The following is a 72,089-nucleotide window of genomic DNA, read 5'->3' as shown; positions in this document are numbered from 1 at the left end:
ATCACGTCAGATTTTCTTGCGCTGCTGTTAATGCACACAATGGACACAAAACACAAAAGTCTCTTCTACGGGGCTTCATTTCATTCACGATTAGAGTTTTTGTTGTTGTTGTTGTTGACGGCCCATAGATGGATATGCATAGATAGTGGCGCGAGCAGGTTAATGTCAGGTTATCATGCACGTAGTTTAATTTAGTAGTGGTTCGAGACCTACGTGGAGTTTATTTAGTTTTATTTATTTGGTGGCATATTCATGGTCCAGCGCATGTAGCCTAGCCTACTACAGACAACCTGACACTTCCAACGCATCGTGTTGTAAAGCTTTATTAAACAACAAAGTGCAGCATCACAAACATGTCTATTTGAACTTCAGTTAAACAGACGAATCTGCGGCCAGGTATCGGAGGCTAAATCATCAGCTGAACACACCTGCAAGAGAAGGGGGCGGTTGCGTTAACTCCAGAGGCAAAGTAAACAGTCAGCCAGTTAACATGAAAGCCAGTTACCGTATAACACCGGGGCTATCCCCAGAGGATCCGGGGCTATAGCCCCAAATGCCCAGGTCTAACGACGCCACTGCTGTGAATGCTAAGATTATTTTGACAGGCCATAGGTTAAATGAAAATCGCTATTAGTCAGATGCAAAGCAGAATATTGAAAGAAGTGAGCACCAAGGCCACAGTGGCTTGTGAACCTCAGATTTTCAAACCTTGATTAGGACAGTATTATCATTAAACGCTTTTACAAAATAGCCGTGGGAAGTAGGGGTGCTGGGGGTGCGGCAGCCTGCAGGAAAGCACGCGTATTTATATGTCATACCACTCACGATCAGAAAAAAAAGAAGCTCTCCGTCCCCCTGTCTATTATTCTATTATGCACTAAAAAATGTTAGGCCTACATTAGACCTGGGAGATCTAAACAAAAACTAAACAAATTAACAAAACAAACCTGAGGGAGATATCCTATGACGCTAGCTTTATGGTACGACAATATGCCATATTAAGTAGGCTAGCTGATATTACTGTGAGTTTCCCAAGGAGCTGAACACGGGCCGCCTCAATCTTCAGCTTAAAATGATGCATAGTGTTATCGGGGAGTCTCGGTGCACCACGGTGAAAGGTGGCATGGATATTAAGTAAGCTCCATCCACAAACAAGAGCTCTCTTCAGCGAGGTAGATGAACTTATTCATTCATCTGTGTCTTTGCGTGCCTGTTTCAGTGGCCTCCTCAGAGCGTTCTTTCTCTTCTTTTTGAAAGTGTAGGTTAAAGGCTACACTGTGCGTTTATGATGTCAGCATTTGTTGTAGGCTATATTTGTGATATGTGGATCAATTTAATGTAGGCTAGCCTATGAATATTGCGTTGTGTAGGCCTATGTTATGCATATGTTTTGAGTCAATGTGTTCTGTCTAATATGCTGTGCGATAGGGTCTTAGCCTGTTTTGACACCCATGTCAGAAGCGTCAATAATTATTACGTTTTATTAATGTTGGTGTTCAACAGTTTTATATTTCTCGTGTTCACCGTCGATTTCGGTGCAAGGCTACAGCAACTTTGTTACCTTATAGTGTAGCGTCAGATAGCAGATGGTTACTTTGTTTGCGTTAGTATCAATCTGTGGTTTGCGACATTTTGTCGCATTTTTTCTCTAGTGTAGCCATAATGTTCTTGACAGTGATGTATGCCTGTGCTGTGTCATGCAATGCCAGTATGCTGTTGTCCATTAACAGAGAAAGGCGTTTAAATAAAATACAATAACTTTTTTTAACACCCCCCCCCCCCCCCCACTACAGCACCCCCAACCAAAACTCACTTCCCACGGCCCTGAGTAGGCCCACAGTTAACACTTAATGACCTAGCAAAATTTGGCTGGGCAGGCTAGGTACAATAAGCAGGAAAATTAGTCTAGGATGACGTGATTCAACAAACGCAACTTGTGTGTGTGATTAGATAAATAGGCACTGGTGGATGCGATAGGTAAATAGATATCTTTGCGTGTGAGCACGGGAGCGTACCTACAGTATGTTCCCCGGGTCCTATGTTCCCCGCTATTTGTATGTTCCCCGCCTTGTATCTGACCGGAAATTGCATGGGATATGCTTGCGAGTGCACATTTCGTAATATTGACACAACCCAGAAGGGCGATTTTCCTAACTTCCACGTTGAGTATAGCGGAGTAAAAGAATAGATGAAGAAATTTTTTTTATAACATAGGCCTACAATGGTTTTACCTGTGTAGTGCTTCTTTACTGAATATAAGAGTTCAAAGTTAACATTCTAGGTAACTTCGCATTGTCCGCTTCAGCACTAAATTGAGGACAGCAACACACACGAGCTGCACCTCTCACAGAAGAAACGCGCTACAACTACATGCCTTTTTAAGTTGATATTTAATTGGTTTGTTTTGTTCATTTTTCCGTTCGCTGGCACGCTGCAGGGGGGGCTGCGCGTTGCTCCGAAGCCCCTTTGGTCTGACTCGTCAATAATCCAAAAATGTCCCTTTGGGTCTACAGCCCAGTATAGTATGATATCTCTTTGTTCCATTAAAATTAATCCCATTCTTCCGACAGCTCAACCAAAGGCTATTATAGATCACCTCCCTAACCTCTTATACAGTAAGAATCAACAATGACATGCCAAGTGCAAAGACAATGACAAGCTTGGGACTGAAGCCATGCAGACTCGGCTAGATTTAACAGTGTTTCTCAAACTTTTTTTCTTGGGACCCACTTTTTAAAAATGACAGACTATCGCGACCCAACTTGTGACTGTGGTAGTTAACAAACTAGATCAGTGGCTCTCAAACTTTTTCTTTCATTCCCCACTTTGAGGGGGCATTCTCAAGCCCCACCTGTCCCTCATCACTCTAAGAAAGTGGTAGGTCAAGCTTAAAATTGTCAAATTTATTGAAATAATGACAAGTTCTAAATATCCTCTTCAACAGAGTTAAAATCAGCTGGTGCTGCAGATATAACAATACATGAATACATAACACACATATTTCTGTTTTCCAGCAACATATTAGAAAGCATAGGCCATTATACAGCATTGTACAATATATTCAATGAAATGCCAACATGCTGCATTAAATGGATCCATAATACAGTCATACTGAGCACTGCTGGTTGGGATATATTTTTGAAATAAACTTTGCAGGGATGTGATGTAGGCCTACTGTTTAATACATGGGATCAAAAGAGTGCCTCCCAATCAGAAGTTTCAGCGATTTCGCTCAGAAATCTCAAAGGCATAATACTGTCGCGATCGAGGCGCCTGTCCCATACTCAAGTTTTTTTGGTGAATACAGTAATCTTATTTGCTAGGTGAGGTAGGTGCTTGTCTTTGCCTTGTAACTGGACATTTAACTCAAATGTATCGCTAAGATATATCAAATATATCGCTAAGATAGGTCAGCTTCGTCAAGAAATGTTCATTAGTGAACGTGCTTGCAGATTCAAACATGCGCTCTTCCTCCAGCACTTTAGCAACCCGCGCCTTGCCGTGCGGCTGCAGTCTACTTGGAAGCAGCGGGGAACATAGGACCCTTTTTTCAAAAAAGGGTCCTATGTTCCCCGCTACCGGGGAACATAGGACCCGGGGAACATAGGGATGACTCCGTGAGCACAAACAGTAGCCTGTAGGCCTAAACTCACATGCTAAAAACAATAAGTCATGTATAGTGGCAAGTGTGTTTGCCACTTTCCAGTCTGTCTGACACTTCAAACTAGCACGGCAAATGCGTCAAGAAAGGTCCCGCCTTAGACCGTCATAATGACCAATCGTAGACTAGGATTTCGGGGTGGCACCTGGGGTGGCCAATCGAATTTCAAGGATGGCCTGTGCCACCCAAAGCCACCCCTCTGGCTCCGCCCCTGGCAGCTGTGCAGTACACTCAGCCATTAAGTGCTTCTAATTGACTTCACTTGTCTCCGTCGAAATCTATGGGGTCTGTTGATCCATTTATTTTACTGTCTATGTCTGCAACTATGTGTCACGTGACGGTGCTCTGAAGCCATGCAGGTTGAGGCAAGGACACTTTTTTTTACTTAATAAATGAAACAAAACTTCAGGAAAGAAATACCGGGGACATGACCTCGGTGTCCTCTATGGTAGCTATGGCCATGGACAAAACCCAAAAGGACAGATTTATAGGCCTTATTAAATCTGTAACCTGTTGTCAAATTATATCAATTAGGCCATTTAGACTTGAGAGTTAGGAGAAGAGAGGCCCTCCCAAGTGAGTGAGAGTCAAGATGTGACATTCACTCTATCAGAAGGTACAGTACAAGCTCTGCTGCCTATGACCCTGCCTATGACCCCAAAGGAGCGTGATATCACATATACCAATTCTCCAATGGAATCACCAATGTTTCGTATCAAATCCTCTGACAGCGGAGACTACCGGGTGGAAGGCTGGCTGGGTGGGAACATCACAGTCCAGAGGAACTACTCCCTCATCGTCTGTTCTGCAGGAGAGTTTTTTATCCCTCTTTACACCCTGATTGGCGGCAGCATTCATATTTGTGGATCAGAGTCAGTGGAAGGAGAGGCAGCGACAATACAGGTGTACAGGGAAACGAGTCAATGTAAAACAGGGTATATCAGACATGAGGCCCCAAAAAGCCTTGTTTTGGACACCAACTCACACAATCTCACCAAATCCTTCCTGAAGACCTGAGGGGTAGACTGCAGGTTGACCTTAACAGTTCATCAGTCATCCTCCATGAGATAACTGAAGAAGATTTCTGTCATTTTTACGAGTGTCTGATTTGGTCTAGAGGTCGGTGCCTAAATCTCAGATCCACAACACTGTTTTATAGAGTAATACCCACCCACCACAGACTTGGAGAGCAACTGACTCTTCCCTGTAATGCCAATGCCACGTCTCCTCATCAGGTCTACTGGGAAACTCCCTCTGGTAACATCACTGTTCTGCCTGAGGACCCCTCTCATGTTCCTCACAATGAGACTCAGGAGATGTACATGCTGAACGGCAGCTAGACAGGAGACTACTCCCTCATCATCCCCTCTGTTAAACACCAATATGGTGAGTATTTCTGCAGCTGTACTCACCACAAAGTGTTAGTTAAATATATTACTTTTGGTTGTTCTGGTAAGAACGTCATTGCCATATTTTCAAACCATGAAACCGTCAAACTAGACTGCCCACCAAATGCTTCTGATGTCCAGTGGTATCGTCAGAAAGTAGCAGGTGTAAAAGAGTTGATTCTGGACTCTGAAGACAAAGCTGTGCTTTTACCTGAGGATCTGAGAGGCAGAGTGAACACATCAGCTTCTCCATTCTCTCTGGTCATATCCAACCCCACAGCTGAAAACAGAGGTGTGTACACGTGCAGAACAGGGAAATATAGTACGGATTCCTGTGCAGAGACTTCCATCCACCTGCATTACAAGGATCCTTACGGCGTTGACTCTCCTTTCTACAGAGCGTACGCTTCTCTGATGGTCTGTGGGCTGCTGGCGATACTCTCATCTGCTGTGATCTTCTTGGTGTATCTGAGGAACAGAGGAGGAGACCAGGCCTCCCAGGAGACCCTGAGGAGAGACACTGAGGGCCAGATGTACTAACGCTTTTGCGCCCATTTCAGGCGTATTTGTTTCGCAATGTGCGTGTAAAATCATTGCGAGGTATGTACAAACAGGCCGCAATGATGTAAAAGCGCAAACTGCCTGTCGCGGGAGCTGAAAGTGGCAGATTGCGATTGTCATGTCATGCATATGCATTCATGGGAGGATCCAGGGGAAAGTGGGAGTTTAGCGTAAAAAGATGGGAGGGGAAGAGTAAAGAGCGCCTAGTTATGTATTCCGCGGTATGTACAAAGACTGCTCCTGAACGCGCACGTCTATTCTGCGCCTAAATACTTCCGCCTTGTAAAAGCAGGTGTTAATCCAAATTGCAGTTCAATGCGTCAATAAGAGAACCTTTCAAAGACAACAGAATCACTATTTAGAGCAACAGTTTTTGTGGTGAAAGTATTTGTACTACCAAAAGCAACCTTAACTTATGTTGGCCTTTCGAATGTTTTACTTTCACTTTCACGTCATTCCCTTAAACTTTCCTACTTGCTAGATTTGACCAATCTTCTATAGCAGGGGTATTCAATTAAACTTTAGCGAGGTCCAGTTACGGAAAATTTCCTTAAGCAAAGGTCCGGAGCATCATAATATATCATTTTAATTTTAATCATAATATATATATATATATAATATATATACTTTAGGGCTGTCAAAATAACTGATTAATTTCGATTGATTCATTTGAGAAAAAATAACTGATTAAAAAAATTTGTGCAGATTAATCGATTCCGTATGACCTTTGACCCCGAGCCATTCTAGTCAGTAAAAATTAGACTGTAAAATGAAGAAGAGAGAAGAAAACGTGCTGCCTGGATCATTGATTGGAACATTTACTTTTAAAAAACGGCCTGATGGTGTTGATAAAAAATAAAGTGTTGAAAATAAAGTCCTCTGCAATGAAATGCCTTGTATGTGAAAAAAAAAACTTCTTCCCGAAGCACTTTTGAATTTATTTCCTCAGCATATTAGGTCATATCATAGATTATTATGGCAATTATTTGAACAGTGAAAATAATAATAAAAGAGTTTTTGAACTTTAATGTCACTAATGCTGATTATTCAATGATTCATTTGAATTGAAATATTTAAAATACTTTCACAGCAAAAATGATATATGCGATTCATTTAGATTAATTAATCACAGAGTATGTAATTAATTAGATTTTTTTTTTAATCGATTGACAGCACTTATATATTTGGATGGATAGATGATGGATAGATGGATGGATGGAGCCTAGTTGTAGGCCTAGGCCTAATGTTTAATGTGAAATAAAATTAGTAGCCTAAAGGTAACATTTGAAATGAGGAGAAATAAGGAAGATAAGAGTAGGCCCTAATTGGGGAGAAAAACTGAGTAGCCTTGGCTATTTTAAGATCTTAACGTGAACTTAAAATAAGATTTGAGCTGAGACAAGGATGGATCAATCAGCAAGTTTAATTCTTGACCCGAAATCCTGGAAACCTTTAAGGAACATCACGTTGTTGGGCAGTGAATGGATGCAGAGTGTGGTGGATCAATCATGCCCTCTTAATTAAATCGTAAATATTCTGTGGTCTCAGTTCACTGTTAAATGGGTAGGTCTAGCTTCAAATTGACGCTAGGTGCTTCAAATTGGCGCTTTTAGCAATCGCCTATCTCAGAATATGTATAAAAGTCGGTCCAGGGCAATTCCGCGCAAAACTGTCACACCCATAACGCCAAAACAATGCCATCGTAGGGCTATCGTTAGTTGACGTTATGGACGTGACAGTTCTGTGTGGTAATTGCCCTGATCGTTATATAAAGCTCTGTTCTCGCTGTCTAGCTTTCTCCCTAACTAGCTTTCTCTCGCTAACTTACATATCAATCCGATTGTTTCTCGTCCCGTCTCCTCTCCTCGCTCGTTTTCCCTGTCAGGCTATCAGTGAGTCTCTTCACCATAGTAACTTTAGGTCTACTCACTGACTCGACTATCAGAATGCACAGATTTCACTGGCTGAGTAGCAGCAAGTGAGATGATGGTTCCTGAAGCTGTTATCCTAACCTACGAAACATTTAGCGCAGCTTTGAAATCTTCTGTGAAAATCTAAATTATTATGGTCTGGGTCCGGATAGGATCACGTCAGGGTCCGGACTCGGACCGCGGTCCGCCATTTGGTGACCCCTGTTCTATAGCCTACGTGCACAAGTAGTTTGAGTAGAACTACTGATCTTCATTATCTCCCTGCTTGTTTACATGTTATCATGTATGGTATTATTTAATGATCGCTAAACGTTTGATTCTTTTTAATGTTGTCATCAGTTAACTTCATTCAACTGCGCTTGTCTGCAGGCGCTGCCATTCAGTTGTGGACGTTCGTAAATTGCGTTTATGGGCGGACAAAGGCAGAGAATGGCGCAGTTTACACTAAGGATTGAACGATTGATAAATACGACGGAAACTTGGGTCTGACATCGTTCGCAATCTGCGGTGTGTCAATGGCGCTGATAACGCTACGTTCACAAATGTACGTACATCTGGCTTTGAGACTCCAGGACAGCCGAGCAGAGAGGGGCAGTAGAGAGGAGATGGAGCCCTCCCTGATAACATGGAGATGGAGGAACTCAGCGTCTAAACCCACACGCATCAGCCTCAGACAGCTCCATCAGTTCATGTGCTAATGGACTTCAGACTTGAGAAACAATTGTGAGTTGCAGTAGTTCCTAGTTTTTTGTTTAATAATCTACCAGTTTTTTTTTTACATTTTTATGCCCAAACTTATTTCATACCAATATGTGCTTCATTATAATGCAGAGACACCTGACTATTTGGACAGTGCCACCTGTTGGCTGATGGTCTAAATATGTAATTTGTCAGACATGATCTATGTGCTTAATCTTGCCGCCTTAAGATGTGCTTCATGTTTCTTATTATAACAACAAAAGAAGAGTCCTACTGTTGTTAATCTAGATGTATCTCATTTGTTTTTGACACTGCAACAATTCAGAGTTTGGTCAATGTTTTATATACCTATATTAATTACAAATACTTCATTTCATTTCACATTTCAACTATCTTATTAGTTTTTATTAATATGTTGTTAATATTCTTCCTTGTATACTAATCATGCCATTCATCCTTTATTGTAATATTATTTGCTTTTGATGAGGATATGAGTAAAAAATATATGGATTAAAGCGATTTGTTTCAATTATTGTAAATTCCAGGCAAAATAAAGTTACTCACAAATAATGTCAGTTAGTTGTTTTCTGTCCTTTCAACAAGCCTTTCAACAAGCACACCACACCTGGCCACACCACACCATACCTGGCCACACCACACCTGGCCACACCACACCATACCTGGCCACACCACACCTGGCCACACATCACCACACCATACCTGGCCACACAACACCACACCACACCTGGCCACACAACACCACACCATGCCTAGCCACACAACACCACACCATGCCTAGCCACACCACACCTGGCCACACAACACCACACCACACCTAGCCACACCACACCTGGCCACACAACACCACACCATACCTGGCCACACAACACCACACCACACCTGGCCACACAACACCACACCATGCCTAGCCACACCACACCTGGCCACACAACACCACACCATGCCTAGCCACACCACACAACACCACACCTGGCCACACCACACAACACCTGGCCACACCACACCAAGTGTAGCCACATCACACCACACCTGGCCTTCCACACCTGGCCACACCACACCAAGCCTGGCCACACCACACCACATCACACAACACCTGGCCATACCACACTTGGCCACACCACACCACTCCTGGCCACACCACACCAAGCGTAGCCACACCACGCCACACCACACCTGGCCACACCATACCACTCCCTGCCACACCACACCTGGCCACACCACACCACACCTGGCTACACCACACCACACCTGGCCACACCACACCACACCTGGCTACACCACAAAACAGCTGGCCACACCACACCACACCTGGCTACACCACACAACACCTGGCCACACCACACCAAGCGTAGCCACATCACACCACACCACTCCTGGCCACGCCACACCACTCCTGGCCACACCACACCAAGCCTGGCCACACCATGCCACACAACACCTGGCCACACCACACAACACCTGGCCACACCACACCACCTTTGTTGCCTAAGTGTGTCACCAGTCTACCCCTAGCCCTTAAAATAGCCTATAGGGATTCAAAGCCAAGGTGGCCCGTAGTATCCCCTTTCACTGACGAGACCCTCACACATCGCTATATGTCCACTATAGTCTCATGAGGTTTGTCTGTGTCTGGACGTCTAGTCATCTGCCGACTGGTTCACTCCTGTATATTTCAATTTCAGGGAAATTTCCCTTCTAAAAGTATTTGGTATCGTTGCTATTTACCTAGCCTAGAAATCTAGATGCACCCTAGCGGCAGCAAATTAAATTTGCAGCCAGGGTAGTCTAGCAACTCTCCGTTGGCTTGCAAGTTGGCAGTCGCATGAATTCCCTGCTACTTGAAAACAAAGAAGATGGATGCTGCTGCTGGCGAACAGCGGTCTTTGAATCGCAACTCGAGTTAAGCTTTTCTTTTAATTGGCAAAAGTTTGATCAACTAGTCAATAGCTCCTCTGGTGGGAAAATGCATGGGACTCATGAGTTGTATCGCAATCCTATTGTGTGCAGAGGAAATTTGAAAGACAACCGTTTATCCCGCCTCTCGGCTTGAGCAGTCCCAATGGTAAGTTCCCAGACCCTACATCTTGATGTGAGTCTGGCTCATCAGGCTACTATTTACCTGTTTTCAATCAACTATAAGCAGAGGTGTAAAAGTCTGGCTTCAGAAAGTAAAAGTCCTACCATGTATTGGTTACCTGTGCACTCAACACAGGTGATTTCACTACTTAGCTCATCTACCTGGCTGAGGAGTTGTGCCATTAGAATCGGTTGCTTTAGTGAATGGTTTGAGCAAATGTATTATACACATATTATTGCCTGTAACTAATAATCCTGTGACCTATTTCTTTCTATTTACCAAAGGTGTGTAAATACATGGCAAGTACATTTGCAGTGGAGCCCAGATTATTGCAGAAGATTACCGTAATTTTTTTTTTATTGGAATGGAAAATATTCCTTTACTTCAATACATCTTTGGGCCTTCTCTGGCTCTGTAGCGCTCATATATTGTTCCGTTGTGCGGCACGTTTAGTCAGGATGCAGCTTTTTAAAAAATTGGCTTCTGTCTCTGCTTTGTGTCAGACCACGGACATGTGTCATGCATAAACTTGGGACAAAACTCATTGATTGCATGCTTGTAGTTTTATTGAAGACTTCATGTACAGTGAAGAATAGAGAAAAGATGAACATATGAGGATCAGATCATGCTGCTGCATGTGGCAGTCCCCTTCTCTAGCTCCCTGTGCTCCTCTTGCTCCTCTTGCCCCAAACCTGTGTGACAAATACATTCAAAAGTCATGATACATTAATCTCACCTTTCCCTGCTGTTTGTGTTGGTGGCATGTCATACTGAGTAAATATAGGGGCCATCATTCATTCATTCATTTGATCATTCATTCATTTGTTCATTCATTCATTTGATCGAAGAATCACCAGGATGAAGAAATCCAGAAAATGCAATTAGGGAGTAGTCTGGTTTAGCAACTAATGGCATGTTTTATGGATAGACCACAATAATCATACGACTCCAGCTGAATATGTTCAATAAAAGAATGGAGAGACAGGTAATCATGCAATATACTGTTTCCAACTGTTTCTATGAGCTTAAACTAATTAAAGAAGAGAAGAAGATGAATCAAACATTGTTTTTGTTACATTTCTGAAATCACACCATGTTTTAGAGAATATATTAGTTGCCATTGAATGTACTTGGTGTGCACCTTTACTTATTTTAACATGTATTTTTGGATGGATGAATTTAGACAGTGGCCAGTCATCACTATCGAGAAGTGACTGCCTGCTATCACCGTGGGCATGATGTTTGACGGGCTTCCATACGACTATGTGAACTCTGTTCAGCTAAGTTGCACTCTTACCTGTGCACTGTTCTTTATTCCATAGCGGATGTCCGTAGCAACGTGTTCACAGTTGTGCTCGAGGAGGTCATAACTACAGTTTTTGTGAAGCCTATTTATTGAATCTTTCATTGATTGCTGCGACTGAGGCGGCCAACTTCCATCAAGGTAGTTAGCCTTTGCCCATTTGGAGGCCTTAAAAAATATGGGCTTTGCTGCTTCTTCCAGGGTGGCGAAAACACATTAAGCACTAGCAGGGAAACACATACATACATAGTTAGACATGTGAAGGTTATCACTACCAATTCCTAGTATATTTATCATTACTCTGCAATCAGTACTGTGCAAAAACCTTAGCAATGCTATAATGACCATATACATTTCTCAATCTATTAGAATGCAACCAGAGCATACAGGAAATATGTACATAGTGTTCAAAATAATATCCTTTGGTCTGGATTGAGTCTGATTTAAGTCTTAAGCCACCCCTTAATTTGTTGTTTTAGCAGGGTTATAAAGGCCATCTCAACAACAAATTTAATGGTGACAGAAGATTTGAACTAGACCACACATTTATGTGGGTGTTTTCATATGTTGTACATATGTCCTGTATTTTCTGGTTGTATTGTAATGTACATATAATGAATATATGTGGCGATCATAACATTGTTAAAGGAACACGCCACCCAAAATCAGTAGTGATATATGTTCTTACCGTAACTTTCACGAGTTGAGTCGTACCTCTCCCGCGTCGGTAGGTGCACTCAAACGCTCTGTCGCGGCGCGAATGTGTTAGCATGTTGCTATGCTAGCGGGCTCTGCCGTGGCCGTAGAGAGAGGCACATAGCAGTATTCAAACACCTCCACGTTTTACCTACTTAAATACAGTTGCACGAGTAGTTGATGAAAAATGTTAGGGCACACAACATGAAACGTGACGATTTTCCAAGCGAATAAACATGAGAACTACAATGTGTGGCGCAATAGCACTTGGGAGTACTTCGACCTAGCGTGGTAATATTATTAACACCTAATTGTAGATCCTATCCACCACAGAGTTTAGAATCCATGCTGGATCGACCCTCAGCCTCTCCCTCCCCTCTGAGCGAGAGAGGCACACACACTAGAGATGCGCTGATGGGCTATTATTTCAACCATAACTGCATAGCAAAACGTATCATCCATCAGCCATCCATTAGCACCAAAGTTTGTTGACCAATTTTCAAAACGGCACCTGCCCACCATCCGCTGGTTGTTTTAATGTAGGCTATATGATGCAGCGCTGCTGACGTGAGGCTAGAAAGCCCTTGCCTGTTCTAGAAAGACTGATTTAATGCAGCAAATATATTAAAAGGCAAAAGTCGTACATTGGCTAGGCCTATCCCCAGAATATCAGCAGCAAACTCAGTCTCTGTCGCGCAAAACAGTCTCCAAATAAAACGCACATCGGCCTGTTGCCTATTCTGCCAGCTTGTGACAATATATCGTCCAAAATGCTTGATTGCATTGCATTCTCCACATTTTTAGCTACATTTTCATGTACCACATCAGCATTTTTGTTCAGTGAATCTTTTGTAAATTGCTTTACAATTACCGTCGGGCCTATAGGCCTATTGCCTGGCTTGCCTCAGCTTCGGTCACGTCCTTTTACAATTTTATCATTGTAATAAAAAACGCAATTTGCCACATAATTTCAGCATGCTCCTGGCCTACTAATTAATGCCTATTGTACTTTATTTTTTGCAAAAAGAAAGAAATCCTTGATAAAATAACAAGTCATTCACATTATAGGCTACTTTACACACTGTAATGTCAGGTTGACTGACAAGCCTGTTCTGAAGACTCCTATTCATTTTGACTGCACGAGCGCGTCTTTTTCAGACAGACATCGCAATTCATTTTATAGCAGGCCATCGGACAAATATGACACCTCGATATTAAAGAAACTCCGACTCCATTCATTCTGAAAGTCCACCGCACAACAATGCAACGTGCATGTTCACATTTTTAGTAACAACCGCCAAACTTGCTTGCTTGCCTTACACATCTAGCCTAAGTTTTCCGACTATTTTTCTTACCTTCTTTTTCCGCTGTGGATGTTAGTGAGTTTGTAGAAGTTTTAGCTCTTACGTTCTGAACATCTCGCACTGCCATCGCCCGATGTCATTTCTTAGTCATATCACTCTCTGTCTCTCTTTTAAATGCCTGGTAGGCTACAATTATGTGTTTTATATATAGGCTAATATCTAAACAAAATAACCCAGGCAGTCTCATCTAGGATATAACACAGGTTGAAGTTGGTTCTATTTAGGGAGGTGAACATCTGTAGATGACTCAGAAATGACATCGGAAGACAAGGAGTGAATATGGCAAGAGGCAAGCCGAAGTCTGCTGACAAGGGCCCGACGGTAATTGTAAAGCAATTTACAAAAGATTCACTGAACAAAAATGCTGATGTGGTACATGAAAATGTAGCTAAAAATGTGGAGAATGCAATGCAATCAATCACGTCAGCAGCGCTGCATCATATAGGCCTAGCCTACATTAAAACAACCAGCGGATGGTGGGCAGGTGCCGTTTTGAAAATTGGTCAACAAACGTTGGTGCTGATGGATGGCTCATGGATGATACGTTTTGCTATGCAGTTATGGTTGAAACTAGATGTACCGCAGAGCGGTACAAAATATGACCGCCGCCCAGTCCAGCACATTTTTTCCACAAAAAGAAATCACGCTGAAAGGCCTATATGATTCTAACTGTCTCACTAAATTGCATTATCCACACTCACTTCTCACTGGTATCTGCTAGACAACAAGTACCAAAACATGATTAGTTCATAGATTTCACATGTAAAATTCATTTTATACAACCCCACCTCCATCTTGCCTGTTCATAATTATGAGAAATTCTTGATTGTTTGTGTTATGTTTATGTTATGTGTGTGGGTGTGTGTGTGTGTGTGAGTGTGTGTGTGTGTGTGTGTGTGTGTGTGTGTGTGTGTGCGTGCCTGCGTATGTGCCTGTGCATGGAAGCGTACATATGTCTACTGTGTGAGTATGTGTCATGACTACTGTGAATGTGTGTGTGTGTGTGTATCTGTTTGTGCACATGTGTGCACATGAACTGGGTTAACATGACCCCTGGAGGCAAATATACGGAAAAAATGGTCATCCTAGGCCCTACAGTTCTCAAGATATTCACAGAGAACTGTGTCTGGCCTACCCTCCTTTCGGGGGGTCCAGTCCAGCGGGGGGGCTACAGATCAAAACGAAAAATGACAGTTCCATGCTATCCATGTGGGGGTACATGCCCACCAAGTTTTGTGTACCCCGGTCTTTCAGTGTCCCGGGAATCCTTGTTGGTGTACGTCACTAAATGTACACATAAATTGTTTTATTGTAAGGCCCCCCATGAACGAAAGTACACAAAACTTGGCATGCATTCGGAGGGTGTCATAATGATCCTACACTTTCAATTTTGTGCAGTTTTGACCATGTCAGCCAGAGATATTGTGATAAAAACACCTAATTTTTTGCTTTTTAATTTTTAACTAGGTGGCGCTATACATGAAATAAGTGGTAATGGGATGGGTTGACATGGCCCCTTGAGATCAACATACAAAAAAAAGGTGGACCTCCTAGGCCCTACGGTTCTCGAGATATTCACAGAAAACTGTCTCCGGCCACCTACAGGCCAGTTGGTGTATAGTAACATAAATTAATTTATTGTGTGGCCCCCCATGAACGGAATTCCACGAAACTTGGCGTGCATTCAGAGGGTGTCATAATGATCCTACACTTCCAATTTCGTGCAGTTTTGACTATGTTAGGTCACAGATACCTGCGATTACAACACCTCATTTTTACTTTTTTGTGTTTAACTAGGTGGCGCTATACATGAAATGAGTGGTTATGGAATGGGTTGACATGGCCCCTTGAGATCAACATACAAAAAAAAAATGGTCCTCCTAAACCTTACGGTTCTCGAGATATTCACAGAAAACTGTGTCTGCCCTACCCTCCTTTCGGGGGGTGCAGTCCAGCGGGGGGGCTACAGATCAAAACGAAAAACGATGGTTCCATGCTATCCATATGGGGTTACATGCCCACCAAGTTTCGTCTACCCCGGTCTTTCAGTGTCCCGGGAATCATTGACAGAAATTTGGACATGCGAAAAAGAAAAAAAAAAAAAAAAAAAAAAAAAAAAATCTGACTAAACCTATATGACCGCCGCTTCGCTGCGCGGCGGTCATAATAATAGCCCATCAGCGCATCTCTAGTGTGTGTGCCTCTCTCGCTCAGAGGGGAGGGAGAGGCTGAGGGTCGATCCAGCATGGATTCTAAACTCTGTGGTGGATAGGATCTACAATTAGGTGTTAATATTATTACCACGCTAGGTCGAAGTACTCCCAAGTGCTATTGCGCCACACATTGTAGTTCTCATGTTTATTCGCTTGGAAAATCGTCACGTTTCATGTTGTGTGCCCTAACATTTTTCATCAACTACTCGTGCAACTGTATTTAAGTAGGTAAAACGTGGAGGTGTTTGAATACTGCTATGTGCCTCTCTCTACGGCCACGGCAGAGCCCGCTAGCATAGCAACATGCTAACACATTCGCGCCGTGTGACAGAGCGTTTGAGTGCACCTACCGACGCGGGAGAGGTACGACTCAACTCGTGAAAGTTACGGTAAGAACATATATCACTACTGATTTTGGGTGGCGTGTTCCTTTAAAGCATCAAATGTAATAGTGGCCTGAGGCTTTTGCAGACTACTGACTATTACACTACTACTGGGTTGTGTGTATTTACGGGTGATTTGAAACACATCCTGTTCAGTTGTCTTATTTTCAAGTCCTGTAATCTTTCCTTTTCCCACATAAACAGCCCAGTGTTGATAACCCGGCCGAAAAAATACAAGCATATCTCCAAACTGAAGCTGTAAAAAAATAGAAAACATAAGACTTCCATAAATTGTGACATTTTGGCATAGGCTATAGGAAGCAACAGTGTGCACACATGAGATGAAAAGGTGCCTCATATCTTTGCATCTGACTTAAAGCAAATTGTTTCTCTCAGCTTTGAATAAGTGTCTGGATGATTCTGGAATAAGTTGGATGGATTCGACATTCTACACATATGCAGTCTATAACCAACTTTTAGAATTTGACATTTTTTAAGGGTTAAAATAATCTTAGAAGTAATATAAGCAGAGGAGGAAATCCTCATATGTGCATTGTCATAAATAGATACAAATCTTTAGTTATTTAATTATAAAATGTATATGAATATAAACGGTATAATGTGGTACTTTGGGGACAGCCGTGGCCTACTGGTTAGTGCTTTGGACTTGTAACCGGATGGTTGCCGGTTCAAACCCCGACTAGTAGGCACGGCTAAAGTGCCCTTGAGTAAGGCACCTAACCCTTCACTGCTTCCCGAGCGCCGCTGTTGTTGCAGGTAGCTCACTGCGCCGGGATTAGTGTGTGCTTCACCTCACTGCGTGCCGAGAGTGTTTCACGGATTGGGATAAATGCAGGGACCAAATTTCCCTCACGGGATCAAAAGAGTATACAGTATATACTTATATATATATATATATATACTATACTTATACTTTGTTTAATTGTAAGGTAGTGAATAACTGTTTTTATAGTCCTTAACTAATACAGATGTTATAAAGTCAAACAAAAATGTATGATGGTAATTTACCGTTGAATTGGAAGACTTTAACATGGCTGTTTTGTTTTTAATCAATGGAATGAAAGGACTGCACTCTGTGACTTCATAGTAGGGTTTACACGTTTTTTTGATCTCCCCAATGCATTCAGCCACATTAAAATCTGAAATGTTCCAGATGTAGACGGTCCACACTTCCTTCATGTATTCGTCATGTGTAACATTTGCACAGCCTTGTACAGTAGATGTTCGGGAGAAAAAGGGGTTTATCAATGTTAGTTACAAAATAACCAAATAATAACCAAATAATACAAATGAACAAAGTTCTCTTGTAGTCAAACCCCTTCGATGTCAACGTTGGCGTGTGTAGCTCTGCTGAACCCTGTCCAACAATAAAGTTTCATTGAGATATTGCCTTTTGCACTAATATTATATCATTATATTTACCAGAGAGGGGAGTCCCATCCGGTCCTCCCAAACGCCACTCAACACATGTAGTTGTCCCATTCACTTGGTATTCTATTGACATGAGATACTTGGACTGGATAGTATTTGTATTGAACTGTAAAAAGAAAGATACAAAGCAAAATTGTATTTATCTGTCTTTCTCATGTTTCCACCACTTGGATTATTCAGATGCATGCCAAGTTTTGCACCATGGCATCCGTTATTGTCATATTATGCATACTTTGCATACAGTTTGTGTGCAATACAGGTACATGTGTGCATTTGGGTTTCACCAAAGTACAGTATAGTCTGGTGTTACAGACAGTGCACACAAGTTTAGAGAGAGAGAGAGAGACTTTTTTTACCTTCAAAAGTATGACACAAGTGTCACTATCATGATCAGACTGCCAATCAGCACAATGGCGCCAATCATCCCCTTCTTCATCTTAGCAGACTGAACATGACACTGAAGAGGAGGGAGAGAACATAACACTCATCAGCAGGGATCTGTTGTTTGTAACTTTTTGTTTACCAGAACAAGTGATTGTGTAGAATGGTGAATTGTATTGGCAGAGATACCCTGTTTGGAAATAATTCTGATTGAAAAGTTGATGATGCACAAGGGAACCTACCAAGGCAGATTCCCATTGGTAATGAGCATGGAGTAAAACTTGAACTGAATTTGAATATTTTGTTACCAATATTTTGAATTGTTTGTAGGGACCCTCTCCACACAACCACCACAGTCTTAGGCTATTTGAACCTTGTCAGCGGTTTAAAATGGATTTATTTTGACGTGGCTCCATGGCTACTACCAGGGGCGTAGCACCAAATTCTGGGCCCTATGCACGAGTGGTGGCCATGCCCCCCCCCCCCCCCCCCCCCCCCCAACCAACCAACCAACCAACCACTGGCTGTAAGCATGAAGCATGAGGTTCACAACTAACTACTATCTAATCACACATTGAATTAATCTAACAACTCTTATATGTACTGTATAACAGAAAATCATCTTATTACCCAAGACTTCACTGAATTTCTGTTTTATTTGAATAATGTTTAAAAGCTAGAACATGAAATGAATGAAAACACTTTTTGCTGAGAGAACAGCTATCTATACAAATTGAACACTTTTGGCTGAGAGAACAGCTATCTATAGCTAACTGAGTGTGATGCGTTTCACAAGTTAGCTTTGCTACTAATTTGACAGCCTTTCCTCATGAACCTATATAACATTGAGTCTACTAAGTTAAGCTATTAGCTCATAATACTTTTCGAATTAGTAGGCTATTGAAATGTTGTGGTAGGCTATAAATCAGGCATCATGTTATTTCTAATTTTGTGTTAATGCTGTTTTAGCACTGATATTGAAGTGTTTTGTAACCTTCAGGAGTTCATTTCATTTGTAGACTATTGCTTTCACATTGGGCTCACCTTTCTTGGGAAAGAAAAGCTGTTAACACTTGTTTTCCCTCATTTCTTTTTTTCCTCCCTTTCTTGCCTCTCTTTTCTTTTCTGGGAACCGGATTTAGCTTTCTTACACTTAGACATCTTCACACCGTGACCGTCTGCATTGCCGCTCCGGCAGAATGAACGTTACTTCAAAAATGCGCCTAGCAGGGGAAGGCGGACTGAACCATTTCGTGCAAGGGAGAGGGTGCCTGCCCTCAAACAATGTTTGCTTGGACACAATTTAATACATCAATCAACTGATGCATTTACCCTAAATATTTGCATCTATATTAGTCAATAACATTTATTAAGATCTTTAAATTAAGGAAATTATTTATTATTAAGGAAAATAAAATTCAACTCCTTAGGGGCCCTCCCCCCACCTGGGGCCCGGGTAATTTATTCCCACTTGTCCCCCCACTACGACGCCCTTGGCTACTACTACAGGTTATAAGCCATTACATTGCTAATGCTGAAAACTCCATTCCAATAAACGTTTGATTTTGCTCCCAAACATAAGTTTGAAATGACTAGCATCCATAAATAGATCCTAGGATTTGAGTGCACCAGATCATTGCTTTAATTCATGTTGTCATTATTGTGTCTCGGGGACGTCTTGAAAAAAGGGAGGAGGGGACGTTCGGCAGGGGACCTGTAGGGGATGTCCCCGGGACTTTATTTTGTTTACTGGGAGTTCACGATATATTGCAACAGTATTTGCGTTTTATCACTTTTAAAATTGACTTTAAATTTCTATAGTTTTTTGGTGGTAATTATTAAGGTCTGAGACCGAAACGTTGTGTTCTGTAGTGTTCTAAAGAATAATTGCATGCGGAATGGACTGTGTGCGAGATCTCTTTTAAACTACTGGTAATTATATAACACAAAAAACTTTTATTTAACTGCAACAATCATAAAAATATATCCCCCAAGATCCTGAAATTTGTCCACCATTAAGTTAAGACTGCATCTGCTGGGTTAAAATTCGAAATCAGAGTAGTTGTGGTTTAACCCAAGTTTAACTTGGAATCAGCTAATCCTGTGTGAGTCGTTACACAGCAATCACGTTCAACTTAGTGCTCAGCTGCGTGTTAAACTCCAAAACCCCGGTTTTAAGGAGCATGGTTTTAAATCACAGCAAGGGCCATGCTAACTGAGATTTTTTTATTATTATTATTGTTATTGTTATTATTATTAACACACACAGACATAAATAATTGCAATTAGCCTATTTAAGATGAAAGTGTTACGCCGTTTTTATGTTTATTGCAGATATATGAACATATTAGGCTTTTTTTTTTAAGTATATATTTTTGTGCTTTTTATGGCTTTAATGATAGGACAGTGGAGACTGACAGCAAGTGAATAGGAGAGAGTGCATTCGAGTGGATTCGAACCCGGGTTACCGGTGTATGGTGTAGGTGCCCCAGCCAGTTGCGCCACAGCTGGGGCCACATACTGTATTATCGCTTAGGCCAGCGGCCCCCAACCACTTATTTAAACTAGATGTACTGCAGAGCGGTACAAAATATGACCGCCGCCCAGTCCAGCACATTTTTTCCACAAAAATAAATCACGCTGAAAGGCCTATATGATTCTTACTGTCTCACTAAATTGCATTAGCCACACTCAATTCTCACTGGTATCTGCTAGACAACAAGTACCAAAACATGATTAGTTCATAGATTTCACATGTAAAATTCATTTTATACAACCCCACCCCCATCTTGCCTGTTCATAATTCTGAGAAATTCTTGAATTGTGTGCATGTGTGCGTGTACACGTTTATGTTTATGTGTGTGGGTGTGTGTGTGTGTGTGTGTGTGTGCATGCTTGTGTGTTTGCCTGCGTATGTGTGTTTGTGCATGTGCATGCATGCGTACATATGTCTACTGTGTGAGTATGTGTCATACGTATGATTACTGTGAATGTATGTGTGTGCGTGTGTATCTGTTTATGCACATGTGTGCACATGGAATGGGTTAACATGACCCCTGGAGGCAAACATACGGAAAAAATTGGTCATCCTAGGCCCTACGGTTCTCAAGATATTCACAGAAAACTGTGTCTGCCCTACCCTCCTTTCGGGGGTCCAGTACAGCGGGGGAGCTACAGATCAAAACGAAAAACGATGGTTCCATGCTATCAATGTGGGGTTACATGCCCTCCAAGTTTCGTGTACCCCGGTCTTTCAGTGTCCCGGGAATCCTTGTTGGTGCACGGTCACTAAATGTACACATAAATTATTTTATTGTAAGGCCCCCCATGAACGAAAGTTCACAAAACTTGGCATGCATTCGGAGGGTGTCATAATGATCCTACACTTTCAATTTCGTGCAGTTTTGACCATGTCAGCCAGAGATATTGTGATGAAAACTTTTTTGCTTTTTAATTTTTAACTAGGTGGCGCTATACATGAAATAAGTGGTAATGGGATGGGTTGACATGCCCCCTTAACGGACAATCTGGACATTTTATCTTGACATTTTATCATAACTCGGTTGCCGCTTTGGGTCGAATCAGTGACGCATGCACGTCAGGTCAAAACCAGGCCATTTTCGTGGGTCTATCACGAGGTGGCAGTCTCGCCAGGTCTCACTGATCACTTCCCGGAATGTTTACACGAGTAGGTAACAGGCAACACTTCATATTTCATGAAAGACGTTTATCTCCATTTCTAGAAAAAAACAGCGATTTTGATGAAAACTAGCCACTGTTTAGCTTGGGATTTCTCAGCAACGGAGGCGTGTAGAAATACACGGTTTGCACGCACTGAGAGCTCAAAGTCTCACCTTTTAATCGAGCTATTGTACGTGTTCATAGCTATAACACAGAATATGCTGTGGCTGTACACAAATCATCAGCAATGGTCTAGATTGCTGGCACTCTAGGACAAAGCTCCCGAAAACAGCTTGGCATTCAATGAGTTAAGACCAACATACAAAAAAAAGGTGGACCTCCTAGGCCCTACGATTCTCGAGATATTCACAGAAAACTATCTCCAGCCACCTACAGGCCAGTTGGTGTATTATAACATAAATTAATTTATTGTGTGGCCCCCCATGAACGGAATTCCACGAAACTTGGTGTGCATTCAGAGGGTGTCATAATGATCCTACACTTCCAATTTCGTGCAGTTTTGACTATGTTAGGTCACAGATACCTGCGATTACAACACCTCATTTTTACTTTTTTGTGTTTAACTAGGTGGCGCTATACATGAAATGAGTGGTTATGGAACGGGTTGACATGGCCCCTTGAGATCAACATACAAAAAAAATGGTCCTCCTAAACCTTACGGTTCTCGAGATATTCACAGAAAACTGTGTCTGCCCTACCCTCCTTTCGGGGGGTGCAGTCCAGCGGGGGGGCTACAGATCAAAACGAAAAACGATGGTTCCATGCTATCCATATGGGGTTACATGCCCACCAAGTTTCGTCTACCCCGGTCTTTCAGTGTCCCGGGAATCCTTGGCCGAAATTTGGACATGCGAAAAAAAAAAAAATAATCTGACTAAACCTATATGACCTTAGTGTTAATTAATAATTGTTGCAAACTGGACTACGAACAAAATATTAGTGCATTCCTGGATCTACATCCTTATGCATGCTTCCTGCCAGGACTTTTACGGGCATTTCCCAAATCACGGAAGAAACGTCAATGCAGTAGTATAGTAGCAGATAATCAGGCAAGTCTTATTTAAATAAACTCCTGGTGCACTTACAAACTATCCCGAGATAGCCGTAAAAGCGCTGAAAACATTGCTACCATTTCCCACCACGTAGGCCTATCTATGCGAGGCCGGGTTTTCGGCAATGACTGCAACTAAGACCAAATTGCGCAATCGACTGGACATTTCAAACACACTGAGGGTGTCACTATCTTCCATCGCCCCCAGATGGAACCTTCCTGTTGCAGGGAAACAAGCACAGGGCTCCCACTGATTATATTCGTAATGCACGTTTAGTTCCCATGTTTTGTTCCCATATTTTGTTAAACATGTTCACACTTGATAGATGTAGCTTCAAGTTGTTCAATATTCATAGTTCATATTGTTCAATTTTCACTTCTTCAAGTTCACGTTTTTCACATGTTTAAGAGTTTGTTACACTGTTCATACATAACTGGAGCTAGTTCTTTTCAAGTAATGCATGCACAACACATATGGAACACTGAACCACCAAACCCCCCCCAAGCCCCCCCCCCCCCCCCCCCCCCCACCGCCGGTCCGTGAAAAAAAAATAGGAATCAAACCGGTCCATGGTACATAAAAGTTTGGGGACCCCTGGCTTAGGCTGTTTGCTACTTGTGAGAGTCCTAGCCTACTGTTTGTGCTGCCTGTGCAATAATGGTTCGGGGTGTCACTTAAGAAGACATTTGAAGATAAGAAAGAGGTCAAATAAGAAAGTGAAGAAATATGTAGGCTTAAAGGAACAGTATGTAGGATTTTGGCCAAAACTGGTACTACAATCACTTTCAAAATACTGTAGAGCGGTGTACACCGCAGATGTGGTAACTAGAGCAGAGCTGGCAACCCAGATGCCGAAACACTACTGACTTTGTGATTACTAGATAGGTGGAGGGTGGCGGATCAGGCTAAAACACAAATATGTAAACAGCAACATCAGTTGAGGGCTGCAACTTCACTTTTTTAAATGACGATATTCTGGCTGGACTACTGTTGTCAGTGATATAAGTATTTGAAATTAGCATGATTTCCTAATGTCTAGTGACAAATCAGGGCCATTTTATGATTAATTGAATTACATTTCTTACATACGGTTCCTTTAAATAACATATAGGATTAGATTTTTAATTACATTATTACCATAAAATGTATGCCATTTTGCACACTTAAATCTGATTAATAACAAGTAAATACAGTAAAGAATGGGAACGTAAGATACACAAGATACAAACATACAGCATAATGTGGTCAACTTGAATGCAGTTATCTAACCTAAGTAATAAAAAAACACAATGTGACCATAGTCACTGGGAAAAGGCTCAGAAAAGAAAAGTGAAAGGAAGATACAGGATGTCTAGGTACACATTGGATGGGTCTGTGGTTTTTAGTTCATCTGTGTGTACGTGTCTTCAACTCAGACCTGCAGGTTAAGTGTGTGTCTGTGTGTGTGCGTGTATGTGTGTGTGTGTGCGTGTATGTGTGTGTGTGTGTGTGTCATGTGTGTGTGTGTGTGTGTGCATGTGTGTGTCTGTCTGTCTGTGTGTGCGTGTGTGTGTGTGCATGTGTGTGTGTGTCTGTCTGTCTGTCTGTCTGTCTGTCTCTGTCTACCATCTGAAAAGAAAGTATGCACTGTCTATGTCAGAATATCCATTAAGTTCAGGAAACACTCTTCAATCATAAAAAAATAATGATATTATCGATCATCAATTGCAGTAGGGTATACTGAAACTTCAGAAAGGCATAATCACAGACAAGGATTTGTTACTCACTTGGTCAAGTCTCTTGGCTCTTGGTAGATCTGACACCCGGAAACCTGCTGCGGAGCTACACTCACTATTGAGGAAATTACAGTATGTGCACTGAACTCAAGTAGAGGCAAGGGGCATTGTTAGACATTTTACACAGTGTGAGTATCACATCTTGACTCTCTCTCATTTGGGAGGGTCTTTTGCCTATTGTTTCCCTCTCTTCTCCTAACTCTTTCTCATCAACTGTCTGATTTCTCTCTCCTGTCTCCTGTGTTGGATTTTTAAAACAACTAAATAACCAATAATTGATATCATTTGACAAAAGGTGATGTTTGGGCCATGTTAAGATAATATCACACCATTAATTATCCATCCTATATAGTTAGTTAGTTTATTAGTTGTCCCCTTGGGGAAATTCTTTTTCACATTTTCAATACAGTTTTTCATCCTGCATGGTCACGGCACAGAAAGGCACATACATGAACACATACATGGGAATAACATACTGACATACACATTACATACATCACAGGCAATTGACACAGACCTTTACATAAAATATTGGGGTTTTCATGGGAAAAACATACATTTTTGCACTGCATATATTTATCTGTGGGTCTTTGTGTTGTTGAGTGTTTGGATTCCTATGGGGATTAGGCTTCTGCTGAAGCGGGCTTTATTGCACCTTATGCTACTAAACCTCCTGCCAGAGGGTAGGGGTGAGAAGTAACGGTTGAGTGGGTGGGTAATGTCCAGGGATATTGAATGAGCGATACGTGCGATGGCCTTAGTGTTTAGTTCTTGTAGGTTTGGGGTATGTAGACCTATTATTTTGGTGGCAGTATTGGTTAGTTGGGTGAGTTTGTTACGGTTTTTTACAGTAAGGATGTTGAAGAAGCAGGTGGAACAGTATAAAAGGATGGGTTGGACAATGCTGGTATACAGTAGAAGGAGTAGATGAGGTGCAACATGAAGTCCTTTTAGTTTGCGCACTGCCGCCAGTCTTTGGTTTCCTTTTTTCTGTATGTCTGTTGTATGATGTTCAAAGGTGAGGTTATTGTCAATTGTGAGTCCAAGGTATTTGAAATGGTCAACTGTCTCCACTGTTTCTTTGGAAATGATGATGGGGTGGTGGGTTTGTGTGGATCCAAAGGCCATTTCTTTTGTTTTGCTGATGTTAAGTTTGAGATAGCTATTTCCACACCACTGAGTGAAGTGAGAGACCGTGTTGAGATATTCTTGGGTTGAATGAGTGTCTGTGAGGAGGCCAAGGATCGCGGTGTCATCGGCGTACTTGAGGAGTATGGTGTTGGATGAGGGGCTGGTACAGTCGTTTGTGTAGAGGGTGTATAGGAAGGGGCTTAGTACACAACCCTGCGGGGCTCCTGTGTTGGAGGTCAGTGCAGGTGTGGTTGTTGTGCTTACCCGGACGGACTGTTGTCTGTTGGTGAGGAAGTTGTGGAGGAGATGGATCAGGCGGGAGGGGACATTGAGGTGGTGCAGTTTCTGGATCAGTAGGTGTCTTTAAGTAGGTGTCAGTAGGTGTCTATAACATTAAGCTTAATTCTCAGTGCAGGTTAGCTAGGTGCATCTCTTTTGAATTTCAGCATAATATGTTCAGTACAGGTAGCCTAAGCATCTCATTGGTGGCCCTATTGCATCTTTATTGTATGCTATTTAACTATTAGCTTTCTCACACCCTCCTCTTTGTCTGCTCCAATGCTGGCTTTCCAAACAGCCTTTGCTCAGGCCTATGAGTCTGTATGCAACTGCACTGTAAAATCCAATAAGTAAACCTTACTTAAAAAAAAACATGGAAACCGATTGCCTTGAAAAATCAGACTAAAGTGGACTGGAATTCTAAAACTGAGCTTACAAGCAATTCCTTAGTGTAGTGTATTAACACTACAGCAAATTCCTCTTTAACCTACCTAGGTATTGCAAGTGAAGTGTACTTTAGTTTTCATTCATAAAACTCATGTTCTGAAGTTGAGGTAACTAATCAACCAATTCCTCATATCTGGAATATGTAGTAACAGTTACTTGAACAGCAAGTTAATCTTACTTGGTAAAACCATGGAAACCGATTGCCTTGAATTTAGCAAGTAAATATTACTCTTATACACAAGTTTGAATAAAAATAGGCTCTATTCTAAAATAATGACATTTACAACTGCATCAGGTACAAATACGGCTTTGAATTATTTATTATTTTTGTAAAAACAACAAAATTGTGTTCAGTTTTAATAAAAAAAAACATCTTAAAATGTCTTAAATGGCACAATTTAGCTGTAGCAACAACCTACATCTTCCTTTTTTCTCCTTGAAACATTTTATAAAAATCTTTTTTTAAGGCCTGAAACTAAAATACACACACTTTACCTGTACCAAATAAAAATCAACACAGTATAACGTAAATTAACACAATACATGGAAAATACTGTCTTCTTAAAGGGATATTCCACCATTTGGAGAATTACTCATTGTTTCCACCTCTCCTTGAGTTAAACAATTGATTTTTACCTTTCTCCAGTTCATCCAGCCGTTCTCTGAGACTGGCGATACCACTTTTAGCTCCAGCCTAGCATAGATCATTGAATCGAATTAGTCCATTAGCATCTCGCCTGCTAGCATCACGTAAGTAAATAAAAGTGACTAAGATTCCCGGTAATTTTCCTATTTAAAAGAAAGTGTAATAAGACCAATGGAAAATCAAATGTAGAGATTTTCTAGGCTGATTTGACATGGAACTATACTCTCATTCAGGCGTAATAATCCAGTCACTAACCGATTCGTCTGCTGCAGCTCAACTTTGTTGCTGGAAGTTAGCCTACAGGGACTATTTTCAGGTGCTGCATGATATCATTGTGCTGCTGTGCCCATGGTGTTCCTTGATTATTACGCTGGAATGAGAGTATAGTTCCATGTCAAATCAGCCTAGAAAATCGCCACGTTTAATTTTCCGTTGGTCTTATTACACTTTTTAACTTGAGCGGAGACAAGTTTTAAATAGGAAAATTCCTGGAAATCTTAGTCACTTTTACGTGATAAGCTAATGGTCTAGTCAGATTCAATGATCTATGCTAGGATGGAGCTAAAACTGGTATCGCCAGACTCGGAGAACGGCTGGATGAACTGGAGAAAGGTAAAAATCAATTGTTTAACTCAAGGGGAGGTGGAAAAATGAGTGTAATTCCTCAAATGGTGGAATATCCCTTTAAACATCTCTTAAAACTTAATCGGGCCACCAATTTATAGGGCCAAATTCTAAATGACTTACCACCACAGACTTAAAGGGGAATTTCGGTGTGATATTGACCTTAAGTGTGTTGAAACATGATGCAGAATGTGAACGTATGACTCATAGCTCATCTCGGCTTGTCCCCTGCACTCTGAAATCTGGCACTAGTTAGCCGATGCTAGCAACAGCTTTTTCAATGGGGTTGCCTCGGCATCGGCCTAGCCATGCAAATAAATCACTGTTTTACACCATTTACGAGGCTCAAATATCTCCACACTTCATTGGTAGACTTCCGAGGGCCCTGACATTTAAAACGAGACATTGAGAACTTGGAAAAAGCACTGGTAGTTTATTTACAAGACGATTTATACAGACAGTACCTTCAGGAAGTTTACCGTTCGCAGCCATCTTGAATTTAGTCACGATAAGTCGAGCGACGAGTATGAATGAACAGGTATGATAAGGGATCAGATTCCAAAAATAATTCAGTGGAAATGCATGTATTCCAGTTGCTTCCAGTAGCAGCAACTGGAATCCATGCATTTCCACGGAATTAAGTTTACCAATGAAGTGTGGAGATACTTTGAGCCTCGTAAACGGTCATAATAACTGACCTCTTTTGTCTGCCGAAAAAATGCAATGCGTACATTTCCACTGCATGCTTACACTACCATCTTCTAAATTCGCAGCTAACCTTAACTTTGATTCTGTATTCACTACCTCCTGCTTTAAAATTCTAAATTAGTTGCCAACTTTGAATTGGACAGTAATTTACTAGTAGTTAAAGTTACACATTAATTTATCCAACTGTTATGCAAAACATCTGTGGTGTGGTGGGGGGAAGGGGGGCCATCGATGTAACGTTAGCTCCTTTGAACCAAAAACATGCCTGGGCAAAAAAAAAAAACAGTTCACCAACATGTATATCCTTACAGCTTACCACAAAGTCTTCCGAAAGGAAAAGGTCTGATGTTTCTTTTTTATCTTCTGAATGCTTTCAACAACGATTCTTCGGAAGAGCAAACTGAGAGGGCGAAAATTCAAATCACACCCGCACAGTAACGTTAACGTCTTCCTTGCATGCTCCCACTTCTTCTTCTTCTTCTTCTTCCCTGCAGAAATACGCGCAAGGGCGCCTCCTAATGGTAGAAATTTGTCACTCAACAAGACAAGTTGACCTCAGTCTTATTATGAAGTAACATGCTTTTTTCAACATGAAAGTAACTGTTACTTTACTCAAATCATTAAGATGCACACATTTGTTGCTGAAAGTAAAGTAAACAAGGTTAATGCAAGTTTACACAAGTGTTAGATTTTACAGTGTGATAAATGTTGGGCTGTACATTGTTACATTGCTTAAACAAAACAGGCATCTTCTAGTGTATAGTCAGCATTGGTACATTTTAGTATATATGTGAAGTGAACAGTTTCTGAGAATTATGTACGTGACATCTGTCAACGTATGTGAAAACAAGTCATGCTGTTAACCTAGCTGATTGTGGTTGCAGATGGAAACAGCGACATGCAAAAACCAGAAGCATACTGTAGGCTTACGTGACATTTATCAGACAGTCTGCCATTATCCATCTTATTTAACAGCTTAATTCTCAGTGCAGGCTCTTTTGAATTTCAGCATAATATGTTCAGTACAGGTATAGCCTAAGCATCTCATTGGTGGCCCTATTGCATCTTTATTGTATGCTATTTAACTATTAGCTTTCTCATACCCTTCTATTTGTCTGCTCCAATTCTTCTGGCCTTCCAAACAGCCTTTGCTCAGGTCGGGTGAATCAAGATCACAGGCAGAAATTAACAAGGCGTCAAGTTTAGGCTATTTATTTTGGACAATGGATTTGAGGATAAGGGTATTTAAGTAGCCTATATGTGAGCTGTGTGAGATAGGCTTAGTCTAGGCTACTGCGTTGCATTCGTTAATTAGTTATAGCCACCTTCATTTGGGAATTAATTTGTAAATGTATCCTAAATTCATCAAGGCAGCTAGGGGGACAAACTGTTTTCATGTAAGTAGCTAAGACCTGTGGTGATATGTTTAATTTGTTTTCACCTGCAGTGCAAAACAAAATGTGTACAAAATAGCACATTAAGCCTATTGACACTTCATTTGCATATCAATATGGTGATGTAGGCTTAATAGTGTTATTCAGGGAGCTGGAAGTCAGTAAGAGTTGGGGGTGCTGAAAATATCAGTGTACAGTAGGCTATAAGATGCCTCATTCGGAAGCTTATCTTCTTATGCATCTTATGCTTATGCATCTTCTAGTGTATAGTCAGCATTGGCACATTTCAGACACACAACGTGACATCTGTCAGGCAATGTATGTGAAAACAAGTCATGCTGTTGTGTTAACATAGCTGATTATGGTTGCAGATGGAAATAGCGACATGCAAAAACCAAAAGCATAGGCCTACGTGACATTCATCAGACAGCCAAAAATGGAGAAACGGTGGGAACCAGTACCCAGGGGCTAAGTGCAGCAGTCTAAAGATCAGGGTTCAAGATTCAAGTTTTTAAAAGTTTTCACAATTAATGTCTTCATTATAAGCTTCTTGTGATTTTGTCTGGACAAGTTAGCTGTAAACTCGAAGCACTGGTATTTTAGTCATCCATTCATCACCACTCACCTCCACACAAGCCAAGTAGGCCTAACACCACCACAATATGATAGGGCGCTGGGAGATGCTGCCTATTTTATATTAATTATTTTTAAAGCACTCCAGCTTCTGAAGCAGTACTACAGGAACCCTTCAAAATTGGAGTCCCTTCAAGACAGAACTCTGTGGGCCAGATGTACGTACATTTGCGAACGTAGCGTTATCAGCGCCATGGACACACCGCAGATTGCGAACGCTGTCAGACCCAAGTTTGCATCGTATTCATCAATCGTTTAATCCTTAGTGTAAACTGCGCCTTTCTCCGCCCATAAACGCAATTTACGAACGTCCACAACTGAATGGCAGTGCTACAAGCGCAGTTGAATGAAGTTAACTGATGACAACATTCAAAATAATTAAACATTTAGCGATCATGAAATAATACCATACACAGCAAATTTCTGGAGTTCGAAAATCTGGAGTCAAACAAAAAAGTGTTAAAGTGTTAGATTTTGGGAGTTTATTCTCTACATTTAACTACAGCTTGTATTCAGGGTAACTCTTTGGTGGTGTAATATTTCGGTGTTCATTTATTGGGTGTCGAGGAGCCTGATTGAACACTACACCTGAGTTAACAGCTTTGTCACCGCGCTCCTTTCAGCAGTTTTCACTTGGACTTCTCCCTTGAGCCAGTTAAAAGTGTGATTTTACTTCTTACTTCTAATGTTACTATACTTACTTTACTATACCTTTACTTCTAATGTTATATTAGGCTATTCAGGACTTTAAGACGTCAATTGGACGTATAATAACGGTACTTTTGTATATTTTGTCAGACAGTGATGGCCAAACTTGCTAGCAGCTAGAGCTAGCTGCTGAAGTTCGCCCCGAACCAGTTGGGACTCATGAGGCAGGTAAAAGTGCCATTTTACTCCTCAAACTAACGTTATATTAGACTTCTATCAGAATATAACGGCACATTTTTATGTTTTGTCGAAGACTGAATTTTGCGAGGTCAAACTCGCTAGCTAGCTAGCTAGCTGCTGAAGTTAGCCCCGAAGTTTTTTTTTTTAGTTGGCCCCAAACTTGTCATACCATGCTTTGCACTTCGCGCTCATGGAATTAACATCATATCGTCATTACTGATATGTCTTTGTGTATCTAAGTTAACATTAGCCTACTCTGTTTCTTGTCGTATCAACGTATAGAATTCTACTGAACGGTAACGTTGTTGTTTCCTTAGTTTACTCGGCACGGCTAGGACCGTAACGGATGCGAGAAGGGGACCTGTGAGGGAATTACGACACGGTAAGGTTTGAACAGTCGTTCAGCTTGCACTGACTGTCTGTCTCACTTGAGAGGCTGTATCCATTTAACGTAGCCTAAATGGCGGAAACACAGTCGCCTTAGTTGCTAAACCTAACAAACCTAAGTTTCCCTTGCTAACAAGTAACGTTAACGTTAGTGTTGTTTGAAACTGTTCTTTACTGCAGTGTTTTTCAACCACTGTGCCGGGGCACACTAGTGTGCCGTGAGAGATCATCAGGTGTGCAGCAGAAAATTAGCCAAATGTCACTCACTGGTCCAGAAAAGCAACTGTTGCATCAAAGAATTTATAACCACATGCTCTCATTGATTGTATGATTGCACTATTTGTGGTATGCAGGCATTGTACAACGGGGGCCCCATATCCAGTACTCACAGAATCATCACATATCCAGTTCATAACAACAATTAAATTAGATATAGTCACCTACAAATGAAACAGAGGGCGCTTGTTTTATTGAGCAGGTCTTGCATAAGCCATAATAAGGCCATATCTGTGTATTATTTGAAATTTTAGGCTATGGTATGTTTATATTTCCTTCACACAGGATGTTAGTGTGCCGTGGGACATTTTAAGTATCAAAAGTGTGCCGTGGCACAAAAAAGGTTGAAAAACACTGATTTACTGTCATATGTTATCTGTCAGTGAGTGAAACTGAGTCTTTCTGAATGCCAGTGAACGTGTTAGAGTTTGACGGCGACTCTTATAGCTTAGAGGCTGTCTGTCAATCATTTTTATTGTAAAGACATGACTATGACCACTGAATATTATGCTAAACATGCTATAGATTGAATAACAGCTACCACAAAGACTCTTTTGTTAGAGTGACAGTCCACATGTTGCTTTTATTAGTGGTAAAATTATTATTTTCCCTCCAGTGGTCAAGATGTTGTTGAAGGTACAACATGAAAGGACAAAGAAATATGTGAAACTGGAAGAGGTCAGCTTCTCAGACTTTATCAATGCAGGTAGGTGATGTACCTATGTGTTGTCTGATGTCATTAAAGGGGACATAATAATTTAATAACGTGTTGAATGTTGTGCTATAGTGAAGCAGAAGTTTCTCATACCAGAAGATAAAGTGCTGAAAGTCGCAGATGAGCAGGGCATAGAGGTGGATGAGGATGTCTTTCCAGAACTTGCAACAGAAGCAATGTGTTTCGTCATCTCTACTGATGATGGTAAGGGTATTGAACATTTCCTAGTTTGTTTTTTGCAGGAAAGCTTTTAAAGATTTGTGTTAATGTTTGTCAAAAAAAAATGTCAGCAGCTTGCAGATGATATCCTGAGTAATCAAAAAATGTATTTTAACTCTCCTCTATCATGTGCATTTCAGTCATCCTACTTGCAGAATCATCCAAGAACATAGCTGACTGCTCACTCTCAACAGAGTTCGCAGACTACTCCAACCTGACGGAATTTGTGACACTCACACCTTGTGGTAGGCAGGCTTATAGTAAAAGTTTATTATGAAATACAAAATGGCTCTCTCATCTAATGGGGCAAGTTGTGATTTAAGTAAACTAAGTCTTAGTGTTCTTTGGTGTCAAGAGATCCTTTGGAATGAAAACATGCTTGATCTTCCTTTGCACCCTAATGTACGTATATGGCAGTTTTGTGTTTGTTAATTTATGATTGTATGTGCCTTGTAACCTAATGTTGTTATTTGTGGTCCTCAGATTTTACACTACTGCAGCAAGATGGTGAAGGGTCTTCCTGCAAAAGTCTTACAGATACGTTGTCCCTCTCAAGCAGTCTAAGCAGTCCACAAAGTGATGCTGGATCTCAAATGATTCAGCCTGTCATGGACAGCATGGACAGCACCCGCGCAAAAAATGTAATCTTATAACCTCCATTCTTTGTTCTTGTTGGCCTTTCTTCAAAGCCCACCTTAATTAATGTCTTAATTTTGTTGTTAATTGTTGTTTTGTATTTTATATCATTTGTATCTAGGCAGTGGAGCAAATTCTCACTTCTAAGCCTGCAGGGATGACGGTGATCAAACAGTATGAAGAGACCGGGAGTTTGAAAGATTCCACTCGGCGTTTAATGGTAAACATCATTGTGGCTCACATGCGTGAAAAGGAAGGGTAAGACTCTTGATGTTAATGACATAAAATTCACATTTGTAGACAAGACAATAATCTTATCACAAACAATACTTTTGCTTTTGCAGGAGATTTGTAAGTAAGACGACAAAGGAGTTTCATGCCCTTGGGATTGTGTCGCTCTTCCCATCTTTGAAGGACCCATACTCAAAAAAGGGATATGTGAGTTTGCATTGTAATCATGGTCTGAAATAATGATGACAGTTACATTTTGGTTCGTTGATCTTTTGTGTCTAAGCAGCATAAATGCACCAGGGCCATTATATTGTCTGCACTCCAACCAGAAGTACTCTTTTACTTTCAGGAACATTTCTATGACATTCAGAGCAACAAAGGCTTTCTTGAGTGGCGAGTCCAGAACCACATCTACATCCCATAACAGAGTAGAGCTAAAAGGAGGTCCCACATCATCAAGAACAGTCTGCTCCATAGATGACCAGCAAACAGGAGATGAATGTATGGAGGCCATGTCTCTTCTTCACCACACCACTGACCGTGACTTAGTCTTCCAGAAGATGAAAGAGACATTCCAATATCGTCAACAGATGCTCCATGACCCACAGCAATCAGCAGATATACTTCAGACATTTCCTCGTTTCTTGGACATGAAGGGACTGGTAGGCAAAAAATTTGAATTTTAACAAACATTTGTGAAAATATGTGATTTACTTCCAGTGATTTGTAATGGTAGTCCTTATTGTTTTGTAATAGGTTTTGCAAGACTTCTTGTTGATGTTTGGAGCAGAGACTGCTTCCAGGTTCCTGGGAAAATGGGAGACCGGTTTTAAAGACAAGGTCATCCAAGAGGCCAGGGCCCTCAGAGAGACACCTCTCCTGAAAAAACTGCTGACATCTGCCCTGAATGAAAATCCTGACACTGCAGATGAGCCAGGTAGTATTGTAACAGTCAAAACATCTCAACAGCTTGCACCTTTGTTCTGCCTTTTTAATAATAAACAACTATTAACAGTACATATAAATTACACATTAACATTTTACTATAATGACTAAATGTACCATTTTGCACAAGTTTGTAATGACCGGTCTGCTCTGATCAGTGAGGTTTAAGAGTTTAGATGAATGGCACAAGACAAGAGGTAACCTTGTCCTCCACATAGGAAAAATGTGAAGGCAAATATTCTTGAGTTAATCATGTTATTTACACTGTCTGCAGAGTGGGACAGCGACATGGCTTCTCTTCTTGTCTTGCTGCATCTTCTCACTCCACAACCAGCTGGGAGGAAGAGGCCAAAGAAGATCAGTGTCAGAGAGGCAACAGATCATCTGGTAAAATTCCAAAAGGTTTGTGAAGACAGTACGATCTAATTCCAAATAGGGTTCATGCAACATTTCAAGTCATTTTAAACTAATGACTTATATGTAGATGTTTGTCTTTGTGTTTCAGTCCTGCCAGAGCCTGGAGGATCACCTCAGGACCACTGAAGGAAGCCCTCAGCCATATCTTCTGGCCTCAGGAACTTCAAAAGCACAGGTTTCCAGCTTCTACATAGTCTTGGACAGAAAGCTTCTTCCATGTCAGTCATGCACATCCTTGGGTGCGTTTGATGAGTTGTTCAAGTCCCACTTTGTTTTCAGCATGAAATATGATGATGCTCTGTTGAGTCTGTACACATTTTTGCAAACTACTCTGTACAACATTGATAGAGGTACAACAGAAGAAACTCCAAGAGTCAAAGAGCTCAGAGCAAAGCTGTTGAACAAGCAGTAATTTTAACTTAGCCAGCAAGAATGCTCAGATGTTTCCTTTGTGCTTCAACCTTTGGTACAGCTTTGGTACAGCTTTGAATCACACATTTTTCAAATGTGTGATTCACATTTGTATGTTGTATCACATTTGTATGTTGTATTTTATAATGTATCAACATTGCTGACTAAATGTAAGCTATATGGAATTCACATTTGTTTTTATGTACATGTTTATGTACTTATATTACAGGTTTAAAGTCTACCTCATGTTAATACATTACTGCATTACAGAAACGTTATTTTATCAGCAGTGCTTTTATACAATGTTTGCACTTTCTGCACAGAGAGATGTGATACTGACATGTTTTTTGAAATATCCAACTGCTTGTCCAATGTTTAGCTGCTGTTAAAGCAGTTTGTTTTAAATATGAAATTTGGTTGGTTGGCTGTAACATGTTTAAACAGTTTGTCATTCAAAATGTCAAACATGAATTTAAAATAAAACTGTGGTAATAAATGTTTTCTGTAGTCATTTTCATTTTAATTGTTAATTATTAACATTAAACATTTTTAAGTGTTAACAGTTACCACCATGAAAGAGTTCACATTAAAATTAACCCCAGGTGAGAGTTGTATTTTACCCCACATGGGATTAGTATTTTAACTCCCACAAGTGTTCAGTTTTAACTCCAGAAAAGAGTTTAAAATCAACTCCCGGAAAAGAGTTACTTTAACTTTTCCCTGGAGTTCATTCGATGGTCTCACATGTACACTCGAATGTAGTTGATATAAACTCCCAGAGAGTTTATTCCAAAGGCCAGAATTTGCTGTGTACATGATAAGATGTAAACAAGCAGGGAGATAATGAAGATCAGTAGTTTTACTCAAACTACTTGTGCACGTAGGCTATGGAAGATTGGTCAAGTCTAGCGAGTAGGAAAGTTTAAGTGAATGACGTGAAAGTGAAAGTAAGCAATTCCAAAGGCCAACGAAAGTTGAGGTTGCTTTTGGTAGTACAAATACTTTCACCACAAAAACTGGTGCTCAATAGCGATTCTGTTGTCTTTGAAAGGTTCTCTTATTGACGCATTGAACTGCAATTTGGATTAACACCTGCTTTTACAAGGCGAAAGTATTTAGGCGCAGAATAGACGTGCGCTTTCAGGAGCAGTCTTTGTACATACCGCGGAATACATAATTAGGCGCTCTTCTTCCCCTCCCATCTTTTTACGCTAAACTCCCACTTTCCCCTGGATCCTCCCATGAATGCATATGCATGACATGACAAACGCAATCTGCCACTTTCAGCTCCCGCGACAGGCAGTTTGCGCTTTTACATCATTGCGGCCTGTTTGTACATACCTCGCAATGATTTTACATGCACATTGCGAAACAAATACGCCTGAAGTGGGCGCAAAAGCGTTAGTACATCTGGCCCTGAGTGTTGGCAGAGCAACTGCTGTTGTCATGGTGGACACATTGGCAGCCATCATAAGTGCACCTGATATGCTGAAAAGAAGAACAAGAAGAATGAACTGAAGTTTGAAGCCATTATGTGCAGGTAAAAGTATTACATTGAGTTGCATTAAATGAGTGGATCCTGACTATTACAATGTCCCTGATCTTATGAAGATACACAAGATACAAAACAAACAGCATAATGTGTGCAACTTGAATGCAGTGACCTAACTAACTAAAACCACAATGTCGCAATAGTCACTTGGGAAAAGGCTCAGAAAAGAAAAGTGAAAGGAAGACGCAGCATGTTTAGGTGCAGGTGGATGGGGGGGGGTTTGACTCATGTATGTGAGCATGGCCTCCTCTTCAGTTCACAGGATGTACACGTGCAGGTAGAGAGAGAGAGTGTGTGTGTGTGAGTGTGTGCATGTGTGTGCGTGCGTGAAAAAGAAAACAAAAGAATCTTGTCATTTTGGGTGGGCACGTGCCTGCCCTAATTGTACAACATCCCTGCACACACACACACACACACACACACACACACACATAAGCATGCACATGCACAAGCATGCACACGCACGCACACACACACACACACACACACACTGAGTAGAGTAGAGTAGAGTGGACACTGGGTGGTGTGTGTGGAGGTAGAGTAGAGTAGAGTGGAGTGGACACTAGGTGGTGTGTGTGGAGGTAGAGTAGAGTGGACACTGGGTGGTGTGTGTGGAGGTAGAGTAGAGTAGAGTGGAGTAGAGTGGACACTGGGTGGTGTGTGTGGAGGTAGAGTAGAGTAGAGTAGAGTGGAGTGGACACTGGGTGGTGTGTGTGGAGGTAGAGTAGAGTAGAGTGGAGTGGACACTACGTGGTGTGTGTGGAGGTAGAGTAGAGTAGACACTGGGTGGTGTGTGGAGGTAGAGTAGAGTAGAGTAGAGTAGAGTAGAGTGGACACTGGGTGGTGTGTGTGGAGGTAGAGTAGAGTAGAGTGGAGTGGACACTAGGTGGTGTGTGTGGAGGTAGAGTAGAGTGGACACTGGGTGGTGTGTGTGGAGGTAGAGTAGAGTGGAGTGGAGTGGACACTGGGTGGTGTGTGTGGAGGTAGAGTAGAGTAGAGTGGAGTATAGTGGACACTGGGTGGTGTGTGTGGAGGTAGAGTAGAGTAGAGTGGAGTGGAGTGGACACTGGGTGGTGTGTGTGGAGGTAGAGTAGAGTAGAGTGGAGTATAGTGGACACTGGGTGGTGTGTGTGGAGGTAGAGTAGAGTAGAGTAGAGTGGAGTGGACACTGGGTGGTGTGTGATGCTCCTGGGTCCCTGCTGCTCTGCATGTTGGACAGACAGACAGACATGATATGCAGTGCAGAGAAGGTCCAGCAACAGGAGGAAGGGGCCCTGGTCTAGTGCTGCTGGGACCACATACACATGTGGGACCACATACCCAGCTGATATGCTTGTGCTTGTGTATACATCTGTGTGTGTGTGTGTGTACAGTACATGTGCGTTTGAGCATGCATTCATATTACATTACATTACATTTGGCTGACGCATTTTTAACCAAAGCGACTAACAACATGGTAAACAGTTTAAGTTTTTTAAAGCAATTCTCTCAACAATTTTAGGACAATTTAAAAACCGTAGAGTACAGTAAGAATAAGTGCATCAGTGAGTGCTGTTTTTAAACAGTTGAGTGTCAGTTCAAGATGGGTGGTAAGTGCTAGGATCAGCAAGACTTGTTGTAAGTGGTGCTATGAGAGGAGATGTTCTCTAAAGTAAGTGGTGCTATGAGAGGAGATGTTCTCTAAAGAGCTGGGTCTTCAGCAGTTTTTTTGAAAATGGAGGGGGATGTCCCTGCCCTTGTAGGAACTGGCAGTGTGTTCCACCAACGAGGACCAACTGATGAGAACAGTTTGGATTGGCCTGAGCGTACCGGTGGTAGAGCTAGACGTCGTTCGTCTGAGGAGCGCAACGGTCTGGAGGTAGCGTATGTCTGTATGAGGGCATTCAAGTAGGTGGGAGCAGAACCGAAGACTACTTTGTAGGCAAGCGTTAGAGCCTTGAATTTGATGCGGGCCGCCATAGGTAGCCAGTGTAGCTGTGTAGTGTAGCTCATATGTGTGTGTGTGTGTGTGTGTGTGTACGTGCTGAACGTGCCATAACTTCTTTAATAGATTATTTGAAGACACTTATCCTGTGCTAATCTGGTACAACACTGTGGAGGTAAATGTAATGCACTGGTGTTGTGTGGTCTCTGTCCTACAGCTGGCCAGAGAACAAGTACACCTCTTAATGTCCAGTAGAGGGCGCCAATAGGACACCTTCATCAGAGCCATTAGATATACGGCTCTGGCCCTTATGACCCTGGCCTGTCAATCAGTGAGCATTTCATACTGACTAATGTTAAAAGGCTTTATGGCATTTAGGTATGATATGTATATCAACACTTTATCATGCAAATATTGAACACGAACAGACTTTGTCGCAAGAGAATTGCTGAGATGCAAGAAATTCAGCTCTCTGCACTCATCTGATATCTTTATCTTTTTTAAGTGAGGCAGGAAATGTGTGGAGGAGTGTATGGAGGGTGAGACTCAAGTTAGAGGTTTCAAAATCTAAATCTACCCCCAAATCTCTCTCTGTGGCTTTGCACTCTTGTATTTTTAGATACAACTTTGGCCTCAGCAGTAAGAAATGAAGCATAGAAAGCTCTAGTCACTAACTCTTCCCAGTCTTTAAAGGTACATAATTATTATGCAAGATTTTCACCTTTATGAAGCCAATTCGATGGTAAACGAACTTGTAATAGGCGAATCATTCACCTAGCTATACAGCATAGATGTAGCGAGTCCCTACCGAGAAAACCAGCCATGCAGCTTCCAAGAGTGGCGCCCCGGCCCCACCAACACTCGCGAGAATCTGAAACAGTAGATGTTAGGGGTTTGCATGGATGTCACGTTCTGGCCGGTAACCATGGTAACCCAGCACGTGCGGCCATATTGGCGATACTCAGCGAATGAAGTACAATGGGATATTATGCACTTTGGATATCTTACGTGATTGTAGGCGTGTCTAAACAACAGAAAAGCTCATCAAAATGCGTCTAAGATGCAAAGGCAAGGGTTGGGTGAGGGAGACGAAGTACCAAGTTCAACCACAAGCTCCCACTTCCACTGATAACTTCTGACATTATTCTCCTTTCTCCCTGGTTTTTTAATAACTTTTGGAAGTCGATACCTACACCAGATGTTTTTCTCAGTCGGACCTATTGGTACAACCTAAAACACGGCAATAATTAACCATTTTTCTTGACGATGTTAGGGATTTACTTCAGTGCCTAATATTTTCTAATGAGGCGAATATCTCCAATATGGCGACGTCCAGATCTGATGACACGCCGTGCAAACCCCTAATAGTTGTCAGTAGATATAGCTCTATGGATATATCTTTTGCCTGTTGTTAATCATTCACCTCCACAACAAAAGCATTTGCATTGTGTACAGGGGGGATAAGTCGTGGGAAGTTTGATATTTACAATAGCAGAGTAACATATACATCGTGACTCTAGAGGGAGCTCTAAACTCGCCAAAAATACCTAAACCTACATAGTATACCTTTAAATTTGTGTCACGTTTATTCTACTCTTTATATGTGTTTTGTTCTGTAAGTGATTCCATGTCATTCATGCCAAATAATTCACCCTTCTCAGGGACACTTGATGATGAAAAAGGTATGAAGACATTTTCACAGAGTAAACTCAATGAATCTATTGTGTTCTATTAATTTTGCAGTTCTACTGTGGCTATTGCTGCCGTTATGGAAGGCCCGTAGATCTTCCATACAATTCACAAACCCAACAACCTCAACATGTTGCTCAACTCTATGGCTGTGGACAAGTTGTGCATCATCATTTTTCCTCTTACAGCTATCTGATATTATAAAACCGCACACTCTCAGGCTGAAACGTTGGTGTCAATAAATAAGAAGAAAGAGATAGAGTGTTTTTTATAGTTTATTTTCCCTTGGCCTTGTTATTTATAAGTTAGCTGATATTAAACATAATTTCATATCTAACTCAATTCCTCAGCAGATGAGGCCTGTGTGATATAAAAAGATATGACCACAGAGTTTTGTGCTCTCTGTTCTACTGTTGGAAGAAGAAAAGGTATGCATCTCATTTTCATGTGACGAAAGCTAATGAACCACCATAACCATGGAATGTCAGTCAATGAGAGACCATACCAGTTCTAAAGTTTTTAGTATGATATTCCTTCTGAGGGGTTTTTTGTTTGTGAGAGATTCCCTGTCATTGATACCAAGAACTCGTTCCTCTCAGGGACATCCTGCTGAGAGAAAATGGCCTCAGCACTTCCGATGGGTCAAAACAGCGAGCTGCAAGTCCCTCAATCCTATGGCTCTGGATATATGGCTGCCTCATCTGTGTGAACCATTTTCATCTGAAACTAATGTCACATGATAATTTTTACAGTAATCTCCCATTCACTTCCTGAATAGAGGAGGCCTGTACAAGATAGAGAGATATTATCCACAGCACTTATTAGTCTGTGTGAGAATAAGGGGATTCAGAACGTCTCAGTCTCAGAATGGAGGTGGGAAGACTGGTCCCATTTTTGCTGCTGATCCTCATCAGAGGTGTGAACTGTCACCAGGACCCTGACTCATTAGTGTTTACAGTACCTGGAGTAGATGCTGAGCTTCCCACAAAGGATTTGAAGCCTGCTGATTACTATGTGCTGTACAGGGTTTCTACAGACGGAGATATGCCTCTGTTCAACACTTCTCAGCCTGATGGATCTTATTCAAAGGAGCATAATGTCACATACCACAAAGTGTCATTTGACAATTTTGAACAATTTCAACTACAAGTCATCAATGCCTCTTACAGTGGAGAGTACCAGGTTGAAGGCTGGATTGGTGGAAACATCACAGTCCAGAGGAACTACTCCCTGCTTGTCTGTACTACACGTAGATTAAATATTGTACACGTTGGAGGAACTTTTCATTCAGTTCAGTTGTGTGGATCAGACTCAGGAGAGCAGGAAGCTGCAGCAATACAACTGTACAGGAGAGCTAGTGACTGTAACAGATGGCTTGGACCAAGAAGTCTGGTTTTGGACACCAACTCATCCATGGAGAGACTCCCTGAAGACCTGAGGGGGAGACTGCAGGTTGACCTTAGTAGTTCATCAGTCATCCTCCAGGGTAAAAAAGGAGAGCATTTATGTCATGAATATGAGTGTCTGATTTGGCGTAGAGATCAGTGCCAAACCTGGAGAATCACAGCAGTACGGCATCACATTAAACTCTACTTGACCGTTGGAGAGCAACTGACTCTTCCCTGTAATGTCAATGCCACGTCTCCTCATAAGGTCTACTGGGAAACTCCCTCTGGTAACATCACTGTTCTGTCTGAGGACCCCTCTCATGTTCCTCTCAATGAGACTCAGAAGATGTACATGCTGAACGGCAGCCAGACCGGAGACTACTCCCTCATCATCATCCCCTCTTTTAAACCACAAGAAGGCTATTACTACTGTGCTCACCAGAGAAGATTAATGAGCTATTACATTGCTGCTTGCTTTAATTTCTTGAATGAGACTGCTATATTTTCCAACAATGCATCCATTGAACTAGACTGCCCACCAGAGTCTTTTGATGTCCAGTGGTATCGTCAGAAAGTTGCAGGGGTAAAAGAGTTGATTCTGGACTCTAAAGACAAAGCTGTGCTTTTACCTGAGGATCTGAGAGGCAGAGTGAACACATCAGCTTCTCCATTCTCTCTGGTCATATCCAACCCCACAGCTGAAAACAGAGGTGTGTACACGTGCAGAAAAGGGCTGGAAGGCTTTTTCTGCTCTGAGAAAACCATCCACCTGCATTACAAGGATCCTTACGGCGTTGACTCTCCTTTCTACAGAGCGTACGCTTCTCTGATGATCAGTGGGCTGCTGGCGATACTCTCATCTGCTGTGATCTTCTTGGTGTATCTGAGGAACAGAGGAGACCAGGCCTCCCAGGAGACCCTGAGGAGAGACACTGAGACTCCAGGACAGCCGAGCAGAGAGGGGCAGCAGAGAGGAGATGGAGCCCTCCCTGATGACATGGAGATGGAGGAACTCAGCGTCTAAACCCACACGCATCAGCCTCAGACAGCTCCACCAGTTCATGTGCTAAAGGACTTCAGACTTGAGAAACAATTGTGAGTTGCAGTAGTTACTATAATTTGCTAGTTTTTTTATAGTCTACTCAGTATCTAAACCCACACGCATCAGCCTATTGCATACTGTATGCTTCAAAAAGATGTGGAAATGTCTGATCACTTGTTCAGATTTCATCACCATTTTCTTCATCAAATAACTTGTCAGGTTTGACAAAAAAAATATGTCTATTTTTACAGTATATGTAAAACCACTTGTTCTGCTTCATGTTATTTATGAAAAAATGAGGACATGGCTGTCTCATCCCTAGCTGCAGCCAGTTTCCTGCCACCTACTCACTCACTTCCTGAACATACAAGGCTTGCACAACACACAGAGATATTAATCACAGGCCGTATTAGTCTGTAAAGCACATTGAATGACCTCTGTGTACAAAATGCGCTATAAATAAACTTGACTTGACTTGTGTGAGAGAGAGGGGATTCAGAACGTGTGTGAACAACACTGAGAGCAGTAGTGAGTGTGAGAGTCTCAGAATGGAGGTGGGAAGACTGGTCCCATTTTTGCTGCTGATCCTCATCAGAGGTGTAAACTGTCACCAGGACGCTGAGTCATTCGCATTTGCCAGGCCTGGAGGATACACAAGCTTTCGCATACGACACCTGGATCCTGCTGACTACTACGTGCTGTACAGTGTTTCTACAGACGGAGACCTGCCTCTGCTCAACACTTCTCAGTCTAACAGTTCATATTCAAAGGAGCGTGATATCACATATACCAATGTAATAATGGAATCACCAATGTTTGATATCAAATCCTCTGACAGCGGAGAGTTCCGGGTGGAAGGCTGGCTGGGTGGGAACATCACAGTCCAGAGGAACTACTCCCTCATCATCTGTTCTGCAGGAGAGTTTTTTATCCCTCTTTACACCCTGATTGGCGGCAGCATTCATATTTGTGGATCAGAGTCAGTGGAAGGAGAGGCAGCGACAATACAGGTGTACAGGGAAACGAGTCAATGTGAAACAGGGTATATCAGACATGAGGCCCCAAAAAGCCTTGTTTTGGACACCAACTCACACAATCTCACCAAATCCACGGAGAGACTTCCTGAAGACCTGAGGGGTAGACTGCAGGTTGACCTTAACAGTTCATCAGTCATCCTCCATGAGATAACTGAAGAAGATTTCTGTCATTTTTACGAGTGTCTGATTTGGTCTAGAGGTCGGTGCCTAAATCTCAGATCCACAACAGTGTTTTATACAGTAATACCCACCCACCACAGACTTGGAGAGCAACTGACTCTTCCCTGTAATGCCACTGCCACGTCTCCTCATCAGGTCTACTGGGAAACTCCCTCTGGTAACATCACTGTTCTGTCTGAGGACCCCTCTCATGTTCCTCTCAATGAGACTCAGGAGATGTACATGCTGAACGGCAGCCAGACAGGAGACTACTCCCTCATCATCCCTTTTGTTAAACACCAATATGGTGAGTATTTCTGCAGCTGTACTCACCACAAAGTGTAAGTTAAATATATTATTTTTGGTTGTTCTGGTGAGAACGTCACTGCCATATTTTCGAACCATGAAACTGTTAAACTACCCAAATGCTTCTGATGTCCAGGTGTATCGTTAGAAAGTAGCAGGTGTAAAAGAGTTGATTCTGGACTCTGAAGACAAAGCTGTGCTTTTACCTGAGGATCTGAGAGGCAGAGTGAACACATCAGCTTCTCCATTCTCTCTGGTCATATCCAAACCCACAGCTGAGGACAGTGGTGTGTACACATTCAGAACAGGGACATATAGTACGGATTCCTGTGCAGACTTCCATCCACCTGCATTACAAGGATCCTTACGGCGTTGACTCTCCTTTCTACAGAGCGTACGCTTCTCTGATGATCAGTGGGCTGCTGGCGATACTCTCATCTGCTGTGATCTTCTTGGTGTATCTGAGGAACAGAGGAGGAGACCAGGCCTCCCAGGAGACCCTGAGGAGAGACACTGAGACTCCAGGACAGCCGAGCAGAGAGGGGCAGCAGAGAGGAGATGGAGCCCTCCCTGATGACATGGAGATGGAGGAACTCAGCGTCTAACCCCACACGCATCAGCCTCAGACAGCTCCACCAGTTCATGTGCTAATGGACTTAAGACTTGAGAAACAATTGTGAGTGCAGTAGTGACTAGTTTTTTTGTTTAATAATCTACCAGTTTTTTTTTACATTTTTATGCCCAAACTTATTTCATACCAATATGTGCTTCATTATAATGCAGAGACACCTGACTATTTGGACAGTGCCACCTGTTGGCTGATGGTCTAAATATGTCATTTGTCAGACATGATCTATGTGGTTAATCTTGCCGCCTAAAGATGTGCTTCATGTTTCTTATTATGACAACAAAAGAAGAGTCCTACTGTTGTTAATCTAGATGTATCTCATTTGTTTTTGACACTGCAACAGTTCAGAGTTTGGTCAATGTTTTATATACCTAAATTAATTACAAACACTTAATTTCATTTCACATTTCAACTATCCTATTAGTTGTTATTAATATGTTGTTAATATTCTACCTTGTATACTAATCATGCCATTCATCCTTTATTGTAATATGATTTGCTTTTGATGAGGATATGAGTAAAAAAAAATATGGATTAAAGCGATTTGTCTCAATTATTGCAAATTCCAGGCAAAATAAAGTTACTCACAAATAATGTCAGTTAGTTGTTTTCTTTCCTTTCAACAAGCCTTTCAACAAGCACACCACACCTGGCCACACCACACCTGGCCACACAACACCACACCATGCCTAGCCACACCACACAACACCACACCTGGCCACACCACACAACACCTGGCCACACCACACCTGGCCACACCACACAACACCTGGCCACACCACACCAAGTGTAGCCACATCACACCACACCACACCTGGCCTTCCACACCTGGCCACACCACTCCTGGCCACACCACACCTGGCCACACCACACCACTCCTGGCCACACCACGCCACACCACACCTGGCCACACCACACCAAGCATAGCCACACCACACCACACCTGGCCACACCACACCAAGCGTAGCCACACCACGCCACACCACACCTGGCCACACCACACAACACCTGGCCACACCACACAACACCTGGCCACACCACACCAAGCGTAGCCACACCACGCCACACCTGGCTACACCACACAACACCTGGCCACACCACACCTGGCCACGCCACACCACACCTGGCTACACCACACAACACCTGGCCACACCACACCAAACGTAGCCACATCACACCACACCTGGCCACACCACACCAAGCGTAGCCACATCACACCACACCACTCCTGGCCACACCACACCTGGCCTTCCACACCTGGCCACACCACACCAAGCCTGGCCACACCACACCACACCACACCTGGCCACACCACACCACACCACACCTGGCCACACCACACCAAGCCTGGCCACACCACACCACACAACACCTGGCCACACCACACCACCTTTGTTGCCTAAGTGTGTCACCAGTCTACCCCCAGCCCTTAAAATAGCCTATAGGGATTCAAAGCCAAGGTGGCCCGTAGTATCCCCTTTCACTGACGAGACCCTTACACATCGCTAATGTCCACTATAGTCTCATGAGGTTTGTCTGTGTCTGGACGTCTAGTCATCTGCTGACTGGTTCACTCCTGTATATTTCAATTTCAGGGAAATTTCCCTTCTAAAAGTATTTGGTATCGTTGCTATTTACCTAGCCTAGAAATCTAGATGCACCCTAGCGGCAGCAAATTAAATTTGCAGCCAGGGTAGTCTAGCAACTCTCCGTTGGCTTGCAAGCTGGAAAAATTAAACTTCGATCAGGCCAATCACATTGTGTATAGAGTCGGCCGCATGAATTCCCTGCTACTTGAAAACAAAGAAGATGGATGCTGCTGCTGGCGAACAGCGGTCTTTGAATCGCAACTCGAGTTAAGCTTTTTATAAATTGGCAAAAGTTTGATCAACTAGTCAATAGCTCCTCTGGTGGGAAAATGCATGGTACTCATGAGTTGTATCGCAATCCTATTGCGTGCAGAGGAAATTTGAAAGACAACCGTTTATCCCGCCTCTCGGCTTGAGCGGTCCCAATGGTAAGTTCCCAGACCCTACATCTTGATGTGAGTCTGGCTCATCAGGCTACTATTTACCTGTTTTCAATCAACTATAAGCAGAGGTGTAAAAGTCCGGCTTCAGAAAGTAAAAGTCCTTCCATGTATTGGTTCTACCTGTGCACTCAACACAGGTGATTTCACTACTTAGCTCATCTACCTGGCTGAGGAGTTGTGCCATTAGAATCGGTTGCTTTAGTGAATGGTTTGAGCAAATATGTGGCAGGACTTTCTGAGACAGACTTTTACACCTCTGGCCATAATACAGTTCACAATCTGCATGGACCTCAATGTACGCTGCTTGTGACCACATTTATTAGGCTTATTATAAATTTATTATACACATATTATTGCCTGTAACTAATAATCCTGTGACCTATTTCTTTCTATTTACCAAAGGTGTGTAAATACATGGCAAGTACATTTGCAGTGGAGCCCAGATTATTGTAGAAGATTACCGTACATTTTTTTATTGGAATGGAAAATATTCCTTTACTTCAATACATCTTTGGGCCTTCTCTGGCTCTGCAGCGCTCATATATTGCTCCGCTGTGCGGCACATTTAGTCAGGATTCAGCTTTTTTAAAAATTGGCTTCTGTCTCTGCTTTGTGTCAGACCACGGACATGTGTTATGCATAAACTCGGGACAAAACTCATTGATGGCATGTTTGTGCTTTTATTGAAGACTTCATCTACAGTGAAGAATAGAGAAATGATGAACATATGAGGATCAGATCATGCTGCTGCATGTGGCAGTCCCCTTCTCTTGCTCCTTGTGCTCCTCTTGCTCCTCTTGCCCCAAACCTGTGTGACAATACAGTCAAAAGTCATGATACATTAATCTCACCTTTCCCTGCTGTTTGTGTTGGTGGCATGTCATACTGAGTAAATATAGGGGCCATCATTCATTCATTCATTTGTTCATTCATTCATTCATTTGATCGATGGAAGAATCACCAGGATGAAGAAATCCAGAAAATGCAATTAGGGAGTAGTCTGTTAAATCACATGGGGCATTTACAATGTTAAAATGTTAATGTTAATGTTAATGTTAAATGTTAATTAATGTTAAATTATAGCTGAAGTTCAGCAACTAATGGCATGTTTTATGGATAGACCACAATAATCAAGACTCCAGCTGAATATGTTCAATAAAAGAATGGAGAGACAGGTAATCATGCAATAGACTGTTTCCAACTGTTTCTATGAGCTCAAACTAATTAGAGAAAAGATGAAGATGAATCAAACATTGTTTTTGTTACATTTTTGAAATCACACCATGTTTTAGAGAATATATTAGTTGCCATTGAATGTACTTGGTGTGCACCTTTACTTATTTTAACATGTATTTTTGGATGGATGAATTTAGACAGTGGCCAGTCACAGTTGAGAAGTGACTACCTGCAATCACCGTGTGCATGATCACAGACTTCCATATGACTATGTGAACTCTGTTCAGCTAAGTTGCACTCTTACCTGTGCACTGTTCTTTATTCCATAGCGGATGTCCGTAGCAACGTGTTCACAGTTGTGCTCGAGGAGGTCATAACTACAGTTTTTGTGAAGCCTATTTATTGAATCTTTCATTGATTGCTGCGACTGAGGCAGCCAACTTCCATCAAGGTAGTTAGCCTTTGCCCATTTGGAGGCCTTAAAAAATATGGGCTTTGCTGCTTCTTCCAGGGTGGCGAAAACACATCTATCTCCATTAAGCACTAACAGGGAAACACATACATAGTTAGACATGTGAAGGTTATCACTACCAATTCCTAGTATATTTATCATGGCAAATTACTCTGCAATCAGTACTGTGCAAAAACCTTAGCAATGCTATAATGACCATATACATTTCTCAATCTATTAGAATGCAACCAGAGCATACAGGAAATATGTACATAGTGTTCAAAATAATATCCCTTGGTCTGGATTGAGTCTGATTTAAGTCTTAAGCCACCCCTTAATTTGTTGTTTTAGATGGTTATAAAGGCCATCTCAACAACAAATTTAATGGTGGCACAAGATTTGAACTAGACCACACATTTATGTGGGTGTTTTCATATGTTGTACATATGTCCTGTATTTTCTGGTTGTATTGTAATGTACATATAATGAATATATGTGGCGATCATAACATTGTTAAAGCATCAAATGCAATAGTGGCCTGAGGCTTTTGCAGACTACTGACTATTACTAGTCCTACTGGGTTGTGTGTATTTACGGGTGATTTGAAACACATCCTGTTCAGTTGTCTTATTTTCAAGTCCTGTAATCTTTCCTTTCCCCACATAAACAGCCCAGTGTTGATAACCCGGGCGAAAAAATACAAGCATATCTCCAAACTGAAGCTGTAAAAAAATAGAAAACATAAGACTTCCATAAATTGTGACATTTTGGCATATAGGAAGGAACAGTGTGCACACATGAAAAGGTGCCTCATATCTTTGCAAATTGTTTCTCTCAGCTTTGAATAAGTGTCTGGATGATTCTGGAATAAGTTGGATGGATTCGACATTCTACACATATGCAGTCTATAACCCACTTTTAGAATTTGACATTTTTTAAGGGTTAAAATAATCTTAGAAGTAATATAAGCAGAGGAGGAAATCCTCATATGTGCATTGTCATAAATAGATACAAATCTTTAGTTATTTAATTATAAAATGTATATGAATATAAACGGTATAATGTGGTACTTTGGGGACAGCCGTGTTCTACTGGTTAGTGCTTCAGACTTGTAACCGGAGGGTTGCCGGTTCGAAACCCGACTAGTAGGCACGGCTAAAGTGCCCTTGAGTAAGGCACCTAACCCCTCACTGCTCACCGAGCGCCACTGTTGTTGCAGGTAGCTCACTGCGCCGGGATTAGTGTGTGCTTCACCTCACTGCGTGCCGAAAGTGTTTCACGGATTGGGATAAATGCAGAGACCAAATTTCCCTCACGGGATCAAAAGAGTATACAGTATATACTTATATATATATATATATACTATACTTATACTTTGTTTAATTGTAAGGTAGTAAATAACTGTTTTTATAGTCCTTAACTAATACAGATGTTATAAAATCAAACACAAATTTATGATGGTAATTTACCGTTGAATTGGAAGACTTTAACATGGCTGTTTTGTTTTTAATCAATGGAATGAAAGGACTGCACTCTGTGACTTCATAGTAGGGTTTACACGTTTTTTTGATCTCCCCAATGCATTCAGCCACATTAAAATCTGAAATGTTCCAGATGTAGACGGTCCACACTTCCTTCATGTATTCGTCATGTGTAACATTTGCACAGCCTTGTAGATGTTCGGGAGAAAAAGGGGTTTATCAATGTTAGTTACAAAATAACCAAATAATAACCAAATAATACAAATGAACAAAGTTCTCTTGTAGTCAAACCACTTCGATGTCAACGTTGGCGTGTGTAGCTCTGCTGAACCCTGTCCAACAATAAAGTTTCATTGAGATATTGCCTTTTGCACTAATATTATATCATTATATTTACCAGAGAGGGGAGTCCCATCCGGTCCTCCCAAACGCCACTCAACACATGTAGTTGTCCCATTCACTTGGTATTCTATTGACATGAGATACTTTGACTGGATAGTATTTGTATTGAACTGTAAAAAGAAAGATACAAAGCAAAATTGTATTTATCTGTCTTTCTCATGTTTCCACCAGTTGGATTATTCAGATGCATGCCAAGTTTTGCACCATGGCATCCGTTATTGTCATATTATGCATACTTTGCATACAGTTTGTGTGCAATACAGGTACATGTGTGCATTTGGGTTTCACCAAAGTACAGTATAGTCTGGTGTTACAGACAGTGCACACAAGTTTAGAGAAAGAGAGAGAGAGAGACTTTTTTTACCTTCAAAAGTACGACACAAAGTGTCACTATCATGATCAGACTGCCAATCAGCACAATGGCGCCAATCATCCCCTTCTTCATCTTAGCAGACTGAACAGGACACTGAAGAGGAGAGAGAGAACATAACACTCATCAGCAGGGATCTGTTGTTTGTAACTTTTTGTTTACCAGAACAAGTGATTGTGTAGAATGGTGAATTGTATTGGCAGAGATACCCTGTTTGGAAATAATTATGATTGAAAAGTTGATGATGCACAAGGGAACCTACCAAGGCAGATTCCCATTGGTAATGAGCATGGAGTAAAACTTGTGTCACTACAAACTGAATTTGAATATTTTGTTACCAATATTTTGAATTGTTTGTAGGGACCCTCTCCACACAACCACCACAGTCTTAGGCTATTTGAACCTTGTCAGCGGTTTAAAATGGATTTATTTTGACGTGGCTCCATGGCTACTACCAGGGGCGTAGCACCAAATTCTGGGCCCTATGCACAAGTGGTGGCCATGCCCCCCCCCCCCCAACCAACCAACCAACCAACCACCGGCTGTAAGCATGAAGCATGAGGTTCACAACTAACTACTATCTAATCACACATTGAATTAATCTAACAACTCTTATATGTACTGTATAACAGAAAATCATCTTATTACCCAAGACTTCACTGAATTTCTGTTTTATTTGAGCTTTTGTTTAAAAGCTAGAACATGAAATGAATGAAAACACTTTTGGCTGAGAGAACAGCTATCTATACAAATTGAACACTTTTGGCTGAGAGAACAGCTATAGCTAACTGAGTGTGATGCGTTTCACAAGTTAGCTTTGCTACTAATTTGACAGCCTTTCCTCATGAACCTATATAACATTGAGTCTACTAAGTTAAGCTATTAGCTCATAATAATTTTCGAATTAGTAGGCTATTGAAATGTTGTGGTAGGCTATAAATCAGGCATCATGTTATTTCTAATTTTGTGTTAATGCTGTTTTAGCACTGATATTGAAGTGTTTTGTAACCTTCAGGAGTTCATTTCATTTGTAGACTATTGCTTTCACATTGGGCTCACCTTTCTTGGAAAAGAAGGCTGTTAACACTTGTTTTCCCTCATTTCTTTTTTTCCTCCCTTTCTTGCCTCTCTTTTCTTTTCTGGGAACCGGATTTAGCTTTCCAACACTTAGACATCTTCACACCGTGACCGTCTGCATTGCCGCTCCGGCAGAATGAACGTTACTTAAAAAATGCGCCTAGCAGGGGAAGGCGGACTGAACCATTTCGTGCAAGGGAGAGGGTGCCTGCCCTCAAACAATGTTTGCTTGGACACAATTTAATACATCAATCAACTGATGCATTTACCCTAAATATTTGCATCTATATTAGTCAATAACATTTATTAAGATCTTTAAATTAAGGAAATTATTTATTATTAAGGAAAATAAAATTCAACTCCTTAGGGGCCCTCCCCCCACCTGGGGCCCGGGTAATTTATTCCCACTTGTCCCCCCACTACGACGCCCTTGGCTACTACTACAGGTTATAAGCCATTACATTGCTAATGCTGAAAACTCCATTCCAATAAACGTTTGATTTTGCTCCCAAACATAAGTTTGAAATGACTAGCATCCATAAATAGATCCTAGGATTTGAGTGCACCAGATCATTGCTTTAATTCATGTTGTCATTATTGTGTCTCGGGGACGTCTTGAAAAAAGGGAGGAGGGGACGTTCGGCAGGGGACCTGTAGGGGATGTCCCCGGGACTTTATTTTGTTTACTGGGAGTTCACGATATATTGCAACAGTATTTGCGTTTTATCACTTTTAAAATTGACTTTAAATTTCTATAGTTTTTTGGTGGTAATTATGAAGGTCTGAGACCGAAACGTTGTGTTCTGTAGTGTTCTAAAGAATAATTGCATGCGGAATGGACTGTGTGCGAGATCTCTTTTAAACTACTGGTAATTATATAACACAAAAAACTTTTATTTAACTGCAACAATCATAAAAATATATCCCCCAAGATCCTGAAATTTGTCCACCATTAAGTTAAGACTGCATCTGCTGGGTTAAAATTCGAAATCAGAGTAGTTGTGGTTTAACCCAAGTTTAACTTGGAATCAGCTAATCCTGTGTGAGTCGTTACACAGCAATCACGTTCAACTTAGTGCTCAGCTGCGTGTTAAACTCCAAAACCCCGGTTTTAAGGAGCATGGTTTTAAATCACAGCAAGGGCCATGCTAACTGAGATTTTTTTATTATTATTATTGTTATTGTTATTATTATTAACACACACAGACATAAATAATTGCAATTAGCCTATTTAAGATGAAAGTGTTACGCCGTTTTTATGTTTATTGCAGATATATGAACATATTAGGCTTTTTTTTTTAAGTATATATTTTTGTGCTTTTTATGGCTTTAATGATAGGACAGTGGAGACTGACAGCAAGTGAATAGGAGAGAGTGCATTCGAGTGGATTCGAACCCGGGTTACCGGTGTATGGTGTAGGTGCCCCAGCCAGTTGCGCCACAGCTGGGGCCACATACTGTATTATCGCTTAGGCCAGCGGCCCCCAACCACTTATTTAAACTAGATGTACTGCAGAGCGGTACAAAATATGACCGCCGCCCAGTCCAGCACATTTTTTCCACAAAAATAAATCACGCTGAAAGGCCTATATGATTATTCTTACTGTCTCACTAAATTGCATTAGCCACACTCAATTCTCACTGGTATCTGCTAGACAACAAGTACCAAAACATGATTAGTTCATAGATTTCACATGTAAAATTCATTTTATACAACCCCACCCCCATCTTGCCTGTTCATAATTCTGAGAAATTCTTGAATTGTGTGCATGTGTGCGTGTACACGTTTATGTTTATGTGTGTGGATGTGTGTGTGTGTGTGTGTGTGCATGCTTGTGTGTTTGCCTGCATATGTGTGTTTGTGCATGTGCATGCATGCGTACATATGTCTACTGTGTGAGTATGTGTCATACGTATGATTACTGTGAATGTATGTGTGTGCGTGTGTATCTGTTTATGCACATGTGTGCACATGGAATGGGTTAACATGACCCCTGGAGGCAAACATACGGAAAAAATTGGTCATCCTAGGCCCTACGGTTCTCAAGATATTCACAGAAAACTGTGTCTGCCCTACCCTCCTTTCGGGGGTCCAGTACAGCGGGGGAGCTACAGATCAAAACGAAAAACGATGGTTCCATGCTATCCATGTGGGGTTACATGCCCACCAAGTTTCGTGTACCCCGGTCTTTCAGTGTCCCGGGAATCCTTGTTGGTGCACGGTCACTAAATGTACACATAAATTATTTTATTGTAAGGCCCCCCATGAACGAAAGTTCACAAAACTTGGCATGCATTCGGAGGGTGTCATAATGATCCTACACTTTCAATTTCGTGCAGTTTTGACCATGTCAGCCAGAGATATTGTGATGAAAACTTTTTTGCTTTTTAATTTTTAACTAGGTGGCGCTATACATGAAATAAGTGGTAATGGGATGGGTTGACATGCCCCCTTAACGGACAATCTGGACATTTTATCTTGACATTTTATCATAACTCGGTTGCCGCTTTGGGTCGAATCAGTGACGCATGCACGTCAGGTCAAAACCAGGCCATTTTCGTGGGTCTATCACGAGGTGGCAGTCTCGCCAGGTCTCACTGATCACTTCCCGGAATGTTTACACGAGTAGGTAACAGGCAACACTTCATATTTCATGAAAGACATTTATCTCCATTTCTAGAAAAAAACAGCGATTTTGATGAAAACTAGCCACTGTTTAGCTTGGGATTTCTCAGCAACGGAGGCGTGTAGAAATACACGGTTTGCACGCACTGAGAGCTCAAAGTCTCACCTTTTAATCGAGCTATTGTACGTGTTCATAGCTATAACACAGAATATGCTGTGGCTGTACACAAATCATCAGCAATGGTCTAGATTGCTGGCACTCTAGGACAAAGCTCCCGAAAACAGCTTGGCATTCAATGAGTTAAGACCAACATACAAAAAAAAGGTGGACCTCCTAGGCCCTACGATTCTCGAGATATTCACAGAAAACTATCTCCAGCCACCTACAGGCCAGTTGGTGTATTATAACATAAATTAATTTATTGTGTGGCCCCCCATGAACGGAATTCCACGAAACTTGGTGTGCATTCAGAGGGTGTCATAATGATCCTACACTTCCAATTTCGTGCAGTTTTGACTATGTTAGGTCACAGATACCTGCGATTACAACACCTCATTTTTACTTTTTTGTGTTTAACTAGGTGGCGCTATACATGAAATGAGTGGTTATGGAACGGGTTGACATGGCCCCTTGAGATCAACATACAAAAAAAATGGTCCTCCTAAACCTTACGGTTCTCGAGATATTCACAGAAAACTGTGTCTGCCCTACCCTCCTTTCGGGGGGTGCAGTCCAGCGGGGGGGCTACAGATCAAAACGAAAAACGATGGTTCCATGCTATCCATATGGGGTTACATGCCCACCAAGTTTCGTCTACCCCGGTCTTTCAGTGTCCCGGGAATCCTTGGCCGAAATTTGGACATGCGAAAAAAAAAAAAAAAATCTGACTAAACCTATATGATCTTAGTGTTAATTAATAATTGTTGCAAACTGGACTACGAACAAAATATTAGTGCATTCCTGGATCTACATCCTTATGCATGCTTCCTGCCAGGACTTTTACGGGCATTTCCCAAATCACGGAAGAAACGTCAATGCAGTAGTATAGTAGCAGATAATCAGGCAAGTCTTATTTAAATAAACTCCTGGTGCACTTACAAACTATCCCGAGATAGCCGTAAAAGCGCTGAAAACATTGCTACCATTTCCCACCACGTAGGCCTATCTATGCGAGGCCGGGTTTTCGGCAATGACTGCAACTAAGACCAAATTGCGCAATCGACTGGACATTTCAAACACACTGAGGGTGTCACTATCTTCCATCGCCCCCAGATGGAACCTTCCTGTTGCAGGGAAACAAGCACAGGGCTCCCACTGATTATATTCGTAATGCACGTTTAGTTCCCATGTTTTGTTCCCATATTTTGTTAAACATGTTCACACTTGATAGATGTAGCTTCAAGTTGTTCAATATTCATAGTTCATATTGTTCAATTTTCACTTCTTCAAGTTCACGTTTTTCACATGTTTAAGAGTTTGTTACACTGTTCATACATAACTGGAGCTAGTTCTTTTCAAGTAATGCATGCACAACACATATGGAACACTGAACCACCGAACCCCCCCCAAGCCCCCCCCCCCCCCCCCCCCACCGCCGGTCCGTGAAAAAAAAATAGGAATCAAACCGGTCCATGGTACATAAAAGTTTGGGGACCCCTGGCTTAGGCTGTTTGCTACTTGTGAGAGTCCTAGCCTACTGTTTGTGCTGCCTGTGCAATAATGGTTCGGGGTGTCACTTAAGAAGACATTTGAAGATAAGAAAGAGGTCAAATAAGAAAGTGAAGAAATATGTAGGCTTAAAGGAACAGTATGTAGGATTTTGGCCAAAACTGGTACTACAATCACTTTCAAAATACTGTAGAGCGGTGTACACCGCAGATGTGGTAACTAGAGCAGAGCTGGCAACCCAGATGCCGAAACACTACTGACTTTGTGATTACTAGATAGGTGGAGGGTGGCGGATCAGGCTAAAACACAAATATGTAAACAGCAACATCAGTTGAGGGCTGCAACTTCACTTTTTTAAATGACGATATTCTGGCTGGACTACTGTTGTCAGTGATATAAGTATTTGAAATTAGCATGATTTCCTAATGTCTAGTGACAAATCAGGGCCATTTTATGATTAATTGAATTATATTTCTTACATACGGTTCCTTTAAATAACATATAGGATTAGATTTTTAATTACATTATTACCATAAAATGTATGCCATTTTGCACACTTAAATCTGATTAATAACAAGTAAATACAGTAAAGAATGGGAACGTAAGATACACAAGATACAAACATACAGCATAATGTGGTCAACTTGAATGCAGTTATCTAACCTAAGTAATAAAAAAACACAATGTGACCATAGTCACTGGGAAAAGGCTCAGAAAAGAAAAGTGAAAGGAAGATACAGGATGTCTAGGTACACATTGGATGGGTCTGTGGTTTTTAGTTCATCTGTGTGTACGTGTCTTCAACTCAGACCTGCAGGTTAAGTGTGTGTCTGTGTGTGTGCGTGTATGTGTGTGTGTGTGCGTGTATGTGTGTGTGTGTGTGTGTCATGTGTGTGTGTGTGTGTGTGCATGTGTGTGTCTGTCTGTCTGTGTGTGCGTGTGTGTGTGTGCATGTGTGTGTGTGTCTGTCTGTCTCTGTCTACCATCTGAAAAGAAAGTATGCACTGTCTATGTCAGAATATCCATTAAGTTCAGGAAACACTCTTCAATCATAAAAAAATAATGATATTATCGATCATCAATTGCAGTAGGGTATACTGAAACTTCAGAAAGGCATAATCACAGACAAGGATTTGTTACTCACTTGGTCAAGTCTCTTGGCTCTTGGTAGATCTGACACCCGGAAACCTGCTGCGGAGCTACACTCACTATTGAGGAAATTACAGTATGTGCACTGAACTCAAGTAGAGGCAAGGGGCATTGTTAGACATTTTACACAGTGTGAGTATCACATCTTGACTCTCTCTCATTTGGGAGGGTCTTTTGCCTATTGTTTCCCTCTCTTCTCCTAACTCTTTCTCATCAACTGTCTGATTTCTCTCTCCTGTCTCCTGTGTTGGATTTTTAAAACAACTAAATAACCAATAATTGATATCATTTGACAAAAGGTGATGTTTGGGCCATGTTAAGATAATATCACACCATTAATTATCCATCCTATATAGTTAGTTAGTTTATTAGTTGTCCCCTTGGGGAAATTCTTTTTCACATTTTCAATACAGTTTTTCATCCTGCATGGTCACGGCACAGAAAGGCACATACATGAACACATACATGGGAATAACATACTGACATACACATTACATACATCACAGGCAATTGACACAGACCTTTACATAAAATATTGGGGTTTTCATGGGAAAAACATACATTTTTGCACTGCATATATTTATCTGTGGGTCTTTGTGTTGTTGAGTGTTTGGATTCCTATGGGGATTAGGCTTCTGCTGAAGCGGGCTTTATTGCACCTTATGCTACTAAACCTCCTGCCAGAGGGTAGGGGTGAGAAGTAACGGTTGAGTGGGTGGGTAATGTCCAGGGATATTGAATGAGCGATACGTGCGATGGCCTTAGTGTTTAGTTCTTGTAGGTTTGGGGTATGTAGACCTATTATTTTGGTGGCAGTATTGGTTAGTTGGGTGAGTTTGTTACGGTTTTTTACAGTAAGGATGTTGAAGAAGCAGGTGGAACAGTATAAAAGGATGGGTTGGACAATGCTGGTATACAGTAGAAGGAGTAGATGAGGTGCAACATGAAGTCCTTTTAGTTTGCGCACTGCCGCCAGTCTTTGGTTTCCTTTTTTCTGTATGTCTGTTGTATGATGTTCAAAGGTGAGGTTATTGTCAATTGTGAGTCCAAGGTATTTGAAATGGTCAACTGTCTCCACTGTTTCTTTGGAAATGATGATGGGGTGGTGGGTTTGTGTGGATCCAAAGGCCATTTCTTTTGTTTTGCTGATGTTAAGTTTGAGATAGCTATTTCCACACCACTGAGTGAAGTGAGAGACCGTGTTGAGATATTCTTGGGTTGAATGAGTGTCTGTGAGGAGGCCAAGGATCGCGGTGTCATCGGCGTACTTGAGGAGTATGGTGTTGGATGAGGGGCTGGTACAGTCGTTTGTGTAGAGGGTGTATAGGAAGGGGCTTAGTACACAACCCTGCGGGGCTCCTGTGTTGGAGGTCAGTGCAGGTGTGGTTGTTGTGCTTACCCGGACGGACTGTTGTCTGTTGGTGAGGAAGTTGTGGAGGAGATGGATCAGGCGGGAGGGGACATTGAGGTGGTGCAGTTTCTGGATCAGTAGGTGTCTTTAAGTAGGTGTCAGTAGGTGTCTATAACATTAAGCTTAATTCTCAGTGCAGGTTAGCTAGGTGCATCTCTTTTGAATTTCAGCATAATATGTTCAGTACAGGTAGCCTAAGCATCTCATTGGTGGCCCTATTGCATCTTTATTGTATGCTATTTAACTATTAGCTTTCTCACACCCTCCTCTTTGTCTGCTCCAATGCTGGCTTTCCAAACAGCCTTTGCTCAGGCCTATGAGTCTGTATGCAACTGCACTGTAAAATCCAATAAGTAAACCTTACTTAAAAAAAAACATGGAAACCGATTGCCTTGAAAAATCAGACTAAAGTGGACTGGAATTCTAAAACTGAGCTTACAAGCAATTCCTTAGTGTAGTGTATTAACACTACAGCAAATTCCTCTTTAACCTACCTAGGTATTGCAAGTGAAGTGTACTTTAGTTTTCATTCATAAAACTCATGTTCTGAAGTTGAGGTAACTAATCAACCAATTCCTCATATCTGGAATATGTAGTAACAGTTACTTGAACAGCAAGTTAATCTTACTTGGTAAAACCATGGAAACCGATTGCCTTGAATTTAGCAAGTAAATATTACTCTTATACACAAGTTTGAATAAAAATAGGCTCTATTCTAAAATAATGACATTTACAACTGCATCAGGTACAAATACGGCTTTGAATTATTTATTATTTTTGTAAAAACAACAAAATTGTGTTCAGTTTTAATAAAAAAAAACATCTTAAAATGTCTTAAATGGCACAATTTAGCTGTAGCAACAACCTACATCTTCCTTTTTTCTCCTTGAAACATTTTATAAAAATCTTTTTTTAAGGCCTGAAACTAAAATACACACACTTTACCTGTACCAAATAAAAATCAACACAGTATAACGTAAATTAACACAATACATGGAAAATACTGTCTTCTTAAAGGGATATTCCACCATTTGGAGAATTACTCATTGTTTCCACCTCTCCTTGAGTTAAACAATTGATTTTTACCTTTCTCCAGTTCATCCAGCCGTTCTCTGAGACTGGCGATACCACTTTTAGCTCCAGCCTAGCATAGATCATTGAATCGAATTAGTCCATTAGCATCTCGCCTGCTAGCATCACGTAAGTAAATAAAAGTGACTAAGATTCCCGGTAATTTTCCTATTTAAAAGAAAGTGTAATAAGACCAATGGAAAATCAAATGTAGAGATTTTCTAGGCTGATTTGACATGGAACTATACTCTCATTCAGGCGTAATAATCCAGTCACTAACCGATTCGTCTGCTGCAGCTCAACTTTGTTGCTGGAAGTTAGCCTACAGGGACTATTTTCAGGTGCTGCATGATATCATTGTGCTGCTGTGCCCATGGTGTTCCTTGATTATTACGCTGGAATGAGAGTATAGTTCCATGTCAAATCAGCCTAGAAAATCGCCACGTTTAATTTTCCGTTGGTCTTATTACACTTTTTAACTTGAGCGGAGACAAGTTTTAAATAGGAAAATTCCTGGAAATCTTAGTCACTTTTACGTGATAAGCTAATGGTCTAGTCAGATTCAATGATCTATGCTAGGATGGAGCTAAAACTGGTATCGCCAGACTCGGAGAACGGCTGGATGAACTGGAGAAAGGTAAAAATCAATTGTTTAACTCAAGGGGAGGTGGAAAAATGAGTGTAATTCCTCAAATGGTGGAATATCCCTTTAAACATCTCTTAAAACTTAATCGGGCCACCAATTTATAGGGCCAAATTCTAAATGACTTACCACCACAGACTTAAAGGGGAATTTCGGTGTGATATTGACCTTAAGTGTGTTGAAACATGATGCAGAATGTGAACGTATGACTCATAGCTCATCTCGGCTTGTCCCCTGCACTCTGAAATCTGGCACTAGTTAGCCGATGCTAGCAACAGCTTTTTCAATGGGGTTGCCTCGGCATCGGCCTAGCCATGCAAATAAATCACTGTTTTACACCATTTACGAGGCTCAAATATCTCCACACTTCATTGGTAGACTTCCGAGGGCCCTGACATTTAAAACGAGACATTGAGAACTTGGAAAAAGCACTGGTAGTTTATTTACAAGACGATTTATACAGACAGTACCTTCAGGAAGTTTACCGTTCGCAGCCATCTTGAATTTAGTCACGATAAGTCGAGCGACGAGTATGAATGAACAGGTATGATAAGGGATCAGATTCCAAAAATAATTCAGTGGAAATGCATGTATTCCAGTTGCTTCCAGTAGCAGCAACTGGAATCCATGCATTTCCACGGAATTAAGTTTACCAATGAAGTGTGGAGATACTTTGAGCCTCGTAAACGGTCATAATAACTGACCTCTTTTGTCTGCCGAAAAAATGCAATGCGTACATTTCCACTGCATGCTTACACTACCATCTTCTAAATTCGCAGCTAACCTTAACTTTGATTCTGTATTCACTACCTCCTGCTTTAAAATTCTAAATTAGTTGCCAACTTTGAATTGGACAGTAATTTACTAGTAGTTAAAGTTACACATTAATTTATCCAACTGTTATGCAAAACATCTGTGGTGTGGTGGGGGGAAGGGGGGCCATCGATGTAACGTTAGCTCCTTTGAACCAAAAACATGCCTGGGCAAAAAAAAAAAACAGTTCACCAACATGTATATCCTTACAGCTTACCACAAAGTCTTCCGAAAGGAAAAGGTCTGATGTTTCTTTTTTATCTTCTGAATGCTTTCAACAACGATTCTTCGGAAGAGCAAACTGAGAGGGCGAAAATTCAAATCACACCCGCACAGTAACGTTAACGTCTTCCTTGCATGCTCCCACTTCTTCTTCTTCTTCTTCTTCCCTGCAGAAATACGCGCAAGGGCGCCTCCTAATGGTAGAAATTTGTCACTCAACAAGACAAGTTGACCTCAGTCTTATTATGAAGTAACATGCTTTTTTCAACATGAAAGTAACTGTTACTTTACTCAAATCATTAAGATGCACACATTTGTTGCTGAAAGTAAAGTAAACAAGGTTAATGCAAGTTTACACAAGTGTTAGATTTTACAGTGTGATAAATGTTGGGCTGTACATTGTTACATTGCTTAAACAAAACAGGCATCTTCTAGTGTATAGTCAGCATTGGTACATTTTAGTATATATGTGAAGTGAACAGTTTCTGAGAATTATGTACGTGACATCTGTCAACGTATGTGAAAACAAGTCATGCTGTTAACCTAGCTGATTGTGGTTGCAGATGGAAACAGCGACATGCAAAAACCAGAAGCATACTGTAGGCTTACGTGACATTTATCAGACAGTCTGCCATTATCCATCTTATTTAACAGCTTAATTCTCAGTGCAGGCTCTTTTGAATTTCAGCATAATATGTTCAGTACAGGTATAGCCTAAGCATCTCATTGGTGGCCCTATTGCATCTTTATTGTATGCTATTTAACTATTAGCTTTCTCATACCCTTCTATTTGTCTGCTCCAATTCTTCTGGCCTTCCAAACAGCCTTTGCTCAGGTCGGGTGAATCAAGATCACAGGCAGAAATTAACAAGGCGTCAAGTTTAGGCTATTTATTTTGGACAATGGATTTGAGGATAAGGGTATTTAAGTAGCCTATATGTGAGCTGTGTGAGATAGGCTTAGTCTAGGCTACTGCGTTGCATTCGTTAATTAGTTATAGCCACCTTCATTTGGGAATTAATTTGTAAATGTATCCTAAATTCATCAAGGCAGCTAGGGGGACAAACTGTTTTCATGTAAGTAGCTAAGACCTGTGGTGATATGTTTAATTTGTTTTCACCTGCAGTGCAAAACAAAATGTGTACAAAATAGCACATTAAGCCTATTGACACTTCATTTGCATATCAATATGGTGATGTAGGCTTAATAGTGTTATTCAGGGAGCTGGAAGTCAGTAAGAGTTGGGGGTGCTGAAAATATCAGTGTACAGTAGGCTATAAGATGCCTCATTCGGAAGCTTATCTTCTTATGCATCTTATGCTTATGCATCTTCTAGTGTATAGTCAGCATTGGCACATTTCAGACACACAACGTGACATCTGTCAGGCAATGTATGTGAAAACAAGTCATGCTGTTGTGTTAACATAGCTGATTATGGTTGCAGATGGAAATAGCGACATGCAAAAACCAAAAGCATAGGCCTACGTGACATTCATCAGACAGCCAAAAATGGAGAAACGGTGGGAACCAGTACCCAGGGGCTAAGTGCAGCAGTCTAAAGATCAGGGTTCAAGATTCAAGTTTTTAAAAGTTTTCACAATTAATGTCTTCATTATAAGCTTCTTGTGATTTTGTCTGGACAAGTTAGCTGTAAACTCGAAGCACTGGTATTTTAGTCATCCATTCATCACCACTCACCTCCACACAAGCCAAGTAGGCCTAACACCACCACAATATGATAGGGCGCTGGGAGATGCTGCCTATTTTATATTAATTATTTTTAAAGCACTCCAGCTTCTGAAGCAGTACTACAGGAACCCTTCAAAATTGGAGTCCCTTCAAGACAGAACTCTGTGGGCCAGATGTACGTACATTTGCGAACGTAGCGTTATCAGCGCCATGGACACACCGCAGATTGCGAACGCTGTCAGACCCAAGTTTGCATCGTATTCATCAATCGTTTAATCCTTAGTGTAAACTGCGCCTTTCTCCGCCCATAAACGCAATTTACGAACGTCCACAACTGAATGGCAGTGCTACAAGCGCAGTTGAATGAAGTTAACTGATGACAACATTCAAAATAATTAAACATTTAGCGATCATGAAATAATACCATACATGATAAGATGTAAACAAGCAGGGAGATAATGAAGATCAGTAGTTTTACTCAAACTACTTGTGCACGTAGGCTATGGAAGATTGGTCAAGTCTAGCGAGTAGGAAAGTTTAAGTGAATGACGTGAAAGTGAAAGTAAGCAATTCCAAAGGCCAACGAAAGTTGAGGTTGCTTTTGGTAGTACAAATACTTTCACCACAAAAACTGGTGCTCAATAGCGATTCTGTTGTCTTTGAAAGGTTCTCTTATTGACGCATTGAACTGCAATTTGGATTAACACCTGCTTTTACAAGGCGAAAGTATTTAGGCGCAGAATAGACGTGCGCTTTCAGGAGCAGTCTTTGTACATACCGCGGAATACATAATTAGGCGCTCTTCTTCCCCTCCCATCTTTTTACGCTAAACTCCCACTTTCCCCTGGATCCTCCCATGAATGCATATGCATGACATGACAAACGCAATCTGCCACTTTCAGCTCCCGCAACAGGCAGTTTGCGCTTTTACATCATTGCGGCCTGTTTGTACATACCTCGCAATGATTTTACATGCACATTGCGAAACAAATACGCCTGAAGTGGGCGCAAAAGCGTTAGTACATCTGGCCCTGAGTGTTGGCAGAGCAACTGCTGTTGTCATGGTGGACACATTGGCAGCCATCATAAGTGCACCTGATATGCTGAAAAGAAGAACAAGAAGAATGAACTGAAGTTTGAAGCCATTATGTGCAGGTAAAAGTATTACATTGAGTTGCATTAAATGAGTGGATCCTGACTATTACAATGTCCCTGATCTTATGAAGATACACAAGATACAAAACAAACAGCATAATGTGTGCAACTTGAATGCAGTGACCTAACTAACTAAAACCACAATGTCGCAATAGTCACTTGGGAAAAGGCTCAGAAAAGAAAAGTGAAAGGAAGACGCAGCATGTTTAGGTGCACGTTGGATGGGGGGGGGTTTGACTCATGTATGTGAGCATGGCCTCCTCTTCAGTTCACAGGATGTACACGTGCAGGTAGAGAGAGAGAGTGTGTGTGTGTGAGTGTGTGCATGTGTGTGCGTGCGTGAAAAAGAAAACAAAAGAATCTTGTCATTTTGGGTGGGCACGTGCCTGCCCTAATTGTACAACATCCCTGCACACACACACACACACACATAAGCATGCACAAGCATGCATACACTGTGTGTGTGCATGCTTGTGTGTGTGTGTGTGCAGGGACGTTGTGTGTCCTGGAGGAGGTAGAGTAGAGTAGAGTGGACACTAGTGTGTGGAGGTAGAGTAGAGTAGAGTGGACACTAGGTGGTGGGTGTGGAGGTAGAGTAGAGTAGAGTAGAGTGGACACTAGGTGGTGTGTGTGGAGGTAGAGTAGAGTAGAGTGGAGTGGACACTAGGTGGTGGGTGTGGAGGTAGAGTAGAGTAGAGTGGAGTGGACACTAGGTGGTGGGTGTGGAGGTACAGTAGAGTAGAGTAGAGTGGACACTAGGTGGTGGGTGGTGTATCATGCTCCTGGGTCCCTGCTGCTCTGCATGTTGGACAGACAGACAGACATGATATGCAGTGCAGAGGAGGTCCAGCAACAGGAGGAAGGAGCCCTGGTCTAGTGCTGCTGGGACCACATACATACACATGTGATACCCAGCTGATGTGCTTGTGTGCAGCCTGGGAGTTTTCTGTGGAGTATATGTCTCTGTCAGTGTGTGTGTGTGCGTTTGAGCATGCATTCATATAACATTACATTACATTACATTTGGCTGACGCATTTTTAACCAAAGCGACAAACAACATGGTAAACAGTTTAAGTTTTTTAAAGCAATTCTCTCAACAATTTTAGGGCAATTTAAAAACGGTACAGTTTTTAACGGTACTTACGGTACAGAGTACAGTAAGAATAAGTGCATCAGTGAGTGCTGTTTTTAAACATAGTTGTTGTAAGTGGTGCTATGAGAGGAGATGTTCTCTAAAGAGCTGGGTCTTCAGGAGTTTTTTGAAAATGGAGAGGGATGTCCCTTCCCTTGTAGGAACTGGCAGTGTATTCCACCAACGAGGAACATTTGATGAGAACAGTTTGGATTGGCCTGAGAGTACCGGTGGTAGAGCTAGATGTCGTTCGTCTGAGGAGGGCAACGGTCTGGAGGTAGCGTATGTCTGTATGAGGGCATTCAAGTAGGTGGGAGCAGAACCGGAGACTACTTTGTAGGCAAGCATTAGAGCCTTGAATTTGATGCGGGCCGCCATAGGTAGCCAGTGTAGCTGTGTAGTGTAGCTCATATGTGTGTGTGTGTGTGTGTGTGTGTGTGTGTGTGTGTACGTGCTGAACGTGCCATAACTTCTTTAATAGATTATTTGAAGACACTTATCCTGTGCTAATCTGGTACAACACTGTGGAGGTAAATGTAATGCACTGGTGTTGTGTGGTCTCTGTCCTACAGCTGGCCAGAGAACAAGTACACCTCTTAATGTCCAGTAGAGGGCGCCAATAGGACACCTTCATCTGAGCCATTAGATATACGGCTCTGGCCCTTATGACCCTGGCCTGTCAATCAGTGAGCATTTCATACTGACTAATGTTAAAAGGATTTATGGCATTTAGGTATGATATGTATATCAACACTTTATCATGCAAATATTGAACACGAACAGACTTTGTCGCAAGAGAATTGCTGAGATGCAAGAAATTCAGCTCTCTGCACTCATCTGATAACTATCTTTTTAAGTGAGGTAGGAAATGTGTGGAGGAGTGTATGGAGGGTGAGACTCAAGTTAGAGGTTTCAAAATCTAAATCTACCCCCAAATCTCTCTGTGGCTTTGCACTCTTGTATTTTTAGATACAACTTTGGCCTCAGCAGTAAAAAATAAAGCAGAAAGCTCTAGTCAAACTCAAGATTTTCACCTTTATGAAGCCAATTCGATGGTAAACGAACTTGTAATAGGCGAATTATTCACCTAGCTATACAGCATAGATGTAGCGAGTCCCTACCGAGAAAACCAGCCATGCAGCTTCCAAGAGTGGCACCACGGCCCCACCAAAACTTGCAAGAATCTGAAACAGTAGATATTAGGGGTTTGAACGGACGTCACGTTCTGACCGGTAACCATGGTAACCCAGCACGCGCGGCCATATTGGCGATACTCAGTGAATGAAGTACAATGGAGTATTATGCACTTTGGATATCTTACGTGATTGTAGCCGTATCTAAACAACAGAAAAGCTCATCAAAATGCGCCTAAGATGCAAAGGCAAGGGTTGGGTGAGGGAGACGAGTACCAAGTTCAACTACAAGCGCACCCTTCCTCTGATAACTTCTGACATTCTCCTTTCTCCCTGGTTTTTTAATAACTTTTTGAAGTCGATACCTACACCAGATGTTTTTCTCAGTCGGACCTATTGGTACAACCTAAAACACGGCAATAATTAACCATTTTCCTTGACGATGTTAGGGATTTACTTCAGTGCCTAATATTTTCTAATGAGGCGTGTGAGTGACCGGGTGGCCACCTCACTTGCCCGGACAGCGTTGCGGTGGGAAATCAGAGAGAAGGGGTAAAAATGTCAGGAATGCAGAAGAATTTGTATTTCAAAGTTGCCAGTGTATTTATTTTTACAGTGCCCGTTAGTCCTCCACCATCGAAACAGACAAAAAAAAGGAAAAAAGTTCAAAAATAGCAAAATAGGGCAAAAGGCAAAATACTCCCAAAAGGGCAAAATATAGCAAAGTCCAAAAATATATAAAAAGTCCAAAGATAATCAAAAATGGCAAAATACAAAAAGAGAAGGCACCAAATCAAAATACTATAGCTTCAGACTTCAAGGCAACAAGTTCAAATGTCCACTTACTTCAGAGCTCTCTCCGGTTGTCAGCTCTTCACCCCCTTAACCCACAACACAAACTGAGCCGGGTTTTTAATACCCAGTCCTACTATGCTCAGACGCACCATGATTGGCTAACAAGATAATTGACTAAACACATCCTTGGACTGTACCATTAATCACCATCATATTTGTACACAACGTGTGTTTAAATCATCAAACACAAACCAAACAATAACATGTACCTCAAACCCATCCCACACATCTTTGCTATGCTACACGTAAAGCCCATAAACATATAACATTCAACAGATGCATAGCAACACAAAGCACACTTCCAAACCCCCTTCGCGACATCATTCCCCATACCCAAAGTCAAGATGGCATTACAAATACTACACAAATGGCGCATGCTTCCGTTTGGCAGTGGTGACTGAAGGTGGAGGAACACAAGAGGTACGTATGGCGTTTTGTTTAATGAATAGACCAGGGAGATAATGTGGTGTGTGCAGTGTTACATGCGAGTGGGTACCTCACCCGTATGCATGAGATGTTTCAGGGCCGTATGAGTATGGAGACTTGTGGCGGCTGGTTTGGTACTGTTAGCGCAGCCAGCGCTAACTTCCGTGTTGGCGTTTCACTCGCGGAAACTGACAGGCAAACAATTGTCTCTGTTCGTAAGCAGGCAGCGCACACACTCCGGGCAAACCTTGTGCTGCGCCGGCTGTGTGAGCGTGTGTGGGTGTGGGGTGTATGTGCGTGTGTGTGTGTGTGTGTGTGCAAGGGCTCAATGTCTCTCGTTGGCACTCCTGCTCTTGCAGGGCTTCCGCGATGCAGAGTGCGTTCAAGCAAATGTTCGGAACTGTCCATAACATTCAAGGGAGTTCGTCAGGCAAAGCAAATATTCATAAAATGTCCATAATTCACACACAAGCAATACTATCTTTAAAACAGTGAGGAGGGGAGAGAGCGCCTACTCACATTTCCCACCACCTCTGCAGTCTCAGTCACTCGGGTGACGAGACAAGAAATCAGCCACCGTGTTCACTTTGCCAGCCCGATACCGGACTGTGAACCTGTATGGCTGCAGTGCCAAGAACCAGCGAGTAATCCTGGCATTCGTGTCTTTCATGCGCCCAAGCCATTGCAAGGCGCGATGGTCGGTCTCGAGCGTGAAGTGACCGCCCAGCACATAGTACTTGAAGGAGTCAAGGGCAAACTTCACTGCCAGGCACTCTAGCTCGACTGCTGCATACCTGGTTTCACGGGGAAACAATTTGCGGCTAACAAAAGCCACTGGTCGTTGGTCTTCCCCTTCACCTTGGAGGAGAACTGCGCCAATACCAACACCCGAGGCATCAGTATGCACCGTGAAGGGCTTGGTGAAATCAGGACTCTGAAGCACAGGGCCCTTGCAAAGAGCCCCTTTCAGGTCCACAAAGGCCCTCTCCTGCTCCTCCCCCCACTGACCCTGAGGATTGCCGTCCTATCGGGTGAGGTCAGTAAGAGGTGATGCTCGGCTAGCAAAATCCGGAATGAACTTCCGGTACCAACCTACCAGGCCAAGAAATGACCGGACAGCCTTCTTGGTCCGAGGTCTCTGGCAGTTCCGCACCGCCTCCACTTTGTCCTGCTGTGGCCGAATGACGCCCCGACCCAGCACATACCCCAGGTAGCGAACCTCCTCCTGGGCAATGGCACACTTCCGGGGATGGATGGTGAGGCCTGCCTGCTTGATCGATCTTGTTGAGCACCTCCTCCAGGTGTTGCAAATGTTCCCCCCAGGTGGCGCTGTACACCACAATGTCATCCAAATAGGCAGCTGCAAACGACTCAGTTCCAGAGAGCACAATGTCCATCAGCCGCTGAAAAGTGGCCGGCGCCCCCTGCAGGCCAAATGGCATGACATTGAAGTGGTACAGGCCCTGGGGAGTGCGGAATGCTGTGTAGGGCTTGGTCTCCTCAGTCAATGGGACTTGCCAATAGCCTTTACATAAGTCCAGTGTGGTAATGTAGGTGGCCTTCCCCAGCCTCTCTATCAAGTCCTCCAAGCGAGGCATGGGGTACGCATCAAATTTTGATTGGGCGTTGACTCGCCGAAAGTCAATGCAAAATCTCAGTGTGCCATCTTTCTTTGGGACCAGGACCACGGGGTTACTCCACTCACTTGTCGATCTCTCAATCACCCCCAGTGCAAGCATGTCCTCCACCTCTGCCTTGAGTGAAGGTAGCAGACGTTGAGGTACCCGATACATTCGCTGACGCACTGGGGTCGAGTCGGTCAGCGTGACTGAGTGCTCCACCACCGTGGTGAAGCCTGGCCCCTCCTGGAACAGGTCAGTTGGAATGATCTGGTCCAGCTCGGCCTGCTGCTGTGGGGTCAAGTGCGACACGTCCGGGATGGTTGCTGGTTGGCTGTTCGGGAAGAACTGCTCCGGTCGCTCTTCATCCTCCGGCACTGCCTGCACCCGAAGCGCTGGAGTCGTTATGTGCCATTCTTTCAGCAGGTTCACATGGAAAGTCTGCCTCTGCTTTCTTCTCCCTGGCATCTCAATCTCGTACGTTGCCGGGCCCATCTGACGGATGACGTTGTATGGCCCCTGCCATTTGGCCAGCAACTTGCTCTCCGATGTAGGCAACAGGAGCAACACTTTCTGCCCCGGCACCAGAGTTCTCTGCCTGGCCTTCTGGTCATACCAGGTCTTCTGCCTGGTCTGTGACTTCTCCATGTTCGCACGCACCAGTTCAGTCATTTGCTCCATCTTCTCCCTCATCTTGAGAACATGCGCCAGAACGGACTGTGTCTCTGTGGCCTGCGGACCCTCCCAGGCCTCCTTAAGCACGTCCAGGGGTCCCCTCACTGGCCAGCCAAAGAGCAGTTCAAATGGCGCAAAGCCAGTAGACGCTTGGGGTACCTCCCTGTATGCAAAAAGGAGGTAGGGCAGCCAACGGTCCCAGTCCTTTCCATTTTCAGCCACAAACTTCCTCAACATACTTTTCAGGGTTTGGTTAAAACGTTCAACTAGGCCATCCGTCTGAGGATGGTAGGGGGTGGTCTTAATGCCTTTTATACCTAGTACGCCATAAACCTGCTTCAAGCTCTTAGAGAGAAAAGCTGTGCCCTGATCAGTGATGATCTCTCTGGGGATGCCTACTCGGGAGAATAATTGAAGTAAAGCCTGTGCGATGGGTCTGGCAGATATCCTGCGGAGTGGAAACGCCTCAGGATATCTGGTAGCGTAGTCGCATACCACTAGAATGTACCTAAAGCCGGACTGCGTTCGTTCTAGTGGGCCTACAATATCCATGGCTATGCGTGAGAATGGTACATCAATGCAAGGAAGTTGTTGTAGGGGGTATGGGCTAGCTGTGTACTTGCTGGTAAGCTGACATTCTGAGCATGATCGGCAAAACTCCTGCACATCTTTATACATGCCTGGCCAGAAAAATCTTGCTGCCACGCGGGCGTATGTTTTCGGGAGCCCCAAGTGACCCGCCCAGGGAATGCTGTGCCCCATTGCTAACACCCTGCTATGTAGCTGTGTGGGCACGACCAGCTGCTCTTCTCTGCCCCCGTCTGGCTGATGGTAGAGGATCCCCCCTCTAAGGACATACCCCTCCCCAGCTAAATTAGGCGGGACCCCTGTCCTGACCCCATCCTGCTCAATGACCTTCTCAAACGCCTTCTTCAGTGACCCATCCTCCCGCTGCATCTGTTTTATGTCTGTGGCAAGCTCCTCCCAGTCCCCATCTGACTGAGCTACTGGCAATTCTCTGGCCCTTTTAACCGTGCCCTCTAGCTTGTCTTGTCTTCTCTGTTGTCTGGACTTTTTGACTCTACCACTGCTAACACACTCCACATCACTGCTAGCAAAGGGTAGCTCATGCAATGGGTCACTCCTGGCCTGCCCTTCTGCGCATGCCGTCTTGCTGCTCTGAGATCTGGTAACCACCATGTTTACCACTCTGCTGGACTGCAAAAGTTCCGGTAACACTAGTATGTCCTGGCCAATTAACACTGGGTGGCTTAATTTCTCCACTACACCAACAGTCAGCTGATAAACCTGCCCATTGACATTAATGTAAACTTCAGCTGCTGGGTAGTCATGTGCATCGCCATTAACACACATAATTGAAACCTTTCTTCCGGGTAACAGGTCTCGCTCCTCTACCAGGTGTGGCTGCACTAGTGTCTG

General features: G+C 42.2%; 2 protein-coding genes, 3 long non-coding RNA genes and 1 pseudogene across 5 annotated transcripts; 3 read left to right on the top strand and 3 right to left on the bottom strand.

The window, feature by feature from the left end:
• Positions 1–8,847: 8,847 nt before the first annotated feature.
• LOC143099937 (uncharacterized) lies at positions 8,848–9,850 on the bottom strand (annotated as a pseudogene).
• Positions 9,851–10,918: 1,068 nt separating this feature from the next.
• On the bottom strand, positions 10,919–17,841 carry LOC143099750 (uncharacterized). The gene is made up of 5 exons (XR_012981735.1): positions 17,741–17,841; positions 17,327–17,526; positions 16,427–16,553; positions 11,636–11,864; positions 10,919–11,030 (listed from the first exon to the last, which is right to left on the bottom strand). It is a non-coding gene; the product is annotated as an uncharacterized LOC143099750 (long non-coding RNA).
• A 13,435-nt stretch (positions 17,842–31,276) lies between these two features.
• Positions 31,277–32,985, top strand: LOC143099981 (uncharacterized). The gene is made up of 4 exons (XR_012981788.1): positions 31,277–31,397; positions 31,727–31,791; positions 32,689–32,778; positions 32,860–32,985. It is a non-coding gene; the product is annotated as an uncharacterized LOC143099981 (long non-coding RNA).
• A 561-nt stretch (positions 32,986–33,546) lies between these two features.
• On the top strand, positions 33,547–34,073 carry LOC143099749 (uncharacterized). Its single transcript, XR_012981734.1, has 3 exons — positions 33,547–33,647; positions 33,764–33,900; positions 33,987–34,073. It is a non-coding gene; the product is annotated as an uncharacterized LOC143099749 (long non-coding RNA).
• A 159-nt stretch (positions 34,074–34,232) lies between these two features.
• On the top strand, positions 34,233–35,684 carry LOC143099936 (uncharacterized). The gene is made up of 4 exons (XM_076262845.1): positions 34,233–34,535; positions 34,630–34,810; positions 35,093–35,220; positions 35,324–35,684. Exons 1-4 carry the CDS (start codon positions 34,233–34,235, stop codon positions 35,645–35,647), a joined length of 936 nt encoding a protein of 311 aa, XP_076118960.1. The 3' UTR covers positions 35,648–35,684.
• Positions 35,685–48,091: 12,407 nt separating this feature from the next.
• Positions 48,092–57,863, bottom strand: LOC143099748 (uncharacterized). Its single transcript, XM_076262691.1, has 7 exons — positions 57,800–57,863; positions 51,278–51,379; positions 50,909–51,023; positions 50,500–50,699; positions 49,626–49,752; positions 48,884–49,122; positions 48,092–48,211 (listed from the first exon to the last, which is right to left on the bottom strand). The coding sequence occupies exons 2-7, from the start codon at positions 51,356–51,358 to the stop codon at positions 48,143–48,145; spliced, it is 831 nt and encodes a 276-aa protein (XP_076118806.1). The 5' UTR covers positions 51,359–51,379; positions 57,800–57,863; the 3' UTR covers positions 48,092–48,142.
• Positions 57,864–72,089: the final 14,226 nt, after the last annotated feature.

Source organism: Alosa pseudoharengus, unplaced genomic scaffold (assembly GCF_046254945.1).
Source record: "Alosa pseudoharengus isolate Yale_2024_CS ecotype anadromous, Long Island Sound unplaced genomic scaffold, YU_APseudo_1.1 YU_APseudo_1.1_scf_3, whole genome shotgun sequence".
NCBI lineage: Eukaryota > Metazoa > Chordata > Actinopteri > Clupeiformes > Clupeidae > Alosa > Alosa pseudoharengus.
This window is presented reverse-complemented; position numbering and strand designations above follow the sequence as displayed.

Bases quoted from the DNA above. Each gene is read 5' to 3' on its own strand.
- LOC143099748 (XM_076262691.1), bottom strand. From the start codon at position 51,358: ATGAAGAAGGGGATGATTGGCGCCATTGTGCTGATTGGCAGTCTGATC. The intron at 51,024-51,277 runs GTAAAAAAAGTC...TTCTTTTTACAG, and splicing joins TTTGTGTCGTACTTTTGAAG to TTCAATACAAATACTATCCA. The intron at 49,123-49,625 runs GTAAATACACAC...TTTCCCTGTTAG, and splicing joins GGATGTGTTTCAAATCACCC to TGCTTAATGGAGATAGATGT.
- LOC143099936 (XM_076262845.1), top strand. From the start codon at position 34,233: ATGACATTCAGAGCAACAAAGGCTTTCTTGAGTGGCGAGTCCAGAACC. The intron at 34,811-35,092 runs GTAGTATTGTAA...CACTGTCTGCAG, and splicing joins TGACACTGCAGATGAGCCAG to AGTGGGACAGCGACATGGCT. The intron at 35,221-35,323 runs GTTTGTGAAGAC...TTTGTGTTTCAG, and splicing joins ATCTGGTAAAATTCCAAAAG to TCCTGCCAGAGCCTGGAGGA.